This window comes from Sciurus vulgaris, assembly GCF_902686455.1.
Source record: "Sciurus vulgaris genome assembly, chromosome: 8".
NCBI classification, from domain to species: Eukaryota; Metazoa; Chordata; class Mammalia; order Rodentia; family Sciuridae; genus Sciurus; species Sciurus vulgaris.
Window position 1 is genome coordinate 87840492 of NC_136468.1, and position 72089 is coordinate 87912580.

Here is a 72089-nt window from a genome sequence, read left to right on the forward strand (position 1 = left end):
TCATGACCCCACAGGGCTGAGCCAGGAAGGCTCTGCCCCAAAGCAGATAAGCTGGGCTGGTAACATGAGTATCTCATATCTCATGTCCTGCCTGGCAAATGGTTTCAGGGAAACCACAAAGCCCACAGCCTGCTGTGCTGCTTCTGGGAAGGGATCCACAGACTCTGAACTTTAAGAGAGTCATGACTTACGAGGTCCATATGTGGCAGGTATGGTAGGAAGAGACAGATCTGGAAATTAGGCCAGGCTAGAATTGTAGTTCTACACTCCACACCCATGGGTCAGAGGAAAATGGATTTAGCCCTCAAACCTAAGCTCCTCTCATGTATCTGGGGATGACAATGCGCACTTCTCAGGATTGTGAAGATTCAATGAGATGACCCAAACAAAGCAGCTATCATGGGCCATGGCACAAAGGAGTTGTTATGATTTAGATATGAGGCATCCCCCAGAAGCTCATGTGTGAGACAATGAAAGAAGTTTAGAGGTGAAATGACTGGGTTATGGGAACTTTAACCTAATCCTGGCATTAATCTTCTGAGAGGAATTAGGTGGGTGGTAATTCAAAGCAGGTAGGGTGTGGTTTAATTCTAAGGAAGTCATCTTTGGGGACATGCCTTTGGGATTTATAAAATTTTGTCTGTGGTGAGGGGAGTCTTTCTCTTTCTGCTTCTTGGTTCCATGCCCTGAACTGCTTTCCTCTACCACACTCTTCTGCCATGATGGTCTGCCTCACCTTGGGCCCTAGGAATGGAATTGGCCATCTGTGGACTGAGACCTCTGAAATCGTGAGCCCCCCAGATAAAATTTTCTTTCTCTAATTGTTTCAGTGGGAGCAGTGAAAAAGTCGATTAAAACATAGGTGCTCGGTAAAGACAGTCTTTTTAATAACAAAAAGGTGTGTGCTTGCTATTTAATATGTAGTCATTAGGTACATCCGGTGTCTTCCCATACATTATCTCATCTGATCCCCATGACTGTTCCAAGTGAGTCTTACTTCACAGATGAGGAGAGTGAGGCCGACAGAGGCGGCCTGTTGCCAAGGGTCTCACGGTTGGTGAGCAGAGAACTGAGATTTGAATCCAGGCAGCTGCAGCCTGGGAGGCTGAGGGAGGATGGGTTTTCCAGTGGCAGAAGAATCTGTTGATAAAGGCTGGGAAAGGGATCGACGGGGCTTCTCTTTCCAGCGCTTGGTCCCTCCGGCAGCTACCACTTGTGAGTCAATCTTGCTGCAAATCCAGATGTGAGTTCTTGAATGGTTGAGCTGTCCCAGGCTGAGTGCACATGGGAGGAGCATAAATGGTAAGAAGTACCCATTAAAAATTTACAGCCACTATCTAATTTTAGAGCCTTCATTTATTCAGTTTAAAATTGCTGCTGTGTCACCAAACTATGAAGCAAACAGAATAGTGCCATCAGAAAGCATACTCCTTTGGGATGATGGAGTAAAAATGTCCAGTGGGGAAAATCTTAGTATTAAAGTACTTTGGTATCTTTCTTTCCTCTCATTCACATCGGAAGTGATCCTGAGTTCCTTCTGGAAAGTACAGAAGGCTGAGCTACAAGAATTCTGGAGAATTCTCCTTGAAGTGGTGGTTGCATTTGTAGTGAAGGTCCTCTTGTAATTTCCAGCTGGGTAAGCAGTTTTGGAGGAGGCCATTGCCAGGAATACCAGATTTGACATTATCCTGGTGTTCAGCAGCCCCCTCATGACCACATGGAGAGAAAACCGAGGAGATAGCATAGGGTGGCAACCCACTGTCACGAACCAGGCTGGCAGTTTCCTGCCATCGTAGTGATAAATTGCTACACTGGTTGAACTAAAAATTGTAATAATAATAACAATTAACATTTATGTAGCATGTACAATGCTTCAGTAAAATATTCTTTTAAGGTCACAATGTACCTTTATCATTATGTTGTCATAGTGTATCTATAATAATAGCAATACTAGCTAACATTTATTGAATAATTACTGTGGTTACTTTATCCACATTATCACATTCATCTTCGAAACTTCATGACCATGTTCAAAGTGGGAGCTTTTATTATTCCCAATCCTCAGCTAATAAAACAGGTTTACATAGTTAGCGGCTGAACTGTGTTGCAAATTCAGGTGTGTCTGCATCCAGGGTTTGGGTTCTTACCCCTGTAGCTACTGTTTCTCAGAAAAGTCCAGAGTGATATCTGTTTTCCCTTTGTTTTTATTAAGCACCTGATCATCCTAAAAACATGTTATGCTCCATGCATGGGCACCATGCACACACATGTCACTTCCAAACTTGTACCTGCTTATTTGCATGGTGTGTTGGGGTCAAAGGTTGGTCCATTGTCTTCTCCACACACCTAGCTTCACTGTACTCTAGAAGATTGCTTAACTTCTCCAACATTGTTATGAGGTCCCTGGAAACTCACTAGAAGTTTGCACTCCAGTGAGAAACTTGATCCACCTTGTGTAGGACAACAGGGAGAGGTAAGTTTCTGAGACCAGTGGGGACTGGTCTTGGCCTGGAGTAAAGGGAATGGAAAGGACAAAGGACTGACCATACCCCAAGCTGAGACAAAGGGACTAAGACATTTCTGCAAATGTGGCAGGGGTAACAAGACCTGTGGACCTGGATGGGGTCCTCCCCTACCCTGGTGAAGAAGGTCTTTTATTGGTTCTGTTCAGATAAGACTTTGTTCTAGTCTAAGATGACCTTATAACTTATTATAACTTATTACCCAAACCTAGAAACTTAAAAAAAAAAAAACATTTTAATTGACAAATAAATATCATGTATATTTAGCATGTGCAATGTGTTGTTTTGAAATCTTCATACATATGTAACGACAAAATGGAGCTACTTAGCAAGTGCATTGCTTCATACATATAGCATTTTTTGGTGGGGACTGAAAATCCTAGTCTACCTTCAACAATTTTCAAGAATAACATTAACATTGTTATTAACTAAATTGCACAAAAGATCTCTTGAACTTATTCTTCCTAACCAATAAGGTATATATCCTTTCACCAACATCTCTCCAACTCCCCTGACCCAACCCATGGCTCTGATACCCACCGTGGTGCTCTCTGTTTCTATGAGGCCAACTTTCTCAGTTCCACATATGAATTAGATCATGCAGTACTTGTCTCCATATTGGGCTTATTTCACTAAGCGCTGTGTTCTCCAGGTTCATTCAGGTGGTCACACATGACAGGGTTTCCTTAAAAAAAAGCAAAACAAAACAAAACAAAAAAACAAAAACAAAAACAAAACGCTGAATAGCATTCCACTGTGTACAAGTATAACATTTGCTTCATCCATTCGGACACCTTTGAGAGTGAAAGGGAACACTAGGAATACTAGACAGAACAGAAGGGATAAACCGGGACTGTCACAGGCAAACCAAACCTCACTGTTAGTCTCACATCTTATAAACTGACCTGAGAAGACCAATGTATTGCAAATGAGCTTTTTTTTTTTTTTCCCCCTGAAACTTTGACATCCTGTGGCATGCAGGCCAGCCCTGTTACTGAAGGTGTGTGGCATTGGGGGTACTGTCAGTAGAAACCCAGTAACAAACACCAGGCACATAAACATGGACTGTTTTTAAAACAAACTTTTATCCTCATACTTGGATCATTTTTTTCTGTATCTACCAAATTTTGCAGATTTGCCTCCTAGAATATATGAAGGTTTTGTGAGATTCCTTACTCAATGAAAGGAGAGATAAAAAGGAGAGAAAATTTAGTAGCCTGCTATGCATAGTTATGTCCTACAGTCTTGTTGAGATGCCTATACTTCTGTGTACACACACATACACCCTCCCCCAATATTTAGTTACACTGAAAATATTTTCTTATCTTTAGAATACTAACAATAAAAATGTGTTTGTATTATTGGATAACTAGGACTTTCTTACTTCTGCTTAGGAACCTAAAATACCTATTTCTATATAGTTTTAAAAATTCATTTTTAAATTTGAAAATAATACACAGGACTGGGGATGCAAGTCAGTGGGGAGTGCTTGCCCAGCATGAGTGAGGCACTGGGATAGATCCTCAGCACCGAGAAAAAAAAATACAAATGCAATATCATTATAAAAGAGTCAAACAATACAGATAGTATATAGGGGAAAATGTGAAAAATTTCCCTTTATACAACCCATATTCCAAAAGGCTCTTATTCCCATTGTTCCCACCCTTCAGAAATATATTATGATAGTTTGGTGTTTATCCATGTGGTCCTTATCCTTTCTTTTTTCTTTTTGGTGCCAGGAATTGAACCCAGGGGCACTTAACCACTGAGTCATATCTCTAGACCATTTTTTAATCTTTCATTTTGAGACAGGAAATCACTTAGTTGCCGAGACTGGTCTTGAACTTGTGATCCTCCTGCCTCAGTTCCCGAACCTCTGGGATTCCTTTTTTCTTTTTCTTCTTTTATTTGTTCTTTTTAGGTATATATGACAGTAGAGTGTATTTTGACATATTGTACATTCATGGAGTATAACATTCTAATTAGGATCCCATTCTTGTGATTGCACAAGATGTGGAGTTTCGCTGGTGGTGAGATTCCCTCTTTCAATGTATGCGTAAGCTGAGCAAAAAACAAAACAAAAACAAATTGAAAACCTCCTGTCTTACAAATTTTATATTCTATTAGAGAAAATCTCTGTGTTACACTACAAAGCTTCTTGTCCCATCCCATACCTCACTTCCTCTTTGCCTATTGGTTGAACACAGTTTTCAAATTGCTAATGGGTTCTCAGGATCAGTTGTGCACTGAAAGAAAGAACCCGGGTTATGAAATCCATTGAGATCACCATTTAGCTGAAGATACCAGGCAAATTATGTTCATCCCTTCTCAAGGATCTAGGGCCTGGGCTCTGGAGCTATCCTGTTGCCCAAATTCAAATCCCACTTCCCCTCTAACTTAGTAGTTAGCTTTCAAAAGCCACTTGGCCTCTCAGTGCCTTAGTTTCCTCATCTGTGAAATGGGGATACCATAGTTTCTATCTTGGGGTTGTTAAGAGGACTCAGTAAATTAATTCAGTCCTGGCACACACACAACGAATGTTCACACACACATTGACTGCTATTGATTATATTCTTGTGCATATGAATTCACAGTTATGAGTTTACATGTAGGTGATAAATTTCCTGCCAGAGGAATAATGGAAATCAAATTACTATAGCCTAAGACCACACAACCTTAAAAATACGTGCAGAAACTTCCTTCCTCAGGATCTGTACAAAATACACAAAGAATTCTGCTCGGATTCATAATTACAGAAGTAACTCCATCTTTTCTTTCATCTTGCACCCCATTAATTCATTCTTTACACTTCAGAGTCTCCCTCTTTCCTTTTATTCTGTCTCTGAAGGTCAAGGCCACATGGCCATACACCCATCCCACTGAAACCCTCAACTGTCCTCAATGCCACCACTCTCCTCCCCTCCCATGGGCTGTGAGTTCAGGTCCTAAATTGATACTTGGTCCATAGAATACCCACCACTGAAGCTTTAGCTTGATTGACTCTTTTGTTGATAACAATGACATTCAAAATCCTTTCTCAGGGTTATCCTCAAACACTCCTCTCAAAGTCTTCATAATTCCTTCTCCAAGTCAACAAATTCAAGCTTCCAATGATCTGTGGGTGGGATGCTGAAGAGAGATTGCATCAGAAGACCTTTAAAATTCTTCCCATCCCTGTAAACCATTTGTAGACAGTCTACAAGTCAGGATTAATAATTGCTTTGCACTATGTGCTAACCATTACATAAATTGCCTTTGTTTTCTGTTCATTCATCCATTTAATTCCTTGTAACAGTCTTAGGAAGGACATAGTATTACTACCCTATTTTAAAGATGAGAAATTTAGTCTATGAGAAGATAAATCGTGGGTCCGAGCTTACCCAGCCAAGATGAGCAGGACTTGAACCCAGAGCCACGAGACACTGAGGCCTTGCTCCAGTGTCTGTTAGGGTGTTGCCTCTCTGAGCCGTGACCAACCTGTGTGAAAGCTTCCCACATCTATCCCCCACCCTTGCTCTCACCTATGTTTTTATTCTAATACGTAAACAGATGAAAAGAAAACACTCATGGCTCCTCTCCAGAGTGGTAGCAGAATCACCAGAGGATGTACATCCCCGACTTGCCAGACCCTGAATTAGACTCTCTGCAGATATGCATTTTGGAAGATGCTCCTCAGTGATCCCCGTAGGCACCCCTGGTTAGAACCCTGCCAAGCAACTGTTTTAAGTCATGGTCTTTCTCTGCGGCCAGTAGTACCTGGCTTTGATGAATTGCTCTTAATCCCTTTGTTTTGGTAGAATCCAGAGAGTAAACTGGCAGCTGCATGTTCACAGGAAATGTAAGTATTTGATCACACAGAACAGTGGTGCATCTGGAGGTTTTTGGGTGCAGCTATAACCAGACGTGCTGTCCTAAACAAATGGATTGACTGCTTCCGGCACAATCACTTCACTTCTGCACAGTGACTGACATCCGGAGCTTAACCCCTGACAGCCAGCACATACGAGGCAAAGGAAACCTTTTAATTTATAGTAAGCAGAAATCAGTTCCTTTTTTTCTCCCTGCTGGTTCATTTATAATGCCAGATCCACTTGAAACAATAGAATCTTGTACAGTTTTCTTCTGTGAGAAATTTCTCAGATAGATACCAAAACCCAAGAAAAATACATATAGTTGTCAATACACCACAATTCCTAGAAGAGATATTTCCAAAATTTGTTTGGAGCAGTAAAGATACAAGACTATTAAATAGTATTTATCATTGAGTGAATCCTTTCTTTATTTTTTAAAATTTAAGACCACATTTGATAAACTGCAGCAGTAGAAAAATGTATTTACTACAAAAAAAAAAAAAAAATCTACCTTTTCTCAGAAAGAATAAAGTTCTGGAGGTAGGAAATAAGCCTAATTTCTGTTTCATTAATAATATTTAAAATGAAGTCATGTTATAACTCTCCCTTTGAACCTTGTAGCTAGACAACTGGAATATTTATTTATTTCTCTTTCTGAGAAAATAAGAGTGGCTGTTACCTTTAAGCAACATACATGGTTAATTAATGAATGCAAGGAAAATGATTCTGTCTGCCTTTAAATCAGGCACAAGCATGTAGGATTTAAGAGATCTGACCTTAAAAATGAAGAAAATATTATTGTAATTACTCCATTTGCTAAAAACAAATGATGTGACATTTGAATTTAAGACTTCTATCAAAAGCAGTTGAGTGGCTCTAATCAGTTCACACCTTTACATTTTAATAGAGTTGAGTTTGAGCCATTGCATTCACAATTATTGAGGCTGACTTCATGCCTTTGAAATGACTTAAAAAGATTAGCATTCATGGATTATTTATTAGCTCCTTGTGAATGTATTTCCAAGAATGGAAACAACATATTGCATCAAAGTCTAGTTTCCAAGTTTAACTCTTTTAATTAACAGTGCAACCGCATGTTGTTGCAAAAGGCGTCTCTGAAGTCACAGGACATTTTGTCATGCTCTTTCCTCCATGTGCATCTTTCATGGCAGTCTTTGTTCCTTGCAAGCTCAGGGAGAATGCTAGCCCCAGCCCTGGCGGCCACCTGTGATATGTTGTAAACACCACGGTTTGCAGAGAGCAGGCTGCTTGGACAGGCGGCTGATCCTGGCCTGCCGTAGCTATCACTGATAGGGAATGCCTGTCTTGGGCTCAGCAGAGAACTCAGTGACATGGTGACACTTGCAGTTTAACCCTACCACACTTTCTGCCTAGATAACAAAATTGTCATGCGTGTGTCCCTGACAGCAACCCCAGAGGAGCTGCAGGTTTGAGGCGGTGCTGGTGGCATGTGGCTGGCCTATCTGCCATCGGAAGTCCTGCGTTGCCAGCTGGACTGTGAATCTACCTCCTACGACAGTAGAAAACAGTCCCAGTAGAGGACTCCCGGCAGGCAGGCAAGGGACAGTGAATCGTGCAGAGAAGGCCTAGTGCTAGTGGAAATTCAGGCCTCAAATTAGAGCTGACAAAGGCATACAAGCCTGGCTTTGGAGGCGAGCTGAGGCCCTTCCAAGAAAAAGCAGATAAGGAGCAAAACACATGGAAGGGCCTGGAAGAGAACAGTGCTGGAGCCGGGATCCTGCAAGAATCTCCTCTGGAAAAGCTGTTTCCTTGCACCAAGTAGGGAGTGTGATCACTCAAGTCTGCAATTTGTCTTCTGAAATTCTGATGCTTGGCAGTGGTTTGATTTACACACACTTTCATGCACAGGCTGTGAATGCATTTGGCTACCTTTTTTTTTTTTTTTTTTTTAACTAAATGCTTTACCTTTTTAGAAAATCTGATATAGCAAAACTTACAATGTGTACAAGTGATGGCTGATTACTTGCTTTGCTTGTTTTTAGAATCTTTCTGGAAAGGTCTATCAGAACAGTGATGCCTATGCGACATTTATTTTATTCATTGATTTATGAAAATTTATTTATACAAAATGGCACGGCTAATATAAAAAATAAAAACCACCTTAATTTTTTCCTGGATGTTAGAGACATACAAATAAGACCATTTATAATACATACATACTGTCTTGGTATATAACATGTCTGAGATACAAGGTAAAGCAAATTTAATTAATGAAACTTTGGCTTTGTTGGGGTAAAAATGGATTCATATTATTTAAAATATGAAGGTGAGATAGATGATGTCACAAAAATGATCTGTGTTTCTTGTTATAATCCTTACTAAACTCAAGCAATAAAAATTGGGGTGATTAAAAAGCAAATTTTGAGGGTAAGGATTGTTGTTTTGCTTGTGTGTGTATATATGTTGTTATTGTCTTGATTTTTTTTTTTTTTTTTTTTTTTTTGAGACAGGGTTAACTATGTTGCCTAGGCTGGCCTCTATCACCTGGGCTCAAGTGATCCTTCTGCCTCAGCCTCCCAAGTAGCTAGGACTTTAGGTACATACCATTGTGCCTGGCTAGGACTGCTGAAAACAAATTGACTCAAAACTGATGAGAAAAATTTGGGTTTGGCTCACTTGATTTGTTGGTTTGCTCAAGAGTTCAGCAATTATGTCATTTATTCATTTACTCATTCAATTCTTTGTTCATCATTAGCTCAGCAACTACCTGTCCAGTGCTTGCTGTGAGGTAGACATTGTGTATGTATTAAGAAAGACAAAAAAAGTCCTTGTGGAACTATGTACAAGGCCAGATATGATAAATGCACAGAGGTGAAGAATGTTAAGAGGGGCTGTGTTCCACGTGAGCTATCTTCTCATAGATGGGGAGAAGTTGGACCATGGTGTACTGGGATTAGTGGTGGTAAGGAAGATCCTCCCAACCCTTGGGTATGGAAGGTCCAGTGCTCCCTGCCACGAAACCATCTGTGTCCATGAACATGGAGCAAGAGAACAGAACTCATGTGCTTGTGGGCTCACTGGGTGAGAACTCACTCCACACTCATGGTTTTCATGCTGACTCTGTGTCCTTGGGCAAGACGCCTATGGGTCTCAGGTTAATTTTACCATGTTATTACCGTGACAAACTATCTTATGGACAGAATTTCAATATATGCCATTATAGAAAAAAGTATAAATATAGATATATGAGAAGAAAAATATAAGAAAATAGCATCCTTAATTCCATGCATTGGAAAGATTGCATGGGGTGTCCTGCTAGACTTTTTATCTATCTAAATTTCTAGAATTGAAATAATAGATTATACATGTGGTTTTATAATACACTTATATCATTTATATCAGAATAGCTTTCCATATCAATAGGCATATATTTTCATCATCATGCTTACTATTTTATTAATCCATCTTCTAATGTAGAATATTTCAATGAACATACTTTTATATAGATTTTTGTGTATATATTCAATTATTTCTGAAAACTATTTCTTAGAAGTATCATTGAAGATAAAAAGGTCTACATTTAATTCTGCAGTGTTTAAAATAAGTTTTAAGTTTAACTAAATTAATCATTAGTTTAAGGGTTTTGCACATTTTGCTATAATGTTATTCTAGAGAATGTTTATCAATTTTTACTCACATCAATGGAATGAAAGTACCATACTCCAATACAAGGTATATCTCTCTTTAAAATTTTTGAAAAGCTGATACTTAAAATCTTGGCAACTTACCTGTATGTCTTCCTGTATTTATCTTCTTCATGTATTTATTTTCTTACCTGGATTTATCTATGATGATTTTTTTCCATATTCATTAGTTTTGTGTCTTATGTGTATGTGAATCATCAGAGCAAGTCCTTTGTCATTGTTTTGCCTGGGGTGTTTGCTTTTTGTTGTTTTGAAGCAAGTTTCTACATAGGAAGAAAATAAATCCTTTGTCATGCAGTTTATAATATTAAGATAAATTTTCAATGGTCTTTTCTTTTTTGTATTTCTCTCAGTCATACTCCCATAAAAGCAAAGCAAAATGAAAACTTTATCTTTTGAGAATTATTGTCAAATAAAACAAGAAATTAAAGCATTCATAGTTCCACCATTTAGCATGAAACCTTCTTTACACCAATGTGTATATTCCAGAACTTTCCTATGTTTTTGTTATAAACACTGGATTGTAGTATACAGTCTTTCTGTAATGTGCTTTTTCTACATAGTGATCACAAATGTTTCCAATGCAATAGATATTTGTGTATATCCTTTGTGTTCATCTTGACTATTTTCCCTAGAACATGGTACTAAAAATTTCTGGGTCAAAGAGTAGACACATTTTAAAAAATTTTGATATGCTCTTCTCAGCCAGGCTTTTTCTGTCATCTGGAAGATGTTCATAAGGGTTGGCCTCTGTGCTAAGGGACTGTGTTGCACTTTCAGCTGAACTCCTCTACATGAGAACTGAAGTAGAACCACGGAGTGGAGAGAAGGTTCTAAAATAGAAGCCATAGGTGGTTGGGTGTGACGTCACCCAAGTGGACAGTGATCCGACCTGTGGATCTTGGTTCTGTAAGGCCTGGGAAGGTGCACCAACATGATCCAACACAAGGTGCCTCCCTTGTTTTTAGAATGGCAGAATGGTAGTCCTACCTGCTGGACAAAGTCTGAGAGGTGGGGTCATTACTTGGCTTGTCAGATGTTGTCAGAGTGACCAGCAGGCAAGGGAGGGTAAAAAAGGTTTTGAGTGGCAAGCATAGCCAGTATTTTGAATGAGGGTACTTTCAGCATTTGTATTTATTTACATGATGATTTCAGGTTTTGTTTTTTTCTAATTGTGGGAGAATATGCATAACGAAATTTACCAATCTATTTTTAATTACATAGTTCAATGGTACTGTATATTCACATTGTTGTGCAACCAGCCTCCAAAACTTTTTCATCTTGCAAGTCTGGAACTCTATACCTACTAAATAACAATTTTCCCTCCCTCCAACCCCTGGCAAATATACATTTACATTTTGTCCCTATGATTTTGCCTATTTTAAGTAAGTACCTAACATAAGTAGAATCATATAGTATTTATTTCCTTTTGTCTGGCTTATTTTACTGGCTTATACAGCTTCGAAGTTCATCTATGTTGTAACACGTATCAGAATTTTATTCCATTTTTTAAGGCTGAATAATATTCCAAGGTACACATATACCACATTTAAAAAAATCCATTCATCTATTCATGAACATGGGTTACTTCCTCCTTGCTACTGTGAGCAATTCTATGAACATGGATGTACAAATACCTTTTTGAGATCCTGCTTTCAGTTCTTTTGAATATAGAATCAGAGCAGTTCTTTTGAATATAGAATTCAGTTGCTGAATTACATGTTAATTCTAATGCTGTGTGGATCTATAGGAATGACTTTTGATTTTTGAAGGAAACACCATACTGTTTTCCATAATGGCTGTACCATTTTACATTTCTATCAAAGGTGCTCAAGGGTTCCAATTTCTCCATATCCTTGTCAAAACTTGTTATTTTCCGTTTTTGTTTCGTTTTGTCTTGTAATAGTTATCCTAGTGGGTGCGAAGTGATATCTCATTGGGGTTTTGATTTGCATTTCTCTAACTTAGAAAGAGTCCTACAGAGAAAGTAGAAGTACCTCTGCAAGGGAGAGCCTGGCTCATAAGCCAAAATGTGAGAACTGAGTTCACAAAATAGCTCTGATGTTGGCCTGTGCCGGACACAGCCTCAGTCAACTCTCTCTTCTCTCAGCCATACAGGTGAGGACTCTAATACCCATCCAACCTCTGTTTTCCAAGTCGCTACTGTGAGAATTGAGCTAATCTCCAAGGACTACAAAGACACTATTACCTCTGCTCCAAAGAAACAGAGATGAATGCAAATATGAGATACTATGGGCAACTTGTCAAAATCTGACTAAAGGCCCACAGAAGAAGGCATGACCCTAAAGTCTCATCAGAGGAGACATTATTAGTGGCTCACTCTAAATCCTGCAGTGACATCTATTTTAAAATACTGCAATCCACTCTAAACCAGGCACTTATCATTTTATCCACACCATGAGCCTGACCATATGTCTCTGCTTGTCTTCCTTCATAAACTAAAACAAACTCAGAATTTTGAGTTTCCACTGTCCTATTCTTATAGCCACAAAGACAGTAACAGATTAAATAGGATGAACCAAGCAGCCATACTTCTTGTAAAGTTATCCCCAGAGATAAATGTACAATGTTGTTCTGGAGGCTGTGGTGGTGTCTGCAGTGTAACTGAGGTTGACAGACTGCCTGCATGTGGGTGGCTGTCTCCTTTCCAGCTGTGACCAGCTGAATTATATCACCTGTCCTGTTTGATGTATTAGGATATGCCCAAGCTCAAGATGCATGTTGCTGCAATAGGGAAATTAATGTCCACCACTGGAGGCAATTAATAATGATTAGGAGCAAAACAGCAGGGTTAAATCTGTGCATTTAACAGAGTGTTCATACACTTTTATACTATATTTCAGCCTCGTTGCTCAAAGGGGGGGGAAAAACCTTTGGGAGACTAGAACAATCTTATCTTAATTAATGCGTAAACTTAGATGAAATGTCAAAGTCACTTCAATGAGACATGCTTATTCATTATTTACTTAATCCTCCCTTTCTGGGGTTGTAGACAAACAAGCACAAAAAGTAGCACACTATACAGAGAAATGCTAAGACTGAGTAGTGAGTAGGACTCTTGGACTTTGGAATTGCTGCACTCAACTATGAACTGAAATGATAAATTTTCACCTCTTTTATTTTATTTTCTGGGTGCTGGGGATTGAACCCAGGTCTTTGTGCTTACAAGGCAAGCACTCTACTGACTGAGCTATCTCCCCAGCCCCATCCTTTTTTATTTTTATCATCCTGTAGTTAAAGCATTTAAAAATAGCAGAAAAATGGTACAACACAGATTTGCAATGCTGTTTGATGCAACTGCATGAAAAATGCTTAGTGGTGGGCAACTAATTTTCATTCGGTGACTAAAATCTAGGTATAAATTTGAATTTTAGAAACCTAAACTGAGTCAGGTGCAGAGGCACATGCCTGTAATCACGGAGACTTGGGAGGCTGAGACAGGAGAATTCCAAGTTCAAGGCCCACCTCAGCAATTTAGTGAGGGCCTCAGCAGCTGAATGAGACCCTGTCTCAAAATAAATAAATAAATAACAAGGGCTGGGGTTGTGGCACAGTGGTAAAGTGTTCCTGGGTTTATTTCCCTGTACCAAAAAAGAAAAAAATAAACCTAAACTGAATAAGGCATCTTACCCCCAAAATGGAGAAAACAGTGAAAACTGATAGATTACAAATCTAAAACACAGAAGAACCTAAACAGTGTTGATGTACATATACATACATGCACCTCTGACTACACGTTTTTATCATCTGATACAAGTATAGAGTATACACAATTATTTATTTATCAGATATTTTATTAAGAAATGTCATTAAACAGATTAAACATATTTGGTCACCAGCTGGACTTTATAGCCTGAAGAAGATTATATTCTTTTTTTGCAGGGGGTACTGGGGATTGAACCCAGGGGTGCTTAACCACTGAGCCACATCCCCAGCCTTACTTTGTATTTTATTTAGAGATAGGATCTCACTGAATTGCTTAGTGCCTCACTTTTGCTGAGACTGGCTTTGAACTTGAGACTCTCCTGCCTCAGCCTCCCAAGCCACTGGGATTACAGGTGTGCATCACTGTGCTTGGCTGAAGATTATATCCTTAACCTAAGTGATAATGCAGTTCTCGTTAATTGAAACGTTTGAGATAAAGATCTTGGAAAACTTCTTAGTTCTATTTTATTATGATGCAATCTAAAATTAGAAACTCTGAAATAATTCCTTTACTGTGAACCTGCAAGGACTGTGGGGACACTGGAGTTCTGCCAGCAACCTGAGCTCATGGAGCAGGCCAAGGCTACCCATGGGGACGGCTCCCCCTCTCACTTCCCCTTCACCGTCCTCAAGAGTGGCTCAGTCTGCACAACCCCAAAGAGACTCAATTAAAAGTGAAAAATTTAGGCAATGATCAGTCATTTGGCTTACTTAATCCAGATATCTAGATCCTTGGACATAACTGAAATATATGATTGAATTTTTAATAGCACTTATAAATACTTGGCACCATTTTTCATGTAGATATCTAGCATCCTGTGATTCAAATGTTCACATACTAGTTTAGTTTCAATAATTCATTCATTTATTCATTCATTTGTTCATTAGATAGTCTTTATGTCCTCATCACCATCATTTATTCATTTGCCTTGAAATCTCAACATGGTTGAGCAGAGCTGAGTTAAATTTTAAAGGGAAGATAAACCTTCTGCTTATCTTTTCATGGATAGCATCACTTTTAATTTTAATTTTTTTCTTTTTTTAGGGATCTGTTCACTCAACAGAGAATTTTCGAGTGCTTTCTATGTGTGTAGCATTCCTCTAGATGGTTACAAAGATATAAAAAACAAAACCCAGAAACTCTATTCTAACTTAACAACATTAACTAGATGTGAACTTTGTGCCAGACACTTTCTGCTCCTTCTCTTGACCTTGTGGAGTGGGTGTTATTCCCACTTGCACTTGAGGAAATTCAGTCTTGGGAAGATGACTTTTTTCCAGATGACTTTGACCTATGCAGACTCAGGAAACCTTGGGTGTTTTTCAGCATCTCAAGGTATTGCCAGAACACAGCAGCCTCGCTGAAGGAGATGGTCCAACCAAGAGCAGATCTAGTGGATGTGTCCATGCAGCCAGAGAAAATGCTTATGTTACATGGTTCCAGTGGAATTTCGTAAGTGCTGGGCCAACAATGGTTACCTTGTATACTCAGAAGAGAAAAATGTATGAAAATACAAGGTTTTAAAAATACAAATTAGTAGACATATAATACTATCCTCAATAGTAGAACAGAAACTATTTTGAAGCACATAAAAACCATTTATGAAAATGTACTACATTGTAAGCCAAACACAAATATTGACAAATTTTAAATTATTGGTATGAGTTAAGTCACAATCACTGACTACAATGAAATTAAGTTATAAATAAATTATTAAAAACAATTTAAAAGGCTACTTGTTTTTAACATTTAAGGAATATATTATTTAAAATAATCCATGGCTCAAGAAGAAATCTTGTTGGAAAATTCGAAGATGCTTAAGTTCTTTTTTAAAAAGGGAAACATTATCCATTCAAACTTTCAGAATGAAGAAATAATGTTTAGAATAGATGAAGAAGTCTCAAAACACAATTGTAATAAACAAAATAAATCAATTATATCATGGGCAAAAAACATAATGAGACATTTCACTATTATGTGGTAAATAAGCACATGAAAAGATGTTCAACATCATTATCAGTTGGGGAAATGCAAAATTAAAACCACAATAAAATATCCTACAAATCTCTCAGAAGGCTAACATAAAAAATGGTGATAACACCAATGCTGGCAAGGATTTGGAAAGACTGGGTCACTTGTACATTGGTGATGGGAGTGTAAAATGATACATCCATTCTGAAAAATAAATAGTTCAGTTATTTCTTAAAAACTACATGTGCCAGATATGGTGGCACGTGCCTATAATTCCAAAAACTTTGAAGGCTGAGGCTGGAGGATCACAAGTTTGAAGCCAGCCTTAGAAACTTAGTGAGACCCTGTCTCAAAATAAAAAAATAAATAGAGATGGGGAGGTAGTTCAGAGGTAGAGTGTCCAGAGGTAGAGGGTTCCAGCACTGTGGAAAACAAACGAACCAAAAAACCCTACACATGCAATTAACCTTACAATAGTGCATATGGAAACAGCCAGATGTCTCTCAGTGGGTGAATGGTTAAACAAATTGTGGTACATCCAGACCGTGAAAGGATATTCAGCAATAGAAAGGAACTAACTGTTGACACATGCAAGAACCCAGAAGAATCTTCAGAGAATTATAGTAAGTGAAGAAAACAATCAAAAAAGGATGATTCCATTTATATAACATCCCAAAGGACAAAATGATAGACATACAGATGAGTTGTTTCTAGGAGTTAAGGAGAGGATAGGGGCAGGAGTGAGAATAGCCATAAAGGGCAACATGGGAGTTCAAGGGCGTGTGCTGGACTTGTGCTGATGGGAATGTTCCATCTCCGTCAGTCAGTGTCAGTATCCTGGTTGAGACCCTGTGTTATATTTATGAAGTAGGTTACCATTGGGGGAAACTGGGTAAGGGGTACAGGGGAGTTTTCTGTATTATTTCTTACAATTGCATAGAACTTTGCAATCATCTCAAAATATAAAATTCAATTTAAAAACATGGGAATGCAATCAAAGTGGTACATTCAGAATTAAACATTTATGTTAGAAAAGAGGCTTAAAATGAATGATGTAAGGAATTAGAAAAATAGCAGTACAATAAGCTCAAATAAAATGGAAGGAGTAGTAAAGAGCAGAAATTAGAAATAAGAACAGCAAAAATATATAGAGAAGATTGATCAAATTAAAGAGTTTCTCAGCAAAGACCCAATAACATGGGCAAGCCTCTGGCAAGATTGGCCTCAAAAAGAAAGAAAGGCCAAAATTGACAATGATAGGAACAAGAAAAGGGATATCAATAATACAGGTGTAAGAGATACGAAAAGAAGATTCTAGATAATTTCACAACAAGAAATTTGAAAATATAGATGAAGTAGACAGATTTCTAGAAAAACAGAACTGACCCAAACCATCTTAGGTGAAGTAGAAAATCAGGTTGAATAACCATTCAATATTTTTAAATGTTCTCACAATGAAAGCTCTGGGCCTACCAAATTTTCAAGACATAGATGATTGCCATCTTTATGAGTTCTTCTCAAACATTAAAAAAAAAAAAAAAAAAAAAAGATGGGAAGAAAGAGAAGAAGGAAGGAAGAAAGAATGAAAGGAAGGAAATTGTATTAGCCCATTTTCCATTACTATAACAAAATACTCGAGGCTAGGTAAAATCAATAAAGAGGTTTATTTAGTTAACAGTTCTGGAAACTCAAGGGAATGGTGGTGGCACTAGCTCAGCTCTGGTGGATGGCATCATAATGGTGGGCCTTTGCTCCAGAAGAAAGAGATCACCTTGCAAGTCAGGAAGCCAGAATGGGACTGTGGTCCCATGAGATCTCCCTTAATCCCTTCTGAGGGTATGCTCTTAATGACCTAAGGACTTCCGACCAGTCCCCATCACCAAAAGGTCCACTGCCTCTCATATCACCACACTGTGGACCAAGCTTTCAATATATAAATTGCTGAGGGACAAACCCTATCCAAACCATAGAAAGAGAAAGGGAGGGGGGAAGAGAAAGAAGAAATAGAGAAAAGAAGGAAGCAAGGAAATACTTTCTAACTCATGTTATAATACTAACTGTACACAGATCAAGACCCAAAACACTAAATAAAATAACAGTAAGTCAAATTCAGCCACAAATTAGATTGAATAGTGTTCATTCCAGAAATACCATGTTGGTTCAATAGGAGAAAATTTACCATAGTAAGAAACTAAGTGAGAAAAACCTCACGACCATCTTAACAGGGAATTTGGTGAAATTCTAAAATCGTTTAGTATTAGAAAATTTATGGTCTGTTAGCTGCTGGGGAGTGAGTGCTGTGAGTGCTCACAGGAGCTTGGAGCTAGAAACGACGGATGTCCAGGAGCAATAGATTGGATGAGTTAGTCGTGGCATATTTGGACCAAGGCACACACCAGCAAAAGTGAATAGGCCAGGACCACAGACAGCAAGGAGCATGAGCCTCGCAAAGAACAGTTGGACTCAAGAGCAGGACAGTGGCACACCTAAAACCATACCCTCGAGGGAGAGGCAGAAGACCTCAGGTAAAGCAGGGGAGGAGGCACGTGGCAGTGTTGCCTCAGGGGCGGGGACAGACACAGGTGCGAGGGTGGCCCTCAGGACTATATTTCATGCAACAGGCAGTCGGCTCCTAGATGTTCATTTTATTAGTATTCTTTAAACTGGCATCAACTTAGTAGATCCTGTTTTAAGTGCATGCTAACTTCTTTTGTTTTAAAAGAGGAAAAGTTCTCTGCGTCCTGTGCATTCTGAGAGCTTCACCAAGTCAGTCACTTGCTTTTCTCCTATAAATATTGCTTCTTTCACAAATCAAACTGAAAGGGAAGGTGGTGGTGAAAGGAAGAGCAAGTCACACTCCTTGGGCCTTTCCTACTTCTTTTGGGTCTCAAATCTGTGGACCAGGGCTATCTCCATGACTCTTTCAAAATCTTTTTATTGGCTTTGAGAAACCTCAGTCTAAAGCAAACCTTAGATGATCTTAATTGCCCTTTACACTTTCTATTAGAATCTACCTAGCACATGTGTGAGTAGCTACCATTTATTCCATTGTTTTATTGGGCACTTACTATGTGCCAGGCACTAGGTGAAATGCATTGCAGACATTAGCTCATTTTCCTTTCCCCTCATGAGACACCTACCATTATTACCCTCATTTCTCAGATGAGGAAAACTAGTGGCATGATTAGTGTATGGTAGAGCAGTGATTTGGATCCCATGCTGTTTGTCCATGTGCTATATTGCCAAAGAGTACAGAAAAAAAAAAAAAAAAAGAACTGGCACTTTTAGAGACTTAATTTGGGTAAAGCAAAATGGCTTTTGAAATAGTATCCAGAGCTGAGGAACATGGTTATAGCCCTCGTGTGGGGACAGGACCTCTAATCAGTAGAAAAACCACATTATACCAAGCTTTTATTGAATGTAGTTACTGGCTTTGATTGGCCCACATGTGCGTCTGCAGCCAGGGAAGGTCATGGAGAGTTGTAACTCTGTGCACTGCTGTATTTCTTTATAATTACCCAAAGGAAGCTACAGAACTTAAAGACCAAAGGCGTACTTTCTTTACAATCCTCACACCAGCCTAAATCAACTATAACTGTCCTGAGGGTTCCAAAGTGACCTCTTATTAAAATGATCTATAATTTTGATTAGTTTCTATTGCTCTCAGCAGAGGCCTGGGCCTGTTGACTCCAAATTCACTTATTTTCTTGCTGAACAGAGGTTGGACTACTCCTTTGTTGGAGTTGGTCCTCTGAGAGAGGAAGGGGTTGGACCTCCAAATCCAAGTTAATTTGCCTTTGCTTTTATTCTGTTACTCTGGATTGCTTCTGCAGGTTCATACCTAGTTCACTTCCGCTCATTTTCCCAAGCTCAATTCTGACTGGGCTTATGATGGGGAGAGCAGCTCTGGCTTTGTGCTCTACCTCAGGAGGAGATAGTTCTCATCTGCAACCCACTGTGTATGGTCCGGGACACTCCATAAACATCATCTCATTTGATAAGTGTTCTTTTTCTTTCCTTTCTTTCTTCTTTTCTCTTGGTGCCGAGGATGGAACTGAGGGCCTTGTGCATACTAAGTGTGCTCTACCACTGAACTGCACCTCCAGTTCTGATAATGTGTTGTTTTTCATCTGTATTATAAAGTTGAAGAGCCTGTAATCCCAGTGGCTAGGAAGGCTGAGGCAGGAGGATTGTGAGTTCACAGGCCAGCCTCAGCAACTTAGTGAGGCTCTAAGCAACTTAGCAAGACTCTGTCTCAGAATAAAAAAAAATAAAAAGGGCTGGAGATGTGGCTCAGTGGTTAAGTGCCCTGGGGCTCCATCCCCAGTACCAGAAGAAAAAGAAAAAGAAAAAAAAAAGATGAAGAGCTGAATGCAGACTCAGAGAAATGAATTGTATTGACTGAGGTCACAAAGAAGAGTGCAGAGGTTGAATTTGAGCCTCCATCAGCCAAAGCCTCCTCCCGTCTCATCACACATGATGCCTTCATGAGAATTCTTGATCTGATGAGTTGAAATGAAGAAGTCGGTTTCAAGAACCTCACACCAGAGTCAGAAGTTTGGGACCACTTTTCCAAGTGCCCTCTCCAGCGCACGGGCAGCAAAGTGGAAGTCTCTTTCAAATACAGGCATGTCTCTAACGCAGAGAATGTGATGGTGCTTTTGTCTTTCATTATCACCAGGAGAGGAAGAGAGAAAAGAAGGAATGTTAACAAGTTTGGAGGAAGTTGGTGATCCAAAGTTGATCTACGTATGCTAATGTGGAAATGGTTGCTTTAAAACAATTTAATGTTTTCATTTGAAAGCTGATTGAGACATTGGATTCATTTCAATATCTTCACAGTATCGTTGGCTCTATAACTGGACAAATAAACAAATAGACCTATAATATCACCATTCAAATGATTAAAAAGAAATAAAATGATGCCAGATGTTTATTTGGAATAACCCATAGAACACATTGAAAACAATTCCTGTTTCTGCAACTGGAAATTGGAACTGATCATTACTGGGCATTAAATGTGCGTATGTTTTCCTGAAGTTCCTAAATCTATTTAATTTCTATGTTGACAGAGATATTAGACAGCTGTTTGAAAATCTGTCTCTCTTTCCTGAGCTATGCACAAGAAATCTTTATGTTAAGCCACGAAATGTCAATGAGAGCTCTTCAGTGCACTAATCAGCCCGCGAGTGGAATGTGCACGGCTGGAAGCAATAACCTTAACTTAGATTCTCAATGGTCTTGATTGCCCCACGTGCAGCCCCTTAAGACATGGCTGCGGAAGGCGACGTCTCCCAAGTGCTGCTGTGCAATGCCAGCTCGGGTGATTAGAGTCAAAGACGATGAGTTAGGGGATGTGTACTCTGTTAAAGGCTTCAGCAGTGACTCACTGTGTACCCGGGGGGAACATTCCGGAATCCTCTGCTCTATTACCCTATTACCCATCTCAACCCCATGCACCGCCCTCCAAATGGGATCAAATGCTTCCCTTTTTGAAAAGCCTGTGGCAAACCACCGCGGGAACCAGGTGCAAGAAAAGAGAAAACCAACTTCATGCCTTTGAAATCTTTCAGGACAGGCGGGGGAACTTGCTGATAGGCTTCACTTAGCATCTTTGAAACCATTTCCACAGCCCCACCAATGGAAAAAAATCTCCAACTTTTATATATAATGATGTTTTTTGTAGTGTCATTTATAAAAATTGGATGTGGGGGGGATTAAGCCTAGATGTCTTAGAATAGAGAAACAGCCACATAAATTATGCCAAATTCAAACAATGGACTACAGTATGCCTGTTAAAAATAAGGTATACTAGAATCAAAAATTCAAAAAGAAAAAGGTTCTTGTATTCACTGGCTTGGTGAAAATTTCCATAGTAAAATTTGGCCTTATCCTTCTGAAGACCAGAAACCTGACTATTGGCACTTTGGGAGGAGTCCTATTTCTCAGGAATGGCACATGCTAACCAAGCCTTTGAGATGGATCCCTTAAAGCAGAATGACAATATGTCATTTTATATTGGGATACTGTGACACACCTGGAATGCTTAGACAGATGCCATCAGCACATTCTCTCCCTAAACAAAATTTGTATGAGAAGTAAATATCTGTTCACTACATACGTTTACCTGCTGCTATTTATTGTTTATTGTGTGTTAAATACTACACTAAGAAATTATTGATACCTCATTTAATGAGATCATGCTTGCAAAGTACCTCACACAGGCCCATACCAAGTGCTCCATATTTTTTTAGCAGGTGTTATTACTACCACTTATCCTCCTCATCTCATCGTGGAATCTAGGTGACGATGTCCTCTTAATGCAAATGAGAAGACTAATACCCACCAGTTCAGTAACTGCTCAAGCAGGTTGGCAAGTGGCAGGGCCACAGTGAGAAATATCATCATCAGAGGAACTGGACTACTCAGTTCACAGCACCAAAGTGCACTTGCTCAGCAGACCCTGGGGAGGCAGCATTGGAAAGTTACTTTCTAAGTGTGAAGTCTCAGGTGAACTGAGAACTAGCAGCATAAGGCCAGAATAATTTGACATGCTTATCTCCTTTTAGGATGATCTTGAATTTGAGACCCATTTTCTGAGACTCCCTCTTTCCTGAATAAGAAGGAGAAGCTAACATTTACTGAGAACTTGTGTGACAAGTCCTCATTTCAGCTTCAAAATGACATCATGAAGTAGTTAGTGATTTCCTCCCACCCTATTTACAGATAAAAAAAAAAGAGAACAATGTGGTTAAGAAAATGTTTGCATGACTCTGATGAATCATTTGCAGAACCTGGTTTCAAGTTCTGGACAGTTCAGTCCCAAAGTCCTGTCTATGAACTTGGAGTGCCAGCACCTCCCCTGTGAAGGAAGCAGTCCTAGCTCAGCCTCTGTGACCTTCCTTCCTCCAGGTGTCTCTCCTCAGGACCCCTTCCCTCTAGAGGGAGGGAGGTAGAGGATACCAGTCTGTCCAATTACAGTCACATGGCAAGAGCCTCCATCTCTCAGGGACTCTCCAGCTCTTGGCTCTGATCCATTCTATATTTAATGCATGTATTTTGATTGTGAAGTTTTCCTCTCTGAAGATGAGCTTATTTTCATAATTTACAAGTTCTTAGAGGAAGTGCCTCATTGTAATTTCTCTAACACTGATATGGCAACCAGTTATTACCCTTTATTTTTAGTAGCCCAGGGGAATGCTTATGATATGATGTAGAATAAAATAAAGCAGGTTCTAAAATTGTATAGACAACACGATCCCAGTTATGTTTAATAACAGGATGGGTAGAGAATAACCAAAATGTTTATAGTGGCTCCACTTTGGTGATGGAGCAATGCACACTTTTTTCTCCTGAATGGTCTGTAATTAATGGCTAAATAATAGTCTTGATGTTATATGAGCTGCTGTGTTGTTGTTCTGCATCATCTCATTTAATCCTCCCAACAACACAGAGATATAGGTGTCACTTTTCCCATTTTACAGATGAGAACACTGAGACAAGTAACTGGGCCAAAACACTGTGACTAAATGATAGACAAGGAATCCTAAATTGACCTGTACATATTACATTGTACCCACTGGGGCTGCCATAATGAAATTGCACAGATTGGGTGGCCTAAACAACAGACATTTATTTTCTCACAGTCCTGGAAGCTCAAAGTCCCAGGTCAAGGTGTTGGCAGGGGTAGCTTCCCTTGAGGCCTCTCCTCATGGCTTGCTGATGGCTGCACCTATCTGTGCTCTCACAAGTTCACCTCCCAGCCCTGTGCACGTGTCCAGCATCTCTTTCCATGGGTGTCCAAGTTTTCTCTTCTTATATGAACACTTCATATCAGATCAGGGTCCACACTACAGATTTCAACTTAATCATATTTTTAAAGATCTTATCTCCAAACAAATTTGGGGAGATACAGTTCAGTCCATAACGTGACTCTTCTTAACCAGTAATAGTAACACTGCTGTCCATAAAGAACTTGTTCAATAACTTTAGAAAAATTTTACTTTGCAGCCATGTAAAGTTAAAGGATGACTTGCTCATGGTGGGCCCCTTGGGTCACTTGCTAGTTTAGGATGGATTCCGACTAGTGAATGAAGGAGAACTGGAATCCCAGGATTTTCAAAATGGCTCCCCTAGTCCTCTTGCTTCGATCGTTCTTCATGAATTATCTCGTTATCCCACCAGAGCTTAAGTCAAATAGCAAATGTTTTAAAATTAAGGCAGTACAAAGAATATTCAGAAGCATAAAAAAACCCTAAAATTTAGTTGAGGAGACAAAAACACAAAGATATGGAACGTTAGTAACAATACAAGGCAGTAATGCAAGAAATGCCCCAAGGCATCATGGGATGGTTGCAGAAAGTAGAAGCCAGAAACTCAAGGCTGTGAGCTCAGAGCAAGATAAGTGACTAGGAAGGGTGACCTGAGGAGGCTTCCTGGAGAAGGAAGAACCCACCCTGCTGATCAGGTAGGCAGCCCTCTTCCCCATCTCACAGGTGCTGTGAGAGTCCAGACACGCTCCGTAAAGTCCCAGTGAAGTCCTGTATCTAGGAGAAGCCGGCAAGATGGGCAAGGGAGAGAGGGGTAAGTATTGGGCAAATCTGCAGCAGAGGGGGGTGGGAGGAAGTTTCCAGTGTAGCAGTGTGACAGGTTGAATTTGGAGATGCAGACTCATGCATATTTTACTCAAAGTGGGGGGCAAAGGCACCATAGTGGTCCTTGGCGAAGTCAGCTAAAAAGGGAAAAGGACTCAGTCCAAGTTTCAGATTGTGATGGGGGAAGAAGGGCATAAGGATTTGGATTTGAACATCCAGAAGAAGATGGACTGGCTGCTTGCTTTCTCACGTTCCAGAGGAGCCACAAGAGGAGAGACAGGAACCCCTGCAAAAGATAAAGGGGCAAAAAAGAAGGCTGCTGTGTGTGAGAAGACCCCTTACCTGCAACAAGAATGCAGGTTCAGCCAGCCAATCTCTAGTTAGCTGTTCAATGGAATAAAACCAAGGGTCCTATTCATAACCATTCTATCCCTGAGCTTCAGGAGCAGCTCAACAAATTGGTTTTATTCTGGAGGCCATAAAAATGAAAAAAAAAAAAAAAAAAAAAAAGTGTCAGGAAAGTTGGAAGGACTTTATTACAGTACAACTTAGCGACCTAAGGTCAAGTACCCTATTTATTCTCTTCGAGGGAATTAGCAGAAACAGGCCACCCCATGACAGGGAGAGAAGCAGATGGTGACATGTTATAAGGAGTTAGGTGGGCTATAGTGGTTAAAATGCTCAGGAGTCAGTCTGCCTGGGCTAACTTCTGCCTCTCACTGACAAACTATGTGATTTTAAGCAAGTAACTTTACCTCTCTGGGCCTTGGATCCCTCATCTATAAAATGGATCTCAGAATTGAACCTATGTCACGGGGTTGTTATTAGGATTCCTTGCAATCACACGTCTGATATTTAGGACTCAAGAAATGGTAGCGATATTAGCCTCACTGAGAAAGGCAGGGCATTTTGGAAATGTGAACAGGGCATGTGGGGTGAACTAGAGCAGAGGTGGTGACACTCGGGGGAGAATTTCAGTAGAGCCAAATGGCTCCTTAGACCCTGCATGGATCCCTCAGCTGTGCTTAAGGACAAACAAAAAGCCATCCCGATGCAATGCCTAACGGGAAAGATGCTTCATGTATTGAGGAAGTTTTGGCAGAGGCCGCACTGAATCCTAGCGTGAAGTCACCCCAACACACAAACATCCTGGGACACCGTCGCCAGGACGAGGAGGTGGCCTGGGCCGGCGACATCCGCAGCCCCAAGGAGAGGCACGACTGCAAGATCTCTGTTCCAGGAAAGCTGAGCAGAGGAGGGGGTGAAGTTAAAGGTAAAAGACAAGCTCTGAGGAGGACGTGGGAGGACGTGGGAAGCCACGTTTGCAGGGTGCTGAAGTCAGGCGGTGAGCGTGCGGGACACTTCACGGCAAGGACGTCCAAAGAGAAAGCCAGCGAACTTCAAGATGGGAAGAGAAGGGGGTCCTGCCCGCAAACAGCGACTTCCTGGAGTCTGCGCAAAAGGAAGCGGCTGTGAGAAGCAGGGACTGACTTCAGGGGACAAGACCAAGGGAGCCAGGGTGAGGAGCCAGCCTCAGGTCTTGCCATACATTTAATTTTGTCTTCTCTTATTAAATTCGAGCCACTGTGCTCGTCTGCCATGGTCGGCCAGCCTCTTTGCTGTCCTGCTTTCTCTGTGATGCTGCTCACATCCTCTTCGCTGCCGCCTGGTCTCTCTCTCAGCCATTCGTCACTGCTCCTCTGGGGTCTCCAGCTCACCTCAGACCCCAGAGACACCTCCCGCTGATTCTACTTTTTAATTCAAAGTTCCATGAAAAATAAAATCTCATTTGCCTGTGAGCTCGTCTTTTTCAGACCAGGATTTGCTATCAAGGGTGAATTAGCTGCTGGCTATGCATGGGTCAGGGGGGACCCTGGACTCACTCAGCTGTGACCAGGAACCCACAGGGGCTTGGGATGATTCAAATGGCCAACAGCCAACGCTTATCCTTCAGGGGATGAGCAAGATAGTTTCTCTTGGAGGGAGGGATTAAAGAACTACCAGCTTATCTGATCTCAAAAATATGCATAAAACTAACTACAAATGAAGACTGGAGAACACAAAAGGTAGAAAATGAAGCCTAGAAGACATTCTATGCCATTCCAATGCATTGAAAATGTGAAACCTTTATCCAATAAAAGATTTTTACAAGGCTTTCCCTTTTTCTTTTGGTCCACGGGGGAGTCAGGAAATTAAACACTCGAGGTGGATGAGTGGGAAGATATGTGACTCCACTCATTTATTGAGTAAATACTAATTGAAAATCTTCCTCTGTGTGAAAAAAGATGCAATGATTGAAGTTCCCAAGTGGAAATGCCCAGTTTGTGAATGCTTGAGCTTCTTGAAGAAACACAGAATTTGGACCTTTAATGGCCATAGTAGTGTGCATAAAATCTGGCAGGCACTTGGGGAAAAGGAAAATGGGGAAATAATTAAAACAGAACCTAAGAGCCAAGTCCTTTCAATCCATCTGTAAGAATCAAGAGCTTATCTACCAACAGAAGTTGGACAAGTAAGATGAACAGAATTTATATGCAAAATGGAATAAAAATACTAGCTCAGTTTGATTAAATCAAGAAAAATATTAAATGGATGATAAGACATGATACTTGTAAGTGACTGAACTGGTCTTCTGACCATATTTCTGGTCACTTAATCTAGAGATTAGGAATTCAGAGACTTCTGAGCAGATGAAAGAACTGGGAGAATTTGACAATGGGTCATTACACATTCAGAAGGAAGAGAAACAGGAGCCAAGTCCCACAGAGCATCAGAGCCCACACCCTGCTGACATACTTGTAACCTGTTTGCATCATGTGTCTGTGTGTGTGTGTGTGTGTGTGTGTGTGTGTGTGTGTGTGCGTGTGCGCGCCCCCAACCCCTGTTGAATTAGGTGACAATCTGGGCAGTTAGGAACCTAGTGTTATGGTGTAGATAGAGGTGTCCCCCGAAAGTTCATGTGTGAGACAATGGAAGAAAGTTTAGAGGTGAAATGATTGAGTTATGAGAGCCTTAACCTAATCAGGGCATTACCTCCTGATAGGGATTTATTGGGTGGCAATGCAGGCAGGTAGGATATGGCTGGAAAGGGTGATCACTGGGGCATACAAAGGCATAAGGGAAGCTTGGGCTCTCTGCTTCCTGGTACCACTTCCTGAACTGCTTTCCTCCACCACACCTTTCCACCTTATTGTTTTGCCTCACCTCAGGGCCTGAGTAATGGATCCAGTCATCTATGGACTGAGACCTCTAAAAGCTGTGAGCCCCAAATAAACTTTTCTGCCTCTAAAATTGTTCTTGTGGGGCCTTTTGGTCACAGCAACAAAATACAGTCGACTAAAACACCCAGGGTACCAGCTCTTCAGAAGTTCTAAAACTTCCAGGGGTGCTCAACCATGGTGGGGACTGAGATGAAACAATCACAACTCTTTCTCAGAAGAACACTCTTCTAGAAAGGACAGCCAAGGCACCTGTCCTACCTGATTCTGCTGAACAAATTGTGGTGAAAATTCAAAGACTAAGCAGAATTTCTTAGAAACAGCAGTGGAGACACAAATCCTACAGCCAACGAATCCCCCTCTCACTTTCTTGGAACCACGCAATGCTCAGTATCTTTGTCTATGTAAGAGTGGAAAGAGAAAATAATTAGCTAATAACCACTGTGAGGGCTTCCCTGGCATCTCTGTTCACATATATGTGAATCTAGTCACAGTAACCCAGTGTGTAGGTCCATGGCTCTGGCAATTCAGGTTTCTGTCTGTGTCCAGCTAGGTTTCCTTCATTGCCATCTGGGCACCTTAAGGTGGGAAATCAGCAAACAGAAGCAAACAACCTCTCAACAGTATATTGAAGGGGGAAGGGGGTGGGAGAAGGAAAGGTGGTGGAATGAGACAGACGTCATTACCCTATATACATGTATAATTACACAAATGGTGTGAATCTACATTGTGCACCACCATAGAAACAAAAAGTTGTACCCCATTTGTGTATGATTGAATCAAAATGCAGTCTGTAAAAATAAAAATAAATAAATTAAAAAAAAACAAAACAACATACTGACTTTCAAGAATTTGACTTTTTTGTCAGAGTTTATGGGGTTCTATTCTGGGGATGCTTTCCTTGTTTTTGAAAGGGGTCCCACAGGTAAGGGATCATAATGGAATAATGATTTATTCAACAAATACTCTGAAGCAGTAACTTTTCCTCTGCATTTTGGAGGGTCCCGAACATCTGCAGAGGTCCACAAATTCCTTCTGGAGAGAGCGAGGGAGAGTTATAGAAATGAAGCCCTGTTAGCCACCTCCTCTGTAATTCCAACTGAAGCAGCTTAGTTTTTTTACTGGCAAAAGAACATTTCAAAGGACTCAGTGTCACAAAACACTTGAGTTACCAGTTTTGGAATCCAGAAGTAACCGCATTGTGATTTAGAAAGAGAATGAACTCTTTGATCTGAAAGATTCTCTTGATTTCTTTCTATCACAAACTATAGAAGATAGACTGGTAGTAACATCTTTAAGGCTCATCTGTGAAAATGGGACCTTAGTGCCTACTTCCTGAGGACATTACGAAGATTAAAGGAGATAAATTCATATAGTAGGAGGTCAATAAATGCATGATGATATGTATTATAGAAGCTTAAGAAATAAAAGTTCCCTTCATTCTCTTCTTTCTGGATGTGAAGGTTACACTTACCTGACTTATCCTGAGTAGGAGATAAAGTTTTCTCTTTTATACCTATAGAAGGGGCCTACTCCATCCCTCACTTGTGCCATGATTGTGGGAAGATCACTTGACCTCATCAATAAAATGAGCAGAGTAGAGTGTCCCAGAGAGATCCCAGAATTGTTGTGTAGCATAAATAATGTACGCAAAAATGTTTTGTCAATGGTAATGCCACAATATAGGTGTAATGCCAAAAAACTCTCCATTAATAAGATGTCCTCTCAAGAAGTGTCCATTTTCCCTTGTAAAATGTCAGAGATGTTCAGGCAGATCCCTAAGGTTATTTAATTATTGAATAATACACTAGTGACAGAAATTAATTACATAGTACTGAGGAATATCCTGCTTTGTTAATGACGACACTCAACAGTACAGAGAACATAGGTGAGTCCCGACAACCCCGGTAACTGTGGTAGGGTAACAGCTGTACAGCCATGAAGCTTCCTCCACACAGGTCTGTAATTAGCTTATGCCACCAAGGGGCCATAAACAGAAGGTCCTATATATCATATGGGCCATGAGATAACAAGGTAAATAGAGGGCAGTTGTTGAATTTCTCTAGCACAAGAGAGCAGAGCGCATGGCAAATAGGTTTGTAAATACACTTTAAAGTATCTCAGTCCAGTAGGGTTTTCCCGCAGGAGGCGAGCCCTGAGCTGTGGCTGTGCTTCTTTTGATCCTACCCAAAGGCATGATCTGGGAGTCTCCAGGTGCCTTCCCCAACATGGCAGATGTAAATGAATTAGAGGGACAGGGGGGTTGAAAACATGTTCTGTTCTCTAACTTTGGGTTGAAGTTTGTTATATCTTGTCTCTGAAAAATTTTCAGTATGTAGAGTCTAGTTTAGTTCTTTTCATATCAAAACAAAGCTTTATGATGAAAGCAAAAGATTTACACAGCTTGGGAGTATAGAGATCAGAAATGGATAGTTTCCAGAGGCCCCCCTGCCTTATTTTGCAGACCTAGTCCTGGGCACTTCTCATTCTCTTTAGCTAACTGCAGCCTGCTCTGCAGTGCTCGGGAATAGCCCACTTCCTTCCCAATGGCACTGAGACTACCTTCTGCATTATGCTGTAGGAAGAGAATGAACTCTTAAATCTGATAGATTTTTTTGATTTCTTGCTCTATCACAAGCTATAGAACATGGACAAATAACACCTTGGAGGCTCATCTATAAAAATGGGGTCTGAGTAATTTACAGTGCTCAGGAATAAGCAGGCCACCTCCTCCCAAGTGGCACTGGGGCTACCTTTTGAGTGTTAAAATCAGAGGACTATTGACACATGGGTAGATAAACAAAATGTGGTGGCTACATAACCATGCACTATTGCTCAGCCTTAGCAATGGATTACTTCACGTGCCACAACATGCATAAAACTTCAAAACATTATGATAGTGGAATAAGCCAGACACCAAAGGACAAATATTATATGATTCCACTTGTGGTACCTAGAACAGACAAATTCAGGTAGACGCAGTGGAGTAGTCATTGCTTTAATTGGTGCAGAGTTTCAGTTTGAGATGAATAAGTCCTGGAGATGGATCATGATGAGGATTGTCCAACAGCACAAATGCGCCTAATGTTGCTGAATTGTGTGTTTAGAAATGGCTAGTCAGTTTCATGCTGTGTATATTTTTACCACAACAAAAGAGACACGGTTCCAAAACTAGAAAAATAAATAAACATACAAGTTAGAAAAAAAAAAAGAGGAGCCTCCACATATCATAAGGAACTTGCGCTGATGAGCTCGAACCATTTCTTAGAATCTAAGAAGGTCGGGGGACACAACAAGAAGAGAGGGCTTTGGATAGGTTGTTTTATTATGTTCAGACACATAAAAGCATTTCTGTACAGGTTGACTGTTCCAATATTTTAAGCAATTTACAGGTAGTGTTAAATACCTGGTTAAAATCCCTCTAATGTGTCTGCTAATCATTTTAGCTGTTAAAGCATAATGCGAATTCAGACATACAGTTATACTACAATCTTTCCCACTTGCCTACCTCTCATGCAGATTACAGAGGGAATGTGTTATAGACAATAAAATCTAAGGGGAAAAAAATTGCCACCCCGCTTCAGTTCTGCCATTAAACCCAACGATGGCGGCCATTGCCGTGTAAAAGGAAAAACAACAAGTTTACAGTTCCTCATTTCCCATGGTAAACAGATTGCTTATTTTAATTTTGAAAATAAAGCGATGGAGGCTATGTAGGTCTGTAAATAAGAGTGTGCATCTCAATTTTCTGCAAATGCTTAAGTGGTTTACATCTGTTTCCTCCCAGTTGTATTTCTCAAACATGAATTTCCATTTTAAAAAGAGTCGTAAAATCACTACTGTTTCTCTGTGGATCTATTAGCAATAAAATAGCCTACAGAGGTTTGCACAGCCATGGAAAATGTACAGTGATAATAGGCTGTCCTGCTGTTACATGGCTTATGCAAACTTTACATTTATCACGGCAGAACCATCTATCCGCAGGGTTGTAGCACAGCAAACAACTGAATAAAAAGGACCAAGAGAAGGAAGATGAGACTGAAATCTCTATGTACACATCATTAATCAGACAAGATGAATTCTCAAACTTGGAAGCGCATTTCCTCAAAGCCAACTGAGAGAAGGAGCAGGGGAAGAGAATGTGTCAGGCTGATCTCAATCTGCAATGTACAACTTTCCATAAAAATTAATCTCCAACAAACAGAAGCATTGGCTCCTCTAATTTGCATGCAGTGTGGTTCACTCCTCTTGTGATTTTTTTTTTTTTTTTTTTTTTTAAGAACCAAGCCGGTCATCTGTTGAAAACTTTTAGTCTAGCAGACAGCGCAATTATTCTTTCATTGCTCCAAGTAAAAGGGCTCAAAATAGCCCATTACCTTCTCACACACCAGTGCGGCCTTCTTATTCCTCCTCCACAGACAGGGTAGCACAGACCAGGTCCAGCAGCTCCCTAGAGCCCATTTCATAAGTGGGACTGAACGTTCATACACCTCTGTCCCCAGTTTACATCCCATGAAATTCTACCACTACTCAGAAGATGGTGGTGGTTGTTTTTCTGAGTCTAAATGCACTAAAGGTCTAGAACAAAGGCGGGAGCAATTTCAAAATGGCTCCCTTCTGAAACACGTGGGCATGAGGTACGCCTGTTCCTTTGTCCAGAAGGCCATATGTCCCTCAGTCCTCAAAGTGGCCTCAATTTTCTGAAATAGAAAAGAATCAATGTGATATTCTAGTAGACTAAATTGCTTCTCATACCACCGCCTGTTCTATTGAGTGGGGTATTTATATATATTTTTTTAAAGTATATCTTTTTACAAGTATGTTAACCACAATAAGATGGGAGAGGAAGAATAGAAGTTCAGAGGATTAGACAAAGGGGAATGAGGGAAGGAAGGGGGAACAGAAATAGGAAAGACAGTGGAAAGAATCTGACCTAACTTTTCTTCATACATATATGAATATACCACAGTGAACCCACTATCAGGTACATCTACAAGACTGGGGCCCTAATTAGAATAAGATATATTCCATGCATTTATAATTTTATCAAAATGGTTCTACTGTCATGTATAACTAAAAAGAACCAATAAAATATTTTTTAAAAAAAGTCTGCTATGCTTTTTGTTTTAATAGTTTAATGGAGGCAGGAGTTTGAGAAATAGTTCTGGGGGCTCTTAGGGGAAAGAGGGAAATGGAACTCTTCGGTTGATGCTCCCATGGGTGACTACTTAACTGTGCTCATCCCTGCAAGTTCCACTGTTGTGGGAACTGACCAAGGTAGGGAGGAATAAAAGGAAAATGGTAAGCAAGGCGACCCAAGGGAGGGCAGCTGGCACATCCAGCAGCCTAGTGGTTCCTGCCCCTCAGTGTGTGTTTTAGTCAGGGTGGATTAATTCATATTACTCAATTCCTGATGAGGCCTTTAGCCATGTGTCCCCAAATCATCAGATCAGTTTAAACCACTGGATGAGAAGGAATCCAACAATGACTCTCAACCCATTTGTGAGTCAGGCAATTAGTTATTAAGACTTGATCATTTTTAATGTTCATTGCTGCTCAATTCACCATAGCCAGATTGTGGAACCAACCTAGATGCCCTTTAGTTGATGAATGGATAAAGAACCTGTGGCATATATATACAATGGAATATTACTCCGCCATGAGGAATGATAAAATTATGGCATTTGCAGGCAAATGGATGAAATTAGAGAATATCATGCTTAGTGAGATAAGCCAATCTCAAAAAACTAAAGGACGAATGATCTCACTGATAAGTGGATGAGGACATATAATGGGCGGTGGGAGGGGTTAGCGTTAGGGTTAGGGTTAGGTCTAGGGTTAGGGTTAAGGAGGGTGGTAAGAATGGAGGAAGGAAGGACTGTATAGAGGGAAAAGAGGGGTGGGAGGGGTGGGGGGGAAGGGAAAAAAATAACAGAATGAATCAAACAACATTACCCTATGTAAATTTATGATCACACAAATGACATGCCTTTACTCCATGTACAACAGAGAAACAACATGTATCCCATTTGTTTACAATAAAAAAAAAGTTTAGCTACAAAAATAAAATAAAATAAAATCCAATGCAAATTAAAAAAAAAAAGACTTGATCATTTTTATCTTGGTTTGACAGCATATGCATGTCACTTAAGTATACTGTTCTGGGGGTTGGAAGCAGTATATCTGCATCTAGATCAGAGGTTGTCTTGTTGAGTTGCTCCAGTCTGCCCCAAGAAGGGGTCTCAACATTCTTTGATCAATAAACCTGAAAGGGCTCACTGAATCCAAATGTCAGTTTCACTTACTGTCCTCTTCTGACATTTCTCCCCTCGTGCTATTAGTCACCTTTCTTTGGATGCTTAGCTCCTCTGTCATTCATTCTCCATGAGCAGTACCATGTTTGATGCCTCTTCCAGTGGACTCCCATAGGCCTGGCAAAGCTCGCAACAAGACTATAAAACCACGTGAATTGTCCCAGCCTTGTGTGAAATGCCAGGAGCAGAGATACAATAGGTTCAGCAAAGACCACTCAGCCCCACCTCTACGTCTGATGCCTCAGAAAGGAGCAGGAGCACAGTGAGCAGCATTGCTTTCCAACATAGTCTCAGGATTTCTTGTTGGAGATAAGGACGTGGGCTTCAGTGATCACTTGTATATCACCCTGGTCCCTCTTCCATACCCAGAAATCCAGAATCCATTACCTGCCACCTCTCAACAACTGTTTTTAAGTTGAATTGAGAACCCCATAGCGGGGGCCTTGGCAATACTGAGACATGTCCATTTGACCCTTTTCAGTAGTTCCACAGGGGTTTTAGATTCTCATTTCTCCTGAATCTCCTTGGTGATGCCCTCCCCTCAACCCCTGCCGCAGGAAATCCTGACTGTTGAAAAACCATACTTCTGATTATATACCAAGTCCTTCTGCAAAGTACTGACGATAGGACCAAGTTCTAGTAATAATAGTAGTAGTAGTAGTAATAATAATTGCTATAATTATTTAGAGCTGTCTATATGCCAGGTAGCACAAACTGACGCCCAGAGAGGCTCATAAGCTCGCCTAAGGCACACAGTTTATAACTGCAGGCGTTGGGATTTAAAGTCATTCTTTTAAGCCCCATGCTGGGTGTCTTCTCCAATCTTAGCATCTTCCCTATATCTTATGTTTGCTTAGTGGGAAAAAAACATTTCTTGTCTCCGTCTATAAGAATGTGCCTGTGGAGACCATCATACACGAGGCGTTCCCTGTCCCTGTCCCTCTTAAATAAGCCGTTTTCCGCTTCCTCCTGCAGTCTCCCCGCCGCTCCTCCCTCCACGCCGCCCCATCCCACTATACATCTTTTACACAGCAGGGCAGGGTAATTCGCTGCATGCTAGGCAGTAACTACGTAGTAATAACAATAATTCTTGGTACTTAGAGCTCCTCATCCGAGGATGTCACCCAAGCTTAAAGAAATTTAAATATATCTGTTCACAGCAGCATGGTGGGGGTGGTTTTGGCCTCATTTTCAGGCCTGGAGAGAAGCAGACACATATAAAAGAAGGAAGCACCTGGCCCTTCCTAATGAGGCCCTCCTAACCACAGCATGGAACTAAGAAAGAGAACCGAACAGAGGAAGGCCACGCAAAGAGTAATGGTCTCTCATTGCCCTAAGTTCCTTGGCAGGGTGCAGGTGAAGCTTGGCAAACTTCCCGTCTCCAAGAGCCCTCTGGTTTCATGGCAGTGAGGAGAAAGGGCTGCTCACCAGAGGAATCCACCAGTGTCTGAGAATTCTCTCCTGAAATTGTCCGCAGGAGGAGCGCCACTGGGATCTGATGGGAAAGAGCTCTGATGGGCGCCAGAGTCTGATGACTTCTCCACGTCCCTGTTACCTTCCGTCCTCAGGGCTCCCCACGCCTCTGCACATGTGGGATGTTCCCTATCCCTCCTCTGAGGGTAGATTCACCTGCAACAACCCATGCCTCAAACCCTCCCCAAGGGAAGCTAGAAGGATGCAGTGGGTGCAGGGACTTTGATCCTCTGTAGCCAAAAGTCCAAGTCCCAGACCCTCATTTTCTATTCCTACCCACTGACTAGCCTTTCTTACCAGAGCTGAGCTTCTGGGCTTACTCCTCACCTGCCTGGACCTATAGGACCTGCCCCTCTCCTCTTTAGTCTAAAGGGTGCACCTTTTGACCAAACACATCTGTCAACATCTGCACCCCCAAGTGACACACTAGAGAGATGGACGCCCTTGAAGGAGAGAGTTTAACTTGTTTTCTCAGCTACAGAACTACTCTGGGATCATGAAGTAAGAGTAAGACACCACTGAGTCTCTGAAATAGACAAGCAGTAGGTGTCTGGTTCCCTGCACACCATATCCCGACTTGGGCAGCACAAGAGGCGGTGACGTCCCCTGTTCAGTGCAGGCCATTGTCCTGGAGGCTGAAAGCTTTGCAGAGAAGGAGCAGACTTTGGCTTACCTCTCAAGGAGCACGCCGTCTTAGGGAAATGACAAAGAAACACAGAAACAAAGACACACTGAATTTCCTGTGTGCTCCAAGTCCTTGTTCCCAGCATGCACCGAGCTTAGAGACCAAAAGGTGCTTCCCATTTCAGACTTGGTCACAGTGAGAAATTCAGAAGAAAGAAGAGCAATTTAGTCAAGGTAGATGAGAAACATTTCAACGTTGAAATCACTGGAGCTTTTCCTTCTGACTCAAAGCAAATGCATTTGTCAAATACACCATAAATATACATTTGCACTATTTATTACCTCTGCCTATAAAAGAAAATTGTATTAGGTGATTGTGCTGAAAATGTGTCAAAAATATAATTTGCATCTCTTTTATGTGGGTGTTTTTGTGTGTATTTGCTATATTTCAATTTGCTAATATACATATATATCTCTGTAGAGACATATATAAATGCTGTTTAGTTCTTCTGATCTTTGTTTTTATTTTCTTGGTATAAAAATTTCAATATAATTTGTGATTCTAAAAATATTGCTTTTGAAAAATACGGTATGGATCCTTCGTTCCCCTAATTCCCATAATCCAATACAATAAAACATTTACTAAAAGTATATTAAAGAGAATGTCCTGAAGGATTTGCTTTTCTTTGACAAACTGCCACAGGAGGATTATGCAGAATATTTTGTGTATTGTACTGAGTTTCACAGAATCCATCTCTCTTTAGTTAGGCCAATTTACCCAAGCTTCCCCTGAACCCCCTAGATGGGAAGACTCATTTTCCCTCTTAGCCATCCTACAAACTATATGGAACTGAGATTTCAGTTATTAGAGCTTATGGTTTATTCTAGAGATGTCATGGATTTCGAAGAGGTATATTTCTTCTGCATTACTTTTATTTATAGTATCTAATAGCATTTTTATATTTGCAAAAAAGACTTTTGCATTTATGTCTTTGCTGGTACCTCTCAACCACCTTAGGAAACAGTCATTACATTAAGGAAGAAGGGATAAAGCCCAAGAGGACATGGCCACTTTAAGGTCACACAGAAAATCATTAAAAGATTAAAACTCAGGTCTCCCAAGTCTCAGGCGTTCTGCTTTGCTGTTAGAAATGTCATCTTAGTTTCTTTTCCTCATCTACAAGCCACATACATATCATTTCTTCTGAATCAGACAACTCCTGGGGCCAAGAGAGGCCAGTGTCCCTTCTACCCTATTTTGAACTCTGGAAAAAAATCCCCTCTCAGATTTCTCCAGGGAACTTGGCCTCAGAGTGTGGTCATGTGGTCAGGCAGAGAGACAGCTGGGGACTGAATTGTGGCCCCAGCTTCCAAATTTGTATGTTGAAGTCCCAACATTTCTGGTGATTATATTTGGAGATAAGGATTTTAGGAGGTGATTAATGCTAAATTAAGACGTAAGGGGAAGATCCTAGTCCAATAGAATTGTTGACTTTATAAAAAGGGGAAGACATCTACACACACACACACGCACACACAGGAAAGGCCATGTGAGGACACAGTGAGAAGGCGCCTGAGAGTGAGCCCTTACCAAAAACCCACCCTGCTAGAAGTTGATCTGGGACTTCAGAGCAGTGAGAAATACATTTCTATTTTAAGCTGTCAGTCTGTGGCATCTCCCTGTAGCAGTCTGAACCGATTAAGACTGAGATTTTGCGGTTTGGCTTTCATATCTTGGGGTCCATGTGAGATGGACAGAACTTAGAAGCTGTTCAGAGTTTGGCTAAAGAAACACTTTCCAGAGGGGGCTCCCTGTAAAGAGGGATGAGTTGACCCTATAGTAAGGACAGCAAAGTAGACCGAGTTCAGGCCAGGTGAGACGGTGTCGGCAGCCAGGGGGCACTAGAGAGCCCTCTGAGGCAGGAGGAGGAGTTCGGCAGACACCATTGCTACAGGACAGGAGTGTCATCCTGGGGAGCAAAGAAGGCTGAGGACATCATCCAAGGACTCCAATCTGCCCTGCTCAGCATGACCCCAGTCCTCATCCCTTCCTCCAAGCAACTGAACATCTTCAGAGCAAAAGGGACAGAAAGGATGTCTCAAAAAGATGGGATGTGACCACCAAAGAGTCTCGATGCCATCTAAAGGGGATGTCAGGTTATCTGAACTGAATGTCAACAGGATTGGAAGTTGGTGCACTTTTTCTTCTCTGCTGATGGGGGCTAGAGAGAAAGCCCTGCTTAATCACAGGCAAATAAAGGACTCCTCTTTACTTTGCCTGTACAAGTTGTGATTTAGGTTGAATTTGTCATCTGCTAGAGAGGAACCTGGCACCTCTTCCCCTGGAGAGGTGGGGTTGCAACCAGGCCCACTACCACCATATCCTGTGAAACTAATCAGCTCAGGAGGTAGTGAGGATGGTGCCTGTGCTCCACCCTTGATTCCATCTCCCCCATGCTTAGTGTGAGGAGGTTATGCCGTTGCTTAATGCAATCCGTGATGTTAACCTTCATCATCATATATTTTTATCTTTCAACTATGTTATAAACTCTTCTTGAGCAGAAACATAAAAGGGTGCCAGGTTCAGAGCTTTGCTAAATATCTGTCAACAAAGCAATGATGTTGCTGCCCTAGTGGGAACTTAAGTCTCTGCAGATTTTAGCAGCATGTTTCAAAATCCCAGCTGAAGACTCTTGAGGTGGGTACAAACCTTGACTTTAGCTATGGGACCTTGAAGTAGTCAGTTTCCATTTCAGGACCTCAGTATCTGTAAAACTAGGGTTGGAGGAGGGGACTATTCGGATTCTCTGGTAAGTCTCCAGTGGTCTGAGGGTGTGAGGCAACTTATTCTATCTTCTACTGTCTTTCCAATGGGCCATTAGGGGAACCGGAGCAGAGTCATTACTACAGTTACAAACCATTGAGATGGCTCCATGTGCTTTATGTTACTTACCCTGTGAAGAAGGCCTGAATGCTGCCACAGCATCTTACTCACAAGAAAATAGAGACACAGGGAATAACTTACCCAGAGAAACAGGGGTAGCAAGTATTATCTGGGACTCCAGGGTGGACGAGTGGGCTCTACAGTTTCGCTGGGCCACCAAACTGTGCTGTCTTCAAGATTGGGAGTTTATAGTCAATAGCTATGACTTTGGGGAGAAGGTGGCCCACACACCCTGAGTTTGGAAGCCTCTGCAGTGGTCCCTATGGCCAGAGTTCACTTTTACTCCAAGATGCTCCTTTGCCCAAAAAGATTATTCTGTAACTTATTCCACAAACATTTATTGAATGTTTCCTGTGTGCCAGGCTGTCCTGGGTTTGGACAGGAATCTGAAATAAGAGCTATTGAAAGGGTCTGGAGTGGGGGGTCAGGCTGTGCCAGTCTCTCTGCAGAAGGTCATTTTCTGAGATGTTTTTAGGGACTTCAAATTTATCACCCTCATTTCAGGAAACCTAATTCTGTCATCTCATAGGACGTTGAAGGACAACTCCAAGGTGCTCTCAGCTGATCCCCAAAAGAACCCAAGTAGGCCTTCTTACCTACTTTGAAATTTTCCTAATCCTTACGTGACTTATTTGGCTTTTGCAGAGAGGTAGTAGGGAAGAAAAGGGAGAAGTGGGAATAATTGGTCCTATGAATAAATCAACTTGCAATTCACTTTAATTCCCTTCTATGAGAAAATGTGCACTTCTTTAGAGAACAGTAACTTTTTTCATGCAAAATAGGCATTCACGAAATGATTGATAGGAGCTGAACTGGAAGCAATATCCTATACTGAGGAAACAATGGTAGAAGTTACTTTTCTAAATAATGCCCAGGGCATGTCTGAGGAGCCTTGCTGTCATTCCCACAGAATTTTACACATTTCAGCAACCTGCTCCTCTCCAGGGGACATCATCTGCTGCCCCACAGCTGGAGGGAAGAGGGAGTACTCCTCCTTCTCAGACTGAATGCAGATGGGACTGGGTCCCACAGGAGACTGAGGAACTGCCCAGGTACCTGCCCAAACCTCGTGGATGGCTTAAATGACTCAGACCTTTCTTATCCAGGTCGGCCATCCTACTCCAAGCCACATTTCATGCATGTTTGCTGGGATGGCAGCCACTTCTCCCGTGAATGCTCAGGGACAAGGATGCACAGCATCCCATGCCCAGAGCTGACAGGAGAGCTCGGACGATAGCACGGGAGCAGAGCTTCAAGGCCACAACAGGCTGAGACTCAAGGGCTGGGAAGCTCGGCTCACATGAGTGATATAGACTCCAGGAGGAGCTATGTCCCTGAGCACTGGTGCAAATGGCAGGAGGGTGTGGCCTTTTCTCATCACAGTAATAGTGATGATTTGGATAAGAAGGGACTGAGGACCATGGAGTGGCCTAAGTAGGACCTGAAGTTCACTTGGAGATGTGTGGTCCAGCCTGACCACCTTGGGCCTCTTCTTATGGGGTGGGGGGATAAGCAGATTTTGGAAGTGGCAGAGTCTCCAGAGCAAAAGACCCTTGTGTCCACTTGTCCTTGTGTCACAGCCATTGGGCTGTACTAACCTGGGTGGCTCAGCTCCTTCCTTAATTCAGGGAGAGCTTCTTGGCAGACCTTCCAAGGAAACGTTAGCCTAGAAGACATCTCTGGCCTGTCTGGCTCCCTAAAGCTGGCAGTGGCAGTGACCAGGAGCCAGCAGCCACCTACCTGTCCCTGGAAGGTGGCATTTCATCTGCCTGGTGCTGCATCAGCCAGCCATGGTGCCTGTGGGCTGAAGAGAAGCCTCCAGGGACGTGGTCCTCAGGCCACAGCTGACTCTCCAGAGTCAACAACACTGTCTTTGTCTCCAGGAGAAGCCAAAGGTTTCCATTGTCTACAAAATCACCTTTTCCTTCTAGAATATGGTTGAATGTAGCCAGAGGAAGAAAAAGAAATACACACACACAAGACACCAAGTGCAGAATAATGTCAGCACGAAACTCACTTTTGCTTTTTCATATTATTTCCTATTTTCAATAGCTACTGGGTGCCGGAGAGGAAAAGAACAACTTTAAAAAACAATTAGCGGGACATGTGGTATTTATTCTTGGCTGGAACTATGCAGCCTCATCTGCCGACAAATACTCTGCAGTCTTTCATGAAAAATGTTTTAGAACTAATGAGCTATATTTGCATTCCCTGTAGAATGGATTCAGAATTTTTCATCTACGCTGCACCATGAAAAATGGATGTGTTTGGCACAGAAGTCATTTGAACATAAAGCCCAGCCTCAGTGGAAAGACAACCTTCAGAAAAACTTTCCAAGTAACTTAGCTCTTTCACACTAGTTTTCACCGGGGAAGGTCAGGCTCATGTGAAAGATGGAAATTTCCTGCACAAACCTAGATGCTGATGAGATTTGTTTTTGTAGATAATCTGCAGTGGCGAAATTTTTCATAATGTCACTGCAAAATAAATTAAAATGTTCATCTTCATATGGCTGGTTCCATTGCATTAAAATAAATGTTGCAAGCTCATTTAATTAGTATAGTTAGGAATGTCTCTTCCCTGCTTCACTGACTCTCCAAATCACAAGTTAATTTGTCAAAATCAGACCATTGTTTTTCCTTCATTCTTCATTACTAGAGACAGCCCCATTTAAATAAATGTTTATGCTACAGAGAGCAGAGCAGTGAACAACCCCAAATATTTTCATAAGCCAGTGCTGGAAAAGTTTAAAACGCAGGGAGTGAAGACGTGTTTTTTTTCTCCCTTTGTGGTTATTGGATATTTGACTGGCTGAAAAGGTACAAAATTGAGCAGTCTGCTGTAACTGATGATGTTCCGTCCGCCATTGCTCATGTTGGCGGGCTACATCCTCTTGAAAGCAGTTTTCTTCTATGTTTTCAAAGACAAATGATGACAAAAGATACCATCTCTATAAATTACCCTCCTCAAATCATTCTCTTCAGAACCCTTAGTTAATCAATTAGTCTGTGTTGGGAGGGAGTCTGAATGTAGGGGGGGTGCATATCCTAGTCTTCACAGCCACTTGCTCATCATTACTGGCTGTGAGCAGCCAGGCATTCCTGCTGAAATTTCAGAAAAAAATAACCAAACTTTAGGAGCTTCCGTCTTTCCCTCTCCCTTTCTGACCTTCCCAAACCTCCAAGAAAAATCAGAACTATGCAAACATGGTAGCCATTAATAAAGCAGGAGTTCCTGGCGGTAGAAGTGTGTTGGGGTTAATGACGAAGACCAGGGGGAAGGGGTTCATGTAATTGGCTGAGGAGCTATGAGTGTGGAGGTCTTCTGGAAGGCATCCATCAGTAATGGATGAAAGGGCTTATCAGATCATTATCAGCACCCCATACTAATGAGATGCTGCACTCCCGCTCAGGAGACTCCTCCGTTGGAAAATGCCACAGGGCTTGGCTCTGGATTCAACCCCAACCAGGCAAAGGTTGACTTTCCTCCCTGAAGCCTTCTCCTCCCACGTGATGGAGTGATTGGACCACCCCCATCTGTAAGAAAGTTGCAAGATAAGTTAGCCTTTTTCTCTTTACTGGATAAAGTTTTCTTGCCCTGGTACCCATTTTCCACACTACTTCTGCCTTGCTTGGTTCTTCCCCTTGGAGCAAAGGAGAGTGAGTGTGGTTCTTCAGATTTCTTGCAATGCAGTGAGGAAGAAGGCTTTCAGAGTTGCCCTTTGTGTGATTCTGAGGAGGTCTAGTGGGCAGAATCTCTCTCTCTGTGTCTCTCTCTCTCATTTTCTTTCCTTTTTTCCTGAACAAATCCTTGGGAGCAACTTTGCTTCATTAATAAATTATTTGATTAACCAGAAGATTTAATTACTGTTCATTGTATAAATGTGCCACCTAATGACTCTATATTGTACAAATGTACTTGACTTTCTGAAGTCAGAACTCTGCAAGGACTCAGAGAGGCAGGAAGCAGTAGAATTCCTGGTCTGCCCCATTGACAGTCAGAAGCTATTGAGAGTAGCAGTTGATCATGAGGCTGACATTCAGTCATTTACTCACTCACTTCTTCATTCATTTGATAAATATTTGTTGGTAGTCACCTAACTAGACATTCACATAAAAAAAACAAAAACAAACAAACAAACAAACAAACAACAACAACAAAAAACGCTGAATATGCCAACATGTCCTGTAGCCCAATGGTCTGATCCCTGAACCATGCCACCTTTGCTGATGGTGTAATTTACATTTTGCTGATGGTGTAACTTGGATCTTTGCATGGCTCTGGAGCAGTCTTTGTGAACCTAGGAAATTGGAGAGCAGAACCAGGCACATAAAAGACAAGTGAACTGAGCTGAAGCAGGGCAAGCACCGGGCTGGGTGGAAGTCTAAAGAAAATATAATATGTCACTAGAGTGTCTTCTGCTTGGGTCAGTTCATTCTACAGTGTGTTTTTCAGGGAGGGTGAGAAGAGCTGACATATACTCTGGATGTTCAAAAGACCAGAAACAGGAATTACGGTCTGGAAAGGTGAACCAAGGAGCAGAGGAAAAGTTTTCTTAGTTAAAAAAAAAAAAAAAAAAAAGTCATCACATAGTATCAACCTGGTTGTCTGTTCACAGATCAAATGCCAGACTGGAAGCATGAAGCAGGGCAAGCAGAGCAGGCAGCTGCAGGCAAACCTAGCCAGCTCTGGGAAGCCTCTGCCCTGGGAGACCTGGGTTCAAATCCCACACTCCACTCACCAGCTGTGACCTTAGGCAAATGATGGCTCCTTTGGGTCCACTTATCACACATGAAATGGGCATAATAAGAATGATACAAATTTTTGCATTGTTCCTGTGAGAATTAAATGAGATATCCTGTGTAAAAGTGACCTGGCACGTACCAAGTGCTTGACAAACGTTAGCTCTCTTCTGGGAACTTTTAGAAGAGACAAAACAGCAAAGGGGAGGACAGATGCGGGGATCAGAAGGAGACTGAGGTAAACAGAGTGTCCGTTGAGAAAAATTAATGTTTCATGTAAGTGACTTTTAAAGTCTGTCTGCTGAACTCTTCCTGAATGGGACACAGCCCAGAGATGGAAACACATCTGCCCCTGTTTTATACAAAATTCCTATCTCTCTGATCATAGCGATCATCTGGTCAAAACCCACTTACAACTTGCAAAAAGATGAGATGCCTCCCAAGGTCATGTGCTAGTTAGCAGCTCCTCTTTGCAATTTCCCTTCAGATGGGGGAAAAATACAGACCACACCTACCCAAGGCTGCCCAGACCGTCTGAGTCTTTCTCATATGATGAGGTTTCCCGATTTCTTTAGCCCTCTCCCATTTTACCATTTTCCTTTTAAATTTGGTGCCCAAATAAAATACACCAAGCATTTCTGACTATGGACAGAATAAAAGGAAAAGTGACTTTTTTTGTTCTAGAAAAGTCTGCTCTTCAGGTGACCTGTTGGCAGCCTCTCTGTGTTGCCTTGACCATCAACAAAAATGCCTAGGACTTTTTACACCTGAGTGGATGTTAGTCGGCCCCTCTCATCCTGTAGGTGTGTTGCCCATTATTTATCCTGAACGCCGAACCTTACGTTTATCATCATTAAATTCAATGAGTTTGGGAACATCATTTCAGACTGTCAAGATCTTTTTGCATCATAATTCTGTCACCTGGTGGGTTAGCTTTACTTGCCAGCTCAGTGTCAGGTTGTTATCCTGCCAGTCACACACCTTTCCTTCTGACCCTCAAGGGTAACATGGGAGGCTTTGGCATAAGTTACCCCCTCCTCTGAGCCTCCTGTTCTCAAAGATGCTACACACACGGTCACACCATCTCAAATCCCAGTGTCTCCTGAGGATGAAGACCTTTAGAACACTCAAAGGAGGTGGCCACTGATTATCACTGAGTAGGTTCATTATCAGCTAACACTTGGGGTTGAATGGTGAGCAACAGAAGCTAGGAAAGATCTATGGTTTGAGTAAGTCCTCTAAAGTTCATGTGTTGAAAACTTAATCCCCAACACAATGTTGAGAGGTGGGTCCTTTACTAGGTGACGGGCTTATGTTTCCATGAGAGTGGTTTGTCATAAAGGGGGCCTGACCCTCTCTTGGTTCCCTTACTCCCTCTCACACGCTCATGTGTGATACCTTCTGCCACACTTATGACGCAGCAGGAAGGCCCTGACCAGAAACCAGCACCTGGATGTTGGACTTCCCAGCCTCCAGAATGGTAAGAAACAAGTTTCTTTCTTCATAAATTACCTAGTCTGTGGCAGTCTGGGATAACAACACAAAAAGGGCTGAGACAGATAGGGGTCTTTCAGAAAAAAAGAAAGAGAAAAATAGACAGTAGATGGAAATGGATGCAATCTTACCTACTCCCTACTTTTCTATGCTCAGAAATTATGCAATATAATGAATGAATATGGAAACATAAGAAAGTGTAAGAGACATTTTTTTTTAAAAAATCCAGTTTAGTCAGCAGTGAAAACAGGGATTATAATTCTCTCTTTTAGGTTAGTTCAGTCTTTGCCACTTAGAATCCAAAAATTGTATGTCAGACAAATTTTTATAAGACTGAAAATTTTGCTTTAATTTATATTTTGAAATATAAGTGAATATATGTGGTGGGATTCCACTTATGTAAAATTCAAAAACTGAGCAAAACTCACCTATGATGTTAGAAATCAGGATAGAAGTCACCTCTGGAGATGATGGTGGAGTAGTGCCCAAGAGGCTCCAGGGAGGGTGACAAGTGACTTTAAGTGGACTCACTCTGTGAACATTCTTCTAATCAGACAAGACTGAATTGTACCTCTTTATATGTAAATGGTAAACAGAATACCTTTTATAGGTCCCTCTTTTTTTTTTCCTCTTGGAGGACAAAGGGTAGAGGAACATTATTATTTAATTCATCAAGTTTCTGTGTTTGGAGTGCCTTCTATGTGTGAAGCATTGGGTTGATGTTCTGCAGACAAAATAAAGATGAAGTAGATGCCTGCAGGTAGCTTAAAGCATAGTGATGGATAAATTTGTGTCAAATGTGGCTCCACTCCAAGGGAAAATGTTTTGGGTCCTATAGGGCTCAGGCAGTTGGTCTGTAGGAAAAGCCATCTGAACTGCATTTCATGTATTCAGGGACTGCATGTAATCTTTAAATGCAACTTCCTGTTTAATGACTTATCATTTTAATACCCTACTCATCTAACAAAGACTTTCTTAGATTCTGCTTTTTCCCTGTGTTGTGGTAAAAGCTATAAGAAATTTGTATGCAATTAATAAGTGATATATGATGATTGTTATTGCAGATATAAAGATATCATGCATTATCTCATTTTTTCAAGGTTCTCACTTTTTAAAATATTCCAAACAGGAGAATATGCCTGGGAATTAGTTAAGAGCCATCTTTTGAACATGTAAATGAATTTAAAAAATAAAAAATAAAAACCCTATCCATAAACCAATGAATGAATAAGCAAAAGTGGTCTATCCATATCATGGAGTATTGTTCAGTCACAAAAAAGGAGTGAACCACAACATGGGTGGACTTGAGAAACGTTAAATTAAATGGAAAGAACCAGATACACCAGGCCACACATTATGATTCCATGTATATTAAATGTCTAGAATAGGCAAAATAAATAGGGACATAAAGTAGATTACAGGTTGTCAGGGGCCAGGGGAGGGGAGGAATGAGAAGTAACTGCTAATAATATAGGGTTTCTTTTTTGGATTATGAAGATGTTCTGAAATTAGAATGTGATAAGATCACACAAACTGTGAATAGGCTTAAAAACCACTGATTTTTCACTTTAAAATGGTGAATTTTATGGTATATGAATTATATCTCAATAAAAACTATAAGGTAATTTTTGAACATATAGATAGAATATTTTGTCATAAAACTTTAACTAGAAATTCTCAGTACAAATTTATGATACATCTAATGAATTAGTACTAAAAACAAATCCATGTACATATAAGATAAAAATGAGAAATGGGTCTCCACTTTTGTGGAGATGAAATCAGAAGTGAAGGCACCCTCTTCACACCGGTCTGTGGAGTGATCAGCCATCACTGCATGCACCTGCAACTCTGCGTCTTGACTGGACCACGGAACTCACTCAGAGCTAGATTACCTGCATCAGTGAACATTTTATAGACTCCTGCTTTGCTTAACCTAATTGGCAACAAAACCACTTTGAGTTTACCTCCTTGATAAGCAGCCCTTTCTCTGATCCCTGTTTACAGAAATTCGAGAACACTTTGTACAAATCAGCCTTTACAAGTAAGGTGAGCCTTCCACTAGAAAGAGAGAAAGAATTCAAAGCAGCCAAGCAAAGGCTGGGTTAGGAAACCCAGGTAGGCCCCCAGTAATAAATACATTTATTGCTTGGACAGTAAAATGTACTGGAGAGTTTAAAATAAATTCAGAGTTATTTAAACTTAATTTATGACCAGGAAAATAAACCCTCTCTTCCACCATTAATGTTTTTTATCTGGGCCATCAAATGTCACACGCTACTGATTTTGGATGTAAGGTCACTGGAAACAACATATCAAAGGTGTCAGCACTACAAATCAAGTGAAATTCCCTTAAAAATAAAAACGTCAGGAGTAAAATAATAGGCAATGGTTATTTCATGCTATGAAAGACTTGTAATATATCAAAGGCTTCACCTTTTTCTACCTTTATGATGTATCACTCCGAACACTAAATATACTTCTGCTTAACAGATAAAGTAAAGAAAACAGGCATTGGGATGCTGATGGTAATAAGAACGATGACACGTAATAAGACTATCCGGAGGCACATAAACATTAGAAGGCAGACCGCTGAATACATCAAAAGGCAAACAATGACCCTGCATATATGGAGATCTGCTGTCTGGCACGTCAGTTATTTTAAGGTCGCCTAAAAAGGCGTCTTTGAAATCAGAATACAAATTATGTTGGGTTTTGGGTAAGAAAAAAAAAAAAAAAAAGAATGTCTTAGGGCTTGTGAAGCTAGCTACTGTAGTTCTATACAGAAGTCCACATCCAGAAGCAACCCTTAGGTCTTTTATCCCAGGATTGAATAAAACAGAAGCAAGTGCCAATCTTCAGGGAGAAGATGAAAGATAAGGGAGACTCGGTGCAGATGGGTTCTTTATGATCCTCGTGTGATGCAGCTGACAGGCAGTGGCATTTGCCATAATGCATGGTTGCTAAATGCATTAACTCCTGGCAGGGTAAATTCACCCAGGATTATACTTTATGCAAAGGCATGTGACTAAAAGGGTTATCAAAGCCTCAGGTAGAGATGACTTTGTTTCATCCTTGTGACATATCTTACAGCGATTTTCTAGGACATTAAAGGTAAAAATCTTGCTTCCTGATTCAAGGACTCATAATCTGGTGGATGAAATGGCTCTGGGGAAGGATAAAAGAGGATGGAGCCATTCACGTATAAGTATAAATTTCGCCCAAGATGGTAGTAAGCAGTTAGAGAGAAGCTATAACACTTTAAGCCTCCCAAAGTCCTTTTATCATGGGGCAGGGAGAGAGAGGTCGTGTTTCCCTACCAGCAGGTGACGGGAGGCAAGGGATGACCAGCACCATCATTGTAAGTTTTCCACTGGGTCACAGCACAGTTACCTTACCTTCTAGAAAGGTGAAGTATGGCTGACTCCATAATGAAGTTTTCCTCTTGACCGTGACGCCTGTAGAATTTTAATGATTAAATTGTAACACAAAAGACCTGGAAATCTAACTCTCTTCACTTGATAGCTGAAGAAACAAGTCCTAACCCTTAAAGGGAAGATGGGCACCTCACTCACTATGCTCCTGGACCCTGGCCAGGTCACCTCTGTAAATGCCACATGTGTACCTCATGTGCATGAAGCAGCTGCTCCAGTTGGGAAGTGGGTTCCCTGAAACCATTTCCAACCGCTCTTGACTTAATGTATGTCGTGTGCCTAGTAAGTCACCAAATTCTTTGTACATCGGTTTCCCCAAGAAGTTACTTAATATCTGCACCTACTGACTTTTTGGATCACCTCCTTCTAGAAGAAGACTCCCTAAGAATATGCCTGCATTACCTGCAAAATCTAGTGGTGAAGAAGTTAATTGTTTAAATTCAAGTCTGGCTCTGGCACACACCAGCATTAGGATCTCTTACAAAATGCTCAATCTTTCTAAGTTCTAGCTTCCTTATCCTCAAGGTGGGGTGTTAGTAATAATAGTTACTTGGTGTGGTGCTGTAGGGATTAAATAGAAAGCTCTCAGTGGTGGCTGACCTGGAATGAGGGACCACAGATAGTGGTATTTATGAATCAGAGACCCCAAAGTCCCTCAAAGAATAAACCTGGAAGCCTCAGAGGTCCTGGCCCCCTATTTTCCTGCTACCAAGTGCATCAGTTTTCACCTGCAGACAGGGACCTGCATTTATAAGGAGTGCTGGACTGAAGAGGGTGATATGGGGCGGGCAGACCCATGATGGCCCAGGGTCTCCTACCCAAGTCGGTCAACCTCCTTGAAAGATGGATGGATCCTCTGGTCAAGACAGGGTTTGATTCAGGGTCATGTCATGAGAGACAAGAGCCTTCATGGCAGCTAGCACCTTATTTGTTTGTGGATTTGGCTTATTAGAGACAAATAATGCTGAGGCAGTTCTGCAGGCATCAGATGAATTATTTATACATCTGATAAAATTGTTTTATTGGAGATTTCAAACCTCTTTAACGCTACGGTTTTCAGCCTGGCACGTAGAAAATCCACCAAGCACTTCCTAATCACTTTCTAAATTGTACTTTGGGGTTCTACCCTGAAAATTCATGAGCATTAGGATGACATGCAAGATGTCCATATTGAAGGATCCATAAAGAAAAAATCAAAACCAAAAAGTCTTGAGGAAAATCATTGGTTTCTACCAAATACTTATTGAAGAATCTGTGTTATTGAGCTAATGAGACCTTTCAACATCTAGAGTGAGAGGTATTTAAAATCACATATAAAGATTCAGCACTTTTATTTATTTTCCCAAAGTTCAAGGGAAACTTTCACTTACTTGTGGCATATAATTTCACTCAAAAGTAATTGCTAGCCCTGCCTTATTCTATTATTTGAAAATTCAATATAATTAGAGACATATTCTTTACTAGCTTGAATTTTTGCCCAGCTTTTTTCAGCCTGTTGCCTTTTCAAAACACTTTATTAAAAACTTGTTTTAGTGTCACATTCTTTAAAGGAAAATAATAACTCCCAAGCACATTTTATGGGAGTTGCTCAAAACACAGGCCGCAATGCCAGAAACTAATAAACTCAAATCGCACGGCTTCCATCAGAAGCCTGCCATAAACTCTTGCAGAGCAGCATGGGCACGTTTGACCTGAAAATTGAAATTCGTGTGCTATAATACATAGTTTTACTGGAGAAACTGTCACCAGGCCCTGCAATTTTAAAACCGTGTTCTTATTCTATTGGCTGTAATGCAAGTTAGCTCCTAAATATCCTTTTTCCTCCAAAGAACTCCATTCTCCCCATCATATTACCTTGAAGCGTCAGCCTTATGGGCTGGCATTTATTAGTCCTGTTTTATGGTGTGAGACTCAGTGGGCAGTGGTTTTCAGGCCAGATCCTTGAGATGAGGAGTCGCGACCTTGAGGCTGCTTTGGTTGTGGACAGAGGGAATTTCAGGTGAGAACACCTGGGTGAGAGGCCTTAGGATGAGTCCAAGTGAATGCCTGAAACCAGAGGGGGGTCATCAGGCTTCATGGCCCATGTACTAAATGGTCTTCAAGGTTGAGAGCTCCAGCAAATGAGCCTGTGGGTACACATGAAGCACAGTGACAATCATTCTCCAAGGCAGGCTCCTCAGAGAGCTCAGTAGCAAGGCAGGTCCTTCTGGAACAAAGAGCCAGGGCAGGAGGCTGGCCCCATGGTGAAGAACCATCCATGGCAGTGACAGAAAAGACAGAGCTGCTCTAGGGCACCTTGTTACCTGGGGAGCTGAGTCCTTGCCAGGTGGAAGAGCACAGTTGACATTACAGTCTAGACAGGGCCATTCGTGGGGACTCATTTCTTAAATTTGCTGTTATTTCAAATGGTACACACTTGGAAAGAAGTGGTTTAAATACCTTATTAACGACCCATCATGGATCAAAATATGAAAATTTGCCTCCTGGAATCTGGTGTTTCTCTGATGCTGAACTCTGCCTCCACAACATGAGGATGAGGAGAGCTTGCCACATAGCTTCCCAGGTCAATAGCATTTCAGAGGATGGTAACTCTAGTCACTGAGTAGAGAAATTGAGGCTACAATGTGCCTTTTTTTTTTTTTTTTTTTTTTTTTTTTTTTTTTTTTGTGGTGCTGGGGATTGAACCCAGGACCTCGTGCTTACAAGGTAAGCACTCTACCAACTGAGCTATATCCCCAGCCCATGCAATGGGTCTTAAGTTCAAATGAAATACAAAAATTTAAGCTGCATAAACTACTTTTCCCTTCTAATATCCAAGGCGTTTCCTGAGCCAGGAAGAGAGGGACCCATCAAGAAGAAATAAACATTTTCTTACTCTTCTCAATTCTATCAGTGGTTGGGATGGAATCCAATACCCAATGAAATATTCAGACCCAAACAATGCATTTTATTTTTATAATAAATGTAAATTCTAATACATTCAATTTCAGGATCCTCTAACCTCATGAGGATGCAAATAACCAAAAGTAAAGTCTGGTGGATAATTTTTCTATATGAGCAGAAGCATTTATTATAAATAAGAGTTGAAAACTTGAGTATATTTTCACTACTGCAAACCAATTTGGCTTAATTTGCAAAATTAGGGAAAGATAAAATCAAGTCATTTAACAACAACTCAGTTTAAATTACTTTCAAATTGATTTGTTTAAATTAGCACAAAACTTTGAAACACTTAGGTATAAACCTAGTAAAGTGAGTACAAGATTTATATGAAGAAAACTACAAGACTGATGAAAGAAATCAAAGTTCTGAAGAAATGGAAAGACATTTCATGTTCATGGGTGGGAAGACTCAATGTTATCAAGACTTAATTCTTCCAAACTTACTCTTTAAACTCAATTTCAATAAAATTTCAGCAAGTTACTTGTGGATATCAACAAACTAATTCTAAAGTTTATATGGAGGAAAAAAGACCCAGAATAACCAACATGATATTGAAGAAAAAGAATGAGTCAGACACACCCTGTTTAAGACTTGCTATAAAACCACAGAAACCAAGACAGAGTGGTACAGGCAAAGAAAGAATAAGCAAATCAAAAGAACAGAATACAGTTCAGAAAGAGACCCATACATATATAGTCAATTGCAAAGGCAAAATAATGGAGCAAAGATAATTTTTGCAACAAATGGTGCTGGAAGAACTAAATGTTCACATGCAAAAAAAAAAAAAAAAAAAAAAAGAATCTAGACATTGACCTTACACCCTTTGCAAAAATTAATTCATAGACTTAAATGGATCAAAGACCTAATTGTAAAATGGGAAACTACCAAAGTCCTAGAAGATAACATAGCAGAAAAAAAATCAAAGTGACCTTGGGTTTGGCAGTGAGTTCTTAGACACAACACTAAAAGCATGATCCATGAAAGAAAAACTTGATGAGTTGAACTTCATTAAAAATTCAAAACTTCTGCTCTGTGTAAGACATTATTTAAAAAAAGAATGAAAAGATGAGCCTCAGAGTGGGAGAAAATCCTTGTAAAGCACATATCTGACAAAGGACTTGCATTCAAAATATATAAAGAACACTTAAAGCTCAACAATGAGAAAACAAAAAACCCAATTAAAAAGTGAACAAATGATCTGAACCTCCCCAAAGAAGATACATACAGATAACAAATAAGCATGTGAAAAGATGCTCACCATCAAATATCACTAAGGAGAAGCAAATTAAAATAAGGTACCAGCCTCAGTGAGGTGGTGCACACCTGTAATCCCAGAGGCTCTGGAAGCTGAGGCAGGAGGATTGCAAGTTCAATGCCAGCCTCAGCAACTCAGTGAGGCCCTGTCTCTGAAGAAAAAAAAAGGGCTGGGGATGTGGCTCAGTGGTTAAGCAGTTAAGTGTCTCTGGTTTCAATCCCTGGTACTACTACTACTACTACTACTAATACTAATAATAATAATATTTAGTAAGCTATTATATTAAATGGCACCATATATAAAAAGATCCTAGCATGATGCCTGACATACAATAAGCATTTTATGGAAAAAAAAAAAAGTGTATCACTATACACCTGTTAGAATGGCCAAAATATAAAACAACATCAAATGCTGTCAAGGATGTGGAGCAATGAGAAACTCTCATTTGAAGCTGGTGGGAGTGCAAAATGTACAGCCACTCTTGAGTGGTTTTGCTGGGGTTTTTTTGTTTGTTTGTTTTGTTTTTGGTTTGGTTTTCAACACTGGGGATTGAACCCAGAGCCTTTTTCATGCTAGCCAAGCACTTTACCACTGAGCTACATTCCCAGCCCTACAGTCAATTTTGTGGAAGACAGAGTGGCAGGTTTTAACAAAGCTAAACATAGTCTGAACTAAACTGTGATCCCACAATTGCACTCCTTGGTATTTACCCAAATTAGTTGAAAACTTAGGTACACACACACAAGCACAAGTGTGCACACAATGTTATAGCAGCTTTACTCATAATTGACAGAAATTGGAATGAACCAAGATGTTGTTCAGTAGGTGAATTGGTAAATGAAATGTTGTAGATAGAGACAATGGAATAACAGTCAGCAGTAGAAAGAAAAAAGCTATCGAGCTATGAAAAGACAAAGAGGAAACTGAAATGCATATTACTAAGCAAAAGAAGACAATCTGAAAAGTCTTCATAATGTAGGAAAGAACTACATAACTTTCTGAAAAGGAAAGTCTGTGGGGACAGCAAAAAGATTAGCAGTTCAAGATGGGGGTGCACATCTGTCATCCCAGTAGCTCGGGAGGTTGAGGCAGGAGGATTGTGAGCTCAAAGCCAGCCTCAGCAACTTAGTGAGGCCCTAAACAACTTAGTGATACCTTGTCTTTAAATAAAATACTAAAAAGGGCTGGGGATGTGGCCCAGTGGTTGAGCACCCCTGGATTTAATCCCTGGTAACACACACACACAAACACACACAAAAGATCAGTAGTTGCCCAGAGTTTCCTGGAGAGGGGAATGAATGGATGGGAGGGGGACAGAGGATTTTTAAGCAGTGAAACTACTCTATAAGATACTATACTGGTGTCATTTGCATTTGTCCAAACCCATAGAGTGTTCCTTAATGCCAACTATGGACTTCAGTTAATAGTAATGTATCAACATTTGTTTACCAATTAAAACAAATATACCCCACTAATATGCTAATTCTAATAAAAGGGTAAACTGGTTCAAGGGGAGACAAAGTATAGGGAAATTCTCTCTACATTTTGCTCAATTTTTCTGTAACTCAAGAACTTCTGTAAAAAACAAAGTCTATTAATTTTTATTTTTAAAAAACTTGATTTGGTGGACACTTGGTTGACCAGAGATGATTGTAATTTTGCTTAAAACATTTCACTTTGTCTTGTTCTATGGATCTTGGTCGGTGGTTAGTTTCCTATAAGAAGAGCTTTACTGGTCTTCCTTCAGGTCTAAACAATGCACAGAAAATACTTGTAAATAATAGATAATACTATCATCTCTAATCTACAGACGAGAAAATTAAATTTATGAAGAAAGATGAGATCAGAAGCAGTGGCTAGAATTCAGGTTTCCTGACCTCAGGCACAATCACAACTGAGTTTATGGTTCTCACTCACAGGAGGGGTCAGTCATTTTAAGAAGATAAACAGAGGCATGACTACATATTAAAGGAAGACTGTGCCTGCCAGACACAGCAGAGGCAAATGCACTTACCACATCGGTCACCATATAGTCACATGCTGGTCCCACCTGTGAACTGGTCACATGGTGGAGGACCTTGCACACCTAATGTAAGAAGTTCCTGGGAAACACAGAAGGGTGAAGAGGTGAGTGTGGGGACAGCAAAACAGAGATAGGGAGGAAGAACTCATATTTTCTAAATCAGAGTGTACCTGGCTGATTTCATTTATCAGTCAGGATGGATCAGGTTATGCTGCCATAACAAAGTTTCAGTACTGTAAAACAGTAAAGGTTTATTTCCCTCTCACTATCCATGATATTCCCTGGTGGTAGGAGGGTCCTATCCCATTTTATCCCCACTCAGGGTTCTAGCACTATGGAACTGTACCTCCACCATCTGGAAGGTTTCCAGTCACCAGAACAAAGAAATGGAATGTAAGACTCACACTCTTGCTCTCAAAGACTTATTCTGAGAAGTGTCTCACATCATTTTTGCTCATATTTCATGGGCCAAAACAAATTTCATGGCATGTCTAACTTCAAGGGCATGGGAAAATGAAATCCTACTATGTCCCTGGAAGAAGGGGAAGGGAGGGATTCATGAATGACAATCATGACTGACTTTCTTCTGCCTCTATCAAAGTTCTCTTTTGATGTTACAAAAAAAAAAAAGTGGATTTTATTGGAGGAGGTAGAGAAGAAGGGACAAAATACAATAAAATTTAATTGATACTCTGTTCCTTTGGGCACTACTGAAATGGGAGCTAGACCAAAACTTGCCTCAGTTTGGAAAATTACATGTTTTATTGATAATGCAAATTAGTCTTAAAAATGGAACTTATGGAGAGGTTGTAAATAAGACTTGTGAGTTCCTCAGGAAAAAAATGTTCAATATTCATTCAAACTGAACCCTGTAGGCAAGAATCATTGTTGAGGCTCTAGTGAATCAATGTGTCTTGTGGTCATCCACAGCAAAACTTCACCCTTAATTCTAGGTGGCTTTCTGACACACTGATTGAATGATCCAAAAGGGAAGCCATTTAAGAGATGCAATTAAAAACTAAATCACATAAAACATCAGGAAAGCAAAACTCAACACACCTAGTTGTTTCATCTGTGTGCCAGGGCAGTGGGGTAGGTTGCAGACAGGCCAAAGAAAGTGCCCAGAGACAGCATGGGAGGCCTATGATTTATCAGGGGGAACGCTTACAGGAGATCAGCGACTGCTCCAAGAAGAGATCAGTGGTGGCAGGCTGACAGAGAGCAGCTCTGTTCCTTGTGATGCTTTGCCAAGCAGTGCCTCCTTTCCCTCACGGTGTTTTGTCCAGTGGAGGCCAGCTGGACAAGTAACAAATATCTTTTCCACACTGCCCTCAGTTCCATGCCCGTCCCTGTTCAGAGAGGGTTCTATGTTAGGCTGCAGAAGCAGTGACATCATTAGCATTCTCTGGCTTAGTTTCCTTATATAACCAGCATCTTTAAGAGCAGCTGTCCTGGTGTGCATGCAGGAAAGTAGCTTTCTACAGATAGCACTGAGTGGCCCTAGTACCCAGTGTGCATAAGAGAAAGCCGTTGTCCCTTAAGATATGGATCTGGACTTTTCAGTCCAGGCTTTTTCTCATTGTTCCCTTAACTTGAACAGGTTTCTGGAAACAGAAAGAGGACATTCGGGGACATGATGTTTTCCTGTCCCTCCTTGTTTTAGGGCTGATGCGTGTGGTTTAAGGGAGGAGAAGCAGGAGCTTTAGCTTGGAGGGCTGTATGTCAGGATCAATCATCAACCTCATCACTGATAAGCACACTTATGGATCTTTTTAAATTAGACTTCTCTAATCATTAAAACAGAACTCCAGTGGATCTTACCAAAGTAAAATAGGAACAAATGAACTCATTTATTCAGCAAATATTAAGCATCTACTATGTGCCTAGCAATGTTCTAGAGAACAAACACAAGTTCCTACCCTGAAAGAATGAATGAAAAATTTCATTTCATGGTTATTTATCATGAAATATCTGATAACTCAGACTTTTCCATTGGTACCTTAGGTAAACTGTTTCAGTCTTTGAGAAATCTGGGTCAGAGGGCTGCCTCCAGGCCTCAGGACAGAGGCTCTGACACCTCTGAGGCACAGCATGAACCAGAGGAGAGACAAAATGTAGGGAGCTGTCCTGTGTCACATCAAGGAAGGCTCCTGACAGTTCTGTGCTAAATTTTCCCCATTGGTAAAACGAGGACAATGTTTCTTCCTGTTCCCGCTCCTCCAGGGTGTGCATGGATTAGTTAACTGTGGTCTAGGAGGCTCTAAGTGCCTCTTAAAATGGAGTTGGTTTAGGTGCAATGTCCTACTTTGAAATACCTCTTAAGAAGACAGGCCATGCTGGGCACAACGGTGCATGCCTGTAATCCCAATGGCTTGGGAGGCCGAGACAGGAGGATCACAAGTTCAAAGCCAGCCTTAGCAATAGTGAGGCGCTAAGCAACTCAGTGAGACCCTACCTCTAAATAAAAAATACAAAATAGGGCTGGGAATGGGCTCAGTGGTTGAGTGCCCCTGAGTTCAATCCCGGGCACCATCCCCCCACCCCCACCAAAAAAGAAGCCAGACCATGACCCCAAGGAAGGATCTAGCACTTCAGCTCAGTTTCACTTACTCATTTAACTTACTGTGGGACCTGCCCTCAGATAAAGTGGGAGAGGTAAAGATGAAAACAGCTCCTGTCCTCAAATATCTCGCAGTCTGATTGGGGATTAGCTGTGGGATGACTGTGCACTCAAAGGCAGGCCGAACTAAGTCTGCTAAAACCAAGAACAAGACGAGGTCCATTAAGTGGTGATACATGGGAGAAAGGAGCACTCCAGATGAGGGGTGAGATGGCAGATGAATCGCCACCAGGTTTGGGGGTAAAAAACCACTTTGCACAGCCTGGCAAGTTATAAGTACTCATTAAATACTTACTGAATGAGTGAGTGAATGACCTATTTTCAGTACAGGATAAATTGAGGCATTTTTTTTCCATGTATGAAATAGGAATGCAATGCCAATCTCTCAGGGTTGTGGTAAGGACTCTGAAAAAATTCATTTTAAATATCCAGTAGTACCTAGTGCTCAATAAATGTCAACTCAGGAGGAAGGCCTTTCAGAATGGGAGGAAAGTATAGGATGAGGAAAGGTAGGACCATTGGGTAGTGAGATGCTGGGTGGTGTGGGAACATCAGCAGAAGAGAGAGCAGCACCATCAGAGAGCAGGGTGAAGGTGTGTGGAGCCTTAGGGGACAGTGACATGTAGCAGCCTAGTGGAGCAGAGGACCAAGGAGGCTCATCTGAGATGGGGAAGGCACATGGCAGCTGGAGAGGATGGATACAGGGCTCCTGGCCCTTCTTCCAGAGAGCCGAAGACCACCCACATTAAACATGGCCTTCCTCTGATGTCCCTTGTCTCCATCCTCCAAGCCAGTTGGCCTTTATCTTTTGGGCTCAGCGTCTTCTTTGAATCTCCCTTACTCCCACGGTCAGTGAGCTGTCAGAAACTAGGGATTCTACTTTTATTTTTCCAGGTACTGGGGATTGAACTAGGGGTGCTCCATCACTGAGCCACATCAGCCCTTTCATTTTTTTATTTTGAAACAGGGCCTCACTAAATTGCCAAGGCTGGCCTGTGACTCGTGATCCTGCTTCAGGCTCTCAAATTGCTGGGATTATAGGCATGTGCCACCGTGCCAGGTGGGATTCTATTTTTTTTGTTTTAATTTATTGACTATATGATTTATTGATTCCTTGGGTAATGAAATTTTATTTTTTTAATTATTTATTTATCTATTAATTTTTTACAGAGTGCATTTTGATTCATTGTACACAAGTGAGGTACATCATTTCATTTCTATGGTTGTATACAATGTAGGTTCATACCATTCGTGTAAGGATTCTATTTTTAAAAGAACTCTCTAAGTCCCTCTCCTGCCTCCAGTTTCATCACCAGGACTCCGGTTGACATCCCATCCCTCTGGACTCCCCTACTCTTTTCACCGTCAAGTCCACGCCCACCCACCATGGCACCCTTAGAGGCTGCAGGTCAGGCGCTCCTGCCCTTACTGCGTAATCTTTAACCACTCCCTCCTCTTCTTCCTGGTTACCTGACCCCTCTTCTCGTTCTCACTGCTTCCTCCCTGGCATTGGACCTGTGTGGAAACCTTACTTGCCTCCCTCAGTAGACCGGGATTATTTGGTCTGTTTCCAGTAAGGTCTGGCATTGGGCTTGGCACAAGGACACATCAACAGATAAACGTGTTTTTGGTGCAGGAGTGAGTAGCTCCCAGCCTTCCTGCCCACATCCTAACATGGTGCTGCTTTTCCTGATCAGAGCACAGAATCTGGGAAATCTTATTACATGTTATGAAATGATTTCACCTCTCCTGTCCCTTTGCTCTCCACAACTCTAGGGAGTGTTAGAGAATTTAACCAAAATTTAATAATTTTCGTTATATGACCTGCCCAAAATCCACAGATGTGAGGGTGGCATTGGAACCCCAGTGGGCACCTCTTCACCCATTGTGCTGGCTGTCTGCTGAGAAATTACAAAACTTCAGTCATAACAGCTCCAGATCCATCCTCACTGCCTCCTTTTGCCATTGCTTTGACCATTATCACCAGGGTCCTCACAAATTACCCACCTCCCCCAGCCCAAATTCTGAGGAAATGGATATCTCAACCTCCCCTCCATCTGAAGCCCTCTTCCTCCTACAAGCTCTGCCTCCCCCATGGGACCCTCTGCAACCGCCTTCTCCCCACAACTCTGAATCATGCTCCCTTCTTTTCCTTCCACTCCACTCTCTTTATCCCAAACTGCTGCCCTAAGATGCTCCCAGTTCCGTGCATTTTTCTCCTTGGTTTTAAAGTAAAAAAGAAAAAGAAAACAAAAACCAACTCTTCTCCCAGATGGATTTGCCATTAAAATTCCATAAGTAGTTCATTTTAGAAAAGCAGGAAGAACATTCTGGAAGGAACTGGACCTGTCTGTCACACAGGACAGTGGAAAGGGCATGGTGTTCAGAAATCTGAGCTTTGGCGCCTGCTCTACCAGGGTGGGTGTGATTTCCATGAGGGGACCTCATCTAGGTCCCTGGCTGCTTATGTAAAGCACATACTTCCCAAGGTAGCTTTCTCTTGCCGATCACCTGGATTCTTTCCAGCAGAGGGTGGAACCTGAGCGCACAGGTCCTACATTTGAACTCAGGGGCTGCCACTTACCAGCTGTGGGACTTGAGTGGATTCTTTCCCTCATTTCAGTAAACTAGAGATAATAACTATCAATGCACAGAGCGGGGGGGAAGCTTAAGCCCAGGCATGCAAAATATGAAAGCAGCCTAAATGCTCACCATTTTTATGATTCCATTGGGTGTTGGTTTGTATGGGACATCCCTCACAGTATCCTTGGCCTACTGTCCTTTTCCAACACATAAATTTAAGGTTCTCAAAAAGACACATGTCACCCTGTACACATGGTGCTGTGTGCAGAAGGCTGATAGCACGACATCCAGCGTGAATCATCCTGCTGCCCATGGATGCCAGTTGGCCACATGATGGAGAAACAGAAGCCAGAGCAGGGATGGAGAGGAGGAAGACATCCCAGAGCCTGCAGAAAGAACAGGGAAGAGGAGGGATAATGTCAGCCTTCGGCCCAATTCAGCCAGCATGTACTGATCCCCACTGCTCTGCCCCAGGAGAGGACTCAGCAGTGTGTGTGTGTGTGTGTGTGTGTGTGTGTGTGTGTGTGTGTGTGTACATGCAGGGAGAGAAATAGAAATGTTAAAAAATGAGATCTGTCTTTCTGTCTCAAGGAGCTCAAAATCTAATGAAGAGGCTGAGACTAACTTAATTCTATTCAGAACATGGCATTTGAAAAAGTAGGAGCATATGAAGTGCAAAGAAGGAATTCAGCCCTGTCCTGGGTCTCACCTCCTGACAGAGGTGCCTGCTGAGACAGAACCTTAAATAATAGCAAGGACTGCAAACATTCATACATTCATTCCCTCAAAAAGAATTTATTGAGGACCTGCTACATGTCAGACACTGTGCCAGGTCTTCCAAAGGCAATGACAAACAAAATCAGGCACACTGTGCAGAATATTTGAGACAAAAGAAACAGGAAAAGCAAAGGTACAGGGACAAGAAAACACAAGTCCGAGTATGGCTAAGGTGACAGAGAGGAAGGCCTTGAGGCAGGAAGTTGGAGCCATGGCTGGGACGATTCAAAATGTCAGGCTGTGCACTTGACCTTCACTCACAAATATGAGTATACAGAGGCAGGATTGGAGACTTGTAGGCCCAGATGAAGAGTGACATGGCAGAGCTGCAGCTAGTCAAGGCTGATCTGGCTGCAGCCAGCAAGGCAAGGACAGGAGAGGCAGAGCCAGAGGGGGAATCCAGTTAGGAGAACAGCACAGTCCCAGGGTACGACTGGAAGGGTGGGTAGGACAAGGGTGGTGCCCATGCAGGACATCATGGATGAGAAAGAAGCAGATGACCTGAGTTGAGACTTAGGTCATTGCAAGACCACCTGTCTGCCTCTCCCAGGTTGGTACCCTGGGCCTCAGTTTCTTCATCCACAAAACAAACACATACCATGTTTTGAGAAGCATAAGGAAGCTGCAGAAAGTGCTAGATACTGGATGGTGTCACCACTGGGCATTGCATGAGAGAAATAAGGACTGTCACTCATTGGACATTTCTTGACTTATTTGCATCGTGCAGGTCCCACGGATGTACAGATAAACTTCACCCTTGTTGACTGGATAGAGTGGCTGCAGAGTCAGAAATGCCTTTCAGAGGGGGATATGTGGAGTGGTTTAAAGGACATAGAGTTTCTGTTGTACCAACTGAGAAGTCTTTAGAGGTCAATTGCATAGCAATGTGAATGTACTGAGCACCACAGACCTGCACGCTTAAAATGGTTAAGATGGTAATTTTATGTTATGGTATTGTAATCACAATTTAAAATAAAAGAAAAATGTTAAATGAAAGTAGATTTAAGAGAAAATAACAGTTTTAAATGCCTTTATAGTTTTAGGTCTTTGTTGCCAGATGCACCGTGGGAGTCATTTAAAGAAATAAGAAAATCTAGAGGATTCTGTTTGGGGGGTAGGTGGAAAGCTGGGTTAGTTTAGACACCTGGAGAGTGCAGTAGCAGCTGGGCACTGTGTGGAAGGTGTTCTAAAACCAAGAGAAGTATGAAACAGGAAGCTGGAAGGAGGACCCACAGTGAGGACAAGGGAGGAGCCAGAAGATCACGTGGCCTCCAAAGTGACACTGCGCCTCCAACTGGTGCATACGCAGCCTCAGTCTCAGGCTCTTCCAAGAATGTGCCTCAGTTTCCTCTGAAGTACAAAAGGTCTCCTCATCCCACCACCATCTCACACCATCACCAGGAAATGCTATTTTTATTAGCTAATAGACCCAAATTTAAAAGAATGGCAAGAGCCAGTGCTAAAGAGAGTGTGAGAAAACAGAGATTCCCACATATGTGAGTGGGGGTGTGAAACTTGCTGCAACCATTTTGGATATTAATTTGATAACATTTGCTAAAAATTGTTTGAATTAATACTCTCTGACTTTGCAATCCCACTTTTCAGTCAATATCTTACAAGTTTGTAAATCTATATATCTAGGAATGCTCACTACAACCATCCTGAATATTGAATCAATGAGGAATTATAAAATATCATATTAGCCATCCATTCGAGGAATACCAATCAGTTCCTGATAAAGCTGTATCTCCTGTTTTGAAGAGATTCTATGCTGCAGGCTCTGTGTAGAGGGTTGTGTGTATATGTGTGTGTGTATGTGTGTGTATTTTACACAAACATGTATAAATAGATACCTGTTTAATAAAAAAAAATCAGGAGAAATAGGCATCTAACTGCTAATTCTGATTGTCTTAATGATAAGATTTCTTAGGCCTGGGAAGGAATTTCATGTCTATATATAATAATATTAAAACTGGTAATATTCAGGGTGGGTACTTTTTCTTTTATGTATTTATTAATCTTTTTCATCTAAAGTTAATCTGAAATGAAGATGAAGAACTATTCCTGATGGAAGGAATCTCTGATACAGTACATTCCTCCATACCAGGCCAAGACATAGGCTCCCAACAAACCTATGAATTAGTTGCCTCTGGGTCACATGATAATCCCTGGTCCAATCAGGGTGGGACAGGAACATGTGGATTTAAACATGGCCACAGGCAGACTATGATTCAGATCGTTTCACTTGGAAAAGTTTTGTGGGCCTGAAGACACACCACTTTCTAGTCTAACACTTTCTACTTCAGCTGTGGACAATGTATGGAAAATGCCTGGATTTTTAGGGACATGTAAAGAGGAAAGGATTTGAGAGGGGTCAAAAGAAAATTAAAATCACATCATGCAGAGAGAGAAAGGAGTCACCTGAGAGAAGAAATTAAATATGAAGAGAAACAAATTATTCAAGCAAGTTATTCACTGAATAAGTGCTTACCAAATGGTTACTATGTGCAGGCATTGTTCTACTGCTGGGGCGTCTGGTGCTCCTGGTGCTCAGTGAGGCAGGCAAGACCCCTACTTTAATAGAGTTTATAGTCTATGAGGTGGAGGCAGGGTGGGATTAGCATTAGTTAGGAATCAGTTTGCTGCAAATGACAGAGATCTCAACGTAACAATAACTTAATTAAGTTAAAACTTAATTATCTCTCCCATTAAAGCAGTCCAGAAGGATGTGACCTAGGGCTGGTAGGGTCCTATCATGACATGGATCATAAAATACTCAGGATCCGTTTATCTCGGAGCTCTGTTCTCTTAGCATAAGGTTTTCACCTCAGAGTCCAATATGCTGCTTAAGACCCAGCAACTATGTCACATTCCAGTCAGCAGAGGGGAAAAAAGAGAAGAGTGTGTCTCTTTTTTCTAAGAACATTCCACTTAAATTTGGTCAGAACTGAGTCATATGGCTACCCCTCACTGCCAGGGAGGCTGGGTTATGAGGTTTCATCCTGGCGACCAGGTGTCTGACTAAAATGTGGGACCTTTGGAGCCTGAGGGGTATTCAGGGCGTGGAAAGGATTAAACAGGCAGGCATTGGGATTTCTGATTTACACAGGAGAGCAACAGATTCAAAGGAGAGTTAGGAGCGAGAGCCCTATTTTGAGGCAAAGCTACAACAGAGTTCTGATCTTTTATTAAAAATGTAAAGGCAAAGGGAGGAAGCCGAAGGATCCCATGGAAGTCTTTGCTTTTAAGGAGCAAAACAAATCTGTGACCTCACTGGGTACATGAAACTGTCGCCAAAGGATTAAAGAATATGAATGGAGAGTAGAAACGCATGAGTTTCTTTCAATTATCTTCCAGAAAGTTCCTGCAAGCCACATGCGCCTCTTTTATTGCTAACAAAAGGGGATTGTGCTTGAATCCCTTCCAGTATCTGTTTTTTTCCAACTCCACAGCGAACATTCTGCTCTCAGCTACACAGGTGCACGGCACAGCACCGTGATATCTCATAAAACCAGCTCCAGCCAAGGCATTCACAGACACAATGGCTGAATTTATAAGACTCACATCAGCGAGTCTCTGTGGGAGGCTGGGCTGGTGCAGGGGACAGGTTAAGGAGCTCCCTGTGTTACTAGGTCATGTGAAACACTGGCCAGGTGTCTGATAACACACTTCCCACTAATAAACCTGGGTAATGTGTGAAAAACAAGCCCAAGACCTTGAATCAACTTTCAAGACAGGCAGCAATCTCATCAAGGTGTGTATCTGCCAGACAGTGAGACTGTCCTAGCAAGGACTCTGGTAAATCCTACTTCAATGGCGGGCACCTTTCTAGGTTAGGCAGGAAACAGAACTAGACAAATGTTTGCTTCACCTGAGACCAAGTTTAGAATTTTATCACAAAGTTCAGAATCTCCCTGAGCACAGCAGAAGGGTGATCTTCCAGCCTGTGGAGTCAGGAAGACCCAGGTTCCAGTTCCAAGTTGCCTACTTCCTAGCAATGTGGCCAAGGGTAAGTCTCCTCCGTACTGTGAGGAGCGATGTTTCCCACCTGCACTGTTGTGGGGACGGGTGAGACAGTGTGTATAATACTTAGACTGCAGTAAGTGCTCAGGAGTAATTGGGCCACCAATAAAATTAGGTATGAGTTGCATTGTGCATTGACTGGGTTTTTTCCAAACAGTTCTCACAGAAATCTCCAGAAGCCCATATCAGAGCAGGTTGAAGTTCAGAGACTGTTTCCAGGCTCTTGCTGACTCTCAGGCGGGCACCCCTCTGTGATTCCATCTCCTTTGGCATCCTCTCCTTTAATGAATTTGTCCCCTCCCACTTCAATCTCTGCTACTCTTGCCAGGGCTTGTAGCATTGGCTGAGCCACTTGAACTTCTAGAGCCAGCTGGGTGCACAGAGCCTCACAAGATGGTCTGTTTCCTGGCTCATTCTCCATTCGCTGCCATTCCTGGATGAAAAGTACGCAGGTGGCCTGGCACGGGAGGCTATCTGAGCACATCACACAGTCAGCCATTGCACATAACCGAGGCATTATTCTCCTGAGGACAGCAGACAGCCAAGTCCTGGTAACTCCCTCCGAAAGCCCTGTACAGGTTGACTTGGAAAGAGGAAAAGCTAAGAAGAGAGTGCATGTGATGAATGGTTATTGCATCAAGGAACCATTAGAAAAATAATGAGAAGATAAGAGAGAATGAAAAGAAAGAAATGTGGCAGCTCCCCCTGGCCCAGTCACTTTCTCTTGAATCCAAGAAACTGCAAGACATGATTTAACATGACACATGAAGGTGCTGGCATCGCTTGGGTTCACAGGCACTGTGTACTCCTATGACTTTATGTGCCATGATACCAGTGGCACTTCTCCTCAAAGCCCAGGCTGATGGACACCACTTGGAAGCCCTGAAGGCCAGTGGTCACCCTTATGACCAAACTGTGCTGGGCACATGGGCAAAGAGCTGAGAAGGCCTGTTAGCTGCTCCTGCTCTTTTTGTACCTCTTATAAAGAGCTACTGCAAATAAAATACCTCGAATCCAGAGTTTTGCAGATTGGCCTTTCTGGCTTTCTTTCTGTGTCTCATGAGCAAAATAAAATGCAGAATCAAAGTGCAACTCCTAACAACTTGCTTTTGTTAACTCCACCTGATTGTTCACCACGTTGACTATATTTCTGGAAATGTCTCAGCTCTGAATTTCCCAGATCATGGGTAGAAGGCTTCAAAGAGAACAATTTTGTACCCCCTAAATCATTTCATTAAACATGATAAGCATTTACTGGATTTCTTCTATTCCCAAAGCCCTGGGCTGGGCTCTGTGGGGTGCAACAAATTCTATTAAATTCTATTTATTGCATTTCTACTAAGACACAAGTGTATCTGGGAAGAAAGTACAATGGCTGATTCCAACTATTAAAGCTACCTATGGAAATAACAAACCTGAGAACTGTGTGCACACACTTCTTCCCAAGGACTCAGGGGGACATTCATTAGCAAATGTGTCTGATACCTTCTCATATAACATTACTGTGCTCCCTCATTCCATTAGCTGTGACCTTGTAGAATCTTCCACAGACACCAAAACTGAGCACATTATGGTTAAACTGTGATGGGGCACAAAGATGGGTAAGCTGCATTGCAACAGATGAGGTAACAAGGGGTATTAGAAACCTAGGATATTCTAAAGGGAAATCCCACACACAACACTGTTGGTATCACTCCTTCAGCTCAGGTGAAAGGCCAGTGTGTTTTTCTTAATGCAAAGTGGTAAAAAAAAAAAATTCATACGCTAGCTGGTCAAAGCTGACAGAGGTCTTCATGTGCTGGCCTCAGCCTGTCCAATGAGAAGTTGGATGAATCCTAACACGGCCACCTGGACAGTTAGAAATGTCTGGCTACTTGATCATTCTGAAAAATAATAGGTGTGACTTTAAGAGCTAAGCAGGTCTCTGTGAAAACACAGCTTCTTACACCTTAGTGGGGAAAGAAGTAGCAGTGTGGCCTTTAAAAGTGATTTTTTTAAAAACTCACCTAGACTGCCCCATTATGTTTGTGGGCCTCCATCCCCCAGAAGCCAGGAGCCTCTTTTTAGCAGAAGGTAAAAAAGCAAAATGGCTACGCCATACTCTTCTCCCCAAGGACTGTTCTTTGCTCACTATGAGATGGCACAGGAGCAGGTGAAGCTCCTCCAAATGCCAGGCATCTCCTTGGGTTGCCAAATTGAGGCTATTTCCAGGACTTGAAAGTGTCTTCTCTTACCAAATTCACCTGCCAATAAAATGCTAAGGGAGCTCCATCCACAAGCACCCAAAACAACAATTGCCCTCTTCATTATGAGGCACATCAAGTTTAAGTTTATGTGAAATCACACATTCAGACACTACTCACAACCAGACCCAAAATAGAGTATGACTGAGTGGGAACTCGCAGCCTTATGGGCATGGCTAAGAGTAACAGTTCCCCGCAGAGTTCTGGCTGGAATTCGGAGGGGCCATGGCAGGTTTGAGTTTAGAATGGGGCCCGCCCTTTGCTGTTCCTATCATCTGGGCCAGTTTTGCCCTGAAGCAACAACTAGGATTTCTGAATTGCTGGTTCACTCCAAAGCCAGACTTGAAAGCCAACCTCACGTGCAGGTTGGATGCTCTTCTGTGCAACCCAGAAAAGAAGATGATGTGAGGAAGAGAGAGAGGTGGAGAGGGCTGCTGAGGGCCCTCTCGGCCACTCACTGACCTGGCTGCCCATCTCCTCCCTGATCCTGCACACCTCCAATTCTGGTCACCTACTGCAGCTGCAGGCCTCACCTGGGATAAACTATCCTGTGCATATCAGGTCCCTGTCCTGGGACAGAAAGGAAGGAAGGAGGCTGGTGGGATGTTAGTCAATGGAAAGATCCATTTTCTTTAGACTCTCTGGGAGAACCAAACCCAGGCTGGGTGCCCACAGGATGGGGAAGAGCCTGTGTAGGCACCCTCCTCCTGAGCCTCACCCAGGGTCATGTGGATGCTGCTGCTGATCCCAGCCAGGCAGAATGTCCGCTGAACACTATTGTTCTAAGCAAAAATATTTCTATACTATACCTGTATTATATGGTGAAGCTGTCTGTTAAGTATAAAGGCCCATTATGTGGGAAGGTAGATAACCCTTAAGCATGTATGCATTTAATTTAAACTCTAGAAAAATCTGCTATTAATGATGACTTCCTTTGCATAGCTCTCCTGAAGACCCTACCACCAGAAACCCTCTAAGTGCACCAAGTCCTCCCCCAGCACCCTTCCTGGGATAGATTGGAGGGTGGCACCAGGGATCCACCACTGCCATTCAATCTTGTGGGTACAAGAGGTAAGGAAGCAGGCTTTTGAAGCAACCCAAGTGCTCCACATGCCAGACAGGAGGGAAAGAATGAGAAAGAAGCCCCATAGAAAAGGTGAGAAATAGACCCTCAGGCTGTCAGGTTGCACAGGTAGCAAGTTATACAGGTGGGTGTCCCCACATGGGTGGCAGAAGGAAGGGCTGTGGACTGTCATCTCCTGAGCCTGCTGGTACTTCCTGGAAAACTAGTATTGCGGATGGTGAGGTTTGCCTTTGAGTGCTTTGACTTCCTAGGCAGGGGGCAGGGGCAGGTGCAGGACAGCAGGAACCACCATAGGAAAAGACAGCTCCATGCAGGCTCTGTGCAGGGAGGGCAGAGGGGACTCCCTGGCCACCCCATTTCAGGCTGCCACAGGCAAGGTTGGGGAGCTAAGGTCACAAATAGGAAATTAATATGGAGCAGGCGAATGCAGAGGAAAGGAAACTCTGAAAGGTTGTACACAAGTCCTTATTTGGCAAAAAAGATGGAAACAAAAGAGCTTGTTGGGGGCGTCTGGGCAGGATCATGGCTGACTGGCTGACATCAGCAGATTTAAGGACCTTGACTGTGACAACAGGGAGCAGTGGAGTGGACAGCAGCTCCGTGAAGAGCAGGTGTGGGGCATTCTGTGGTGGCCAGATGACTTGCACTGTAGGAGGTGCCCTTCCAGGAGAGGGTGACAGGCTTCAGCGGGAAAAGCTCTGAAGCTTCCCCCACGGAGCAGAAGCAGCTCCAGGTGGTGCAGCATGGCTGGACATCCACCTGCCCAGCCCACACTGAATTCTGCATGTGTGTGAACCGTGCTTGAGAAAGTCTCCTTTTTTTTTTTTTTTTTTTTTTTATGAGATCAAAAGAAATGCTTAGGAGACATTTCCTAAGAGTAGGAAGGGGTGGATACCTCACCACTTTACAGAGAAACCAGCAGAATTTAAGAACTGCCAAATTGCCAAATTGCAGAGAGACTTGCTTGGGTTGTATGCTTCAGGGGAAGGAACTGGGGTCAGAGTCAGGTTAGACAGTGTCGAATCCTCACTCCCCCACCCCCCAGGACAGGTGTGAGCTTGGGAACCCTGTCAACTGACCTGGGTCTCAGTGTCCTTTTCTTATGGCGAGGTGCCTGGGACAGTGGCTCCCCAACTTTGCCTCATGGGAATCATGACACCTGGAGATTTTTAAAATTCTGAGGTCTGCCAGGCACAGTGGCACACACGTGTAATCCCAGAGGCTCGGGAGGCTGAGGCAGGAGGATCCCAAGTTCAAAGCCAGCCTCAGCAATTTAGTGAGGCACTTAGCAACTCAGTTGGTTAAGTGCCCCTAAGTTCAATACCCAGTACCAAAAAAAAAAAAAAAAAAAAAAAAAAAAAAAAAAAAAAAAAAAAACCACAACAACAACAACAAAAAAAAAAACACAAAAAACCCAAGGTCTGCCTTCCACTCTCAGCCATTCTGATTATGTTGCTCTGGGGTGTGACCTGGGTGTCAAGATTTTAAGTCTCCTCAGGTGTTGCTAATGTGCAGCAGAGTTTAGGTTTAGGAGACACTGGCCTGCACAGTCTTATGTGCTCAACACATGCTTGTTCTCTAGGACTGGCAACATAATTAGTGGGGTCCAGAGAAACATGAAAATACTGGGCCTCAAATTCAGAAGTTTCAGAATTTCAAAATGGTGACAGCAGAGCATTTGAGCTAAGCTCTGGGCTATTCTGAGCACAGGCCTTATGAGACTGCCTGGCTCAAGGATTTATGACGCCAGTCCTAGTTTTCTCACTTCTTCTCATTTCTAATAGAGCAATGCCTCATATTAAATTATAAAGGAAAAAAAAATCACACGATGGACAAGAGGCATTGGAAACTAAGCAATTGAAGGTAGCACAGGTGCTCACAGCGGGTTTCTGGCAACTGTTCCTTCAGGAGCCGAGGACTAGAAGAAACCACCTGGGGTTGAGGCTGTTGGGCTGGGAACCAAGATGACTCCCGCAGCCTGAGTGCAGAACTCATCTCTGCCCCCTCCCCAGACCAACTCCTGCCCAGTCACGTGTGGGAACCTGTGACACAGCGTGGCTCCAGGACAGGGATCCGCAGCAGGAAAAGGGTCACCACTGGGGGAAGGTTCCAGGTCTCCCAGGAAAGCTCTTGCAGCTATGAAAATTAATTTTGCATCCCACTCATTTTAGGTGCCAGTTGAAAATGATGGTCTTTAAGTCAAACCCATTGTCCCAGCTAACAAGCCCTGGGGTGACTTCATCATTTCAAGGGGTATGGGTGTGGGTGATGCTCATTTTCCCTCTTTGACCTCACCAGTGGGGCCCCAGGACTCCTAGGGACTCTTGATCCTTCAAGGATGCTTTGCTAGAACAGAGAGGAGGTCAGGTGAGAAGGGGCGTGAAGGAGACGGTCGGCTGGTATGCGTCTGTGAGCGCCTCTTAGGAAACCAGCCTGGGGTCCTGGGGCTGCTGCCTTCCCGCCCCAAGTTGTGGTGATTTATTGAAGAGCCCCAAAGCCACAAGTCATAGACTGTAAAGGCATCGGAAATGGGATAATCTTGTACAGAATTTACAACTGTCTGGTCCCACCCCACTGTCTGTTCTTGGTCCTCAGGCAAGTTCACACAAAGGGCTCAGTGGCTTTCGGCTCCATAACCAGAAACCCAGAGCATCTGGACCTGGGCTCATGGAAGGCTTGAGCCTGACCCTAGGCTGTCAGCTGTGAAGATAGAGGAAAACATTTGGGAAGAATTTTTTTTTTTTTTTTTAAATCAGAGACAATTAAAATCTGGAGATTTTTTGCAGTTTCAAAATGGGAAGAGTAAAGTGCTGTGCTCTGAGGAAAACATGGGCATGTTATTTACCACTGGGGCCCTCAGCTTGGACTCTGGGAATTGCCCCTCTGGGAGTCCAGCCTTTACCTCTCGTCTAGGCTTCTTTGGGATTTGGGAGAGAATAAAGCAAACCTCTACCCAGTCCTAACCCCTGCCCCAGCCCTCTGTCCAGCCTTCACTAGCTCTGTGCGGTCCTTAGTTCTGCCAAGGGCCAGGCTCTGTTTTTGTAAAGTGGAGAAAATAAGAAGGTCCTTACTTGAATTAAATGAGATAATGTGCCTTTATCTGTGCTTTCTGGAGTCACAGGTAAGAGCTCAATCTTAACCCCTTGGATGTCTCTCCGTATAAGCTCTTTAAATGTCTTTATGTATCATCTTTAGACACCCTACTAGGCTAGGACTGTTACTCTTTCCATTTGAAAATAATAAAATTATGACTTAAGAGAGGTTATATTCCTTAAGTCAGAGGAAGCCCCGGGACCAAATCCAGGTCTGTCTAAAACTTAGAAGGACCTAGCCCAGTACCCCTACCTGCACGATGGGCCCAGCTATGATTCACACCTGGGCTCATGCCACCCACCTACTTCCAAGGTGATGTGTAAAAGACTTGAAGAACCAAGGAATCAAAAAGACCAGGAAAGAGGAGGATGGACTAGAAAGGGAGAAAATAGCTCAAGTGGATCATCCCACGCTTTGGAAAACCAACAAAACAAAACAAAGATGACTTTGCTCTTAAACCAGGGAGATGGAAACCATGGTCAGGAGATGACAGTGGGTATGGTCAGTCCAAGCAGGCGACCCAGATGCGCACCGTTCTCCAAGGCCACGCTGAGCTGGCACACGCCCTCCAACTCCCTCAGAGGCAGGCCCAGATGCTATTCTCAGTCCAGGGGCAGAAAGGCCCTGGGAAGAAAGGCTCTGGGGCAGGCTCCACGCTGGGTGCGGTGGCCAGGACAGGACAGCACTTGCAACTCCACACACACAGCCCTAAGCTCGTCGCTAGCAGCCAGGATGGCGGCCACTGCAGAGGGGCCGGCCGAAGCACAGTGGCTCAAAGGATGATGGAGTAGCCTTTAATTGTTTGTACTCTGAAACCCGGGAAGTGTTGGCAGCAAAATGAGACTAGAGGG